Raw genomic sequence first — 71,759 nt, forward strand, 5'->3', positions numbered from 1 at the left:
AGGTTAAGAACCACTGATATAATGTCTTTTGTTTTTTATTGTTTTATAGACCACCTACAATATACTCGTATATGTAGATTATTGGCGTATCGAGTAATTGGAATAAACTTATTTAGATGTTTACAGGTTATTTAATTTCGTGATTATAGACGAAATACTCCTACTAAAAACGTATCATCAAAATGCATAATGAATATATTATGTATTTCATCGGACATAGTGTCTTATGGGAGACTATATACATTCCATAAATCGAGTAAAAGATGGAACATCTAAATTTAAAATCAAACAATTATTATAATTAGGATTTATATTTATATTATATAATTTTTAGACTATATCAATATTTGTTATTATAATACTTAGATAATTAACATACACATTAAAGCTACTTAGCTCTTCAAATTGAAAGTGTGACCAAAGGGTGGCTTCTCTGATACAGAATATATTCGTATATTAGGTACTTTTTTAAAATAATAATAGTGAAAAAAAATTATAAAGCATTCGTTAAAATAATGTCAAATTAAAATGATAATGACATAATTTGCATAATATTAATATGTTTGTAATTTCACTCTAAGTGTATATGAATTAACATAATATTATATGTTATAACTGTGATTATTATATTATATACATATATTAGGTGTATTATAAATTCATCAAAAAATACTAGGTACAATCATTTTGTTATTTTCAACACACCTACATAAATATATATATAAATGAGTTTATTAAAAATATAACACCCATCGTCTGTAATAATTAATCACACAATTAAAACCTCTAGGTGGTCTGGGTATGAAGTTCGTGTATGTGTTGTATCATATTATGTTATGTTTCGATAAATAACCACTATATAATTCCTGTTATTGCCTATCGATAAAACTATAAATTAATTTTTATTAGGTATATATACTATACATTTACAAGATAATATACATATTATATGCACATGTAATTTTTATCAAATGTTATTATGTTCTTAAATGTCTATTTTTGTAGGTTTTAAATTCTCCTAACGTCTGTCATAGTCATTTTAGTTTTTGACATTAAGTGATTATAAAATTCTTTTAAAATCTATTCAGACCGTGATTCAAATGATCTTGCATTTTCATATATTGAACATTATATTCACACAATTGTTACTTTATTAAAACATTAGAAGATTTTCCCTATAATCTATAATATTGTTAATATTTTATGTTTTTTTTTTGTTTTTAGCGATGTAACACATTTGTAAATGTTTTACCTACCTGTTTCGTAGCCCATATGTATCCCAAATTGATTAACATTTGACTCGTTTAAGTATACATAATATCCCTTAAAATTTTAATTATTTTATTCTAAGTAACTAAAAGATTTAAAAGTATGTTATTGTGGTTCAAATACATATATATTTATTAATTATAAAAAGAGTTTAACAGTATATGTAAGAAAATACCAGACGTGCTGCATTCGTCCCGTAATATTTTTAATGCATTAAAATAATAAAATAAAAACTTAACTTATTAAATTATCAAATAATTAAAAAAATATATCTAAACTAAATAAACTCATTTGGGTATACAATTTCACATATGATAGATATATAAATGTAGGTTTATTATAAATACCTAGATAGTTTGAATTTCCATATTATAAAATATTAGATATAATAGTATAATTTTAATCATGCAAACGCTATAAATCTACTAAATTTAACTTCATTTTAAACTTTCGTTTTTAACTTAGACCTTGTTCGATAGATATTTTGTTTAATTAACTTTATATCATCAGGCGTGAGAGTGTTCATATTTTGATTGGATAGTTCAATGTGAATAATTTCTGCTGGTTTTGATTTCATGTTTTTCTGAACAATTCGTTTTAATTTATTATTCAGTTCTTGGCGCTTCAAATCATTTACACTATATTGTTCGTGGTTATGACACTCGTTTTCAAAAAGTTTTTCTTTATTTTTACCTAATATAAAAATTAACTATTAAATATATATTTAATTATAGAATTTATTTTTAATAAATATATATTGAAATTAAATTGATATAAAATATATAAAGTTGTCTTACCAATTTTAAAATAAGCTCTACAGGAGTGGTTGGCACATTTCCATCGTTCTATGCCTTGTTTTAAGTATTTATGAAAACAAAACTTATAACGATTTTTTATAACTAACAATTTTCCCTTTTCACTTATCATCACACCATTCATTTTAATGAAATCGTATTGATTAATTAACTATGATAACTTAATAGAAAACACTAATAACTATATAGCACATAAATGTACAGCGTAGACAAGACTGTGTCCAGAAGACGGTTAAATTGTGACTGAAAAATTATTTTGTACACAGTGTGAGCTGAAATCTAGTTAGAAATAATCAGCTTGTTATTGTCTATATTATCTACCAATAATATGGTCAGCAGTTATCGGGTTGAATAATTAAACACAATTTCAAAAAATCTATTAATCTATTTAAATATGTAAATATTTACAATGGACCCCAGTTATCATTTATTAACATTATAAATAAAGATAGTTAGATAGATTACGATGCCAAATAATAATTATGATAATAAATTGATTACTTTAAGAGTTATTTCAGCCCATGGATATTTTAACGAACGTTTTGATTCTGAACGATTTGAATAAAATATTACACATGTTAAACGAGTGTAGGTACGATGTACAATGTATACATGTATAGAAAATAAAAATAGGCTCTAACAATAATTTTTATATTTATTTCAATTATTCATGTAAAATATTATAATATAATCGGTTGACGACGGTCAAATAGTAGGACGTATAAAAGGTACCTAACCTGTGTATACCAGTGTGTGTGTATATGCGTCTGTGTGTTAGTGATTATGTGTATTTTTGAGTGTGCGTCTGAGTATGCATCTGTTAGTCTGTTTATGTGTGTGTGTGTGTTTGTGTGTACACGTGTAAACGAGTGTGTGTGAATAATTTACGGTATTATAGGATTGCGTAACCACTTCTTCGGCGAAGAAATCTCAACGTCGTTACGGTCGTTCCAAGGGTTATTATAAATCGTTATCAGGTTTTATTTATTTTTTTTTTACCAGGAGTCATTTGATGTAGGATCGTATTATTTTTATTTTTTAAAATATTATGGGCAGCTCCGATCGGTTGGTTCTCGTTTAAGACCACTGTGGCGCGCGTTCAGTGGTGCAACAGTCGTCAGAAGAGCCACTACGGTGCGCCACCGTTATAAGAATACTACAATCAATTATGTACACACGGTAGGTAGTCGTAGCAGGTACCTACGGACTATTCAAGGGATTGTTAAAACATCTTCGATTATCGCACGGTGCATCGCTGGACGTCGTAGCGAACACCGGCATCACTCCAGCGTATATAATAGCATTATTATATCCTCTTCTTCTGCAAACTGCCGGTCGTGCCAATACCAGGAAAACAGACGTCTTACCGGTTAGTACTTTGACTGCGTTGTATGATAGTATTATGTGTGAACTATTGTTAAATGTAAGCTTTATCTGTTAGAGGACGCTATTACACTAACATAAATTATTTCCGTTTTACAAAGACACTAGAACATAGCAAATTGTATGTTAATAAAAAAAATCCGTTTAATTCTTTTATGTTAAATAGGTATTACAATGAATTTGTTTATTATCAAATTTAAGTATAAAAATATTATCTTTTGAACCTCGTAGACTTTTTAAAATTAAAATTAAATACCTTATGGGGCTTCTTAGATGATATGTTTTCATTTTTATTTAACAATAGGTAAAATATTAAGCATAAAAGAATTAAATAGATTTTTGACATACAATTTGCCATATTCTTATTAAACGTTTGTAAGATAGAAATAGGTACTGCATGAGATTGAAGATGTGACGTCTTCTTTAGCATAATAAATATTATTATTATAATACTTAATAATTTGGGAATTGTTTGTAACAATATTTTAACATTTATCGGGAAATTAGTGTCGAACCTCACTAGAGGGATTTTGACGCTTGGTGAAAACGCGCGAGTACCGCGCATCAAAAACGCAAAACCGTAGCGTACAGCGGTGGCCGCAGTAACGCGCGTAAAAATCGCACTATAGTTTAGCGCGCTCTATTATATTATGGAGTGCGTTTTCACAGCGCATTTTTACCGCTTTAATGTGGCTTGGCCTTAAGGGAATAATTTAGAATATTTTAATTAGTTGTTATTACACCTCGACAGAGACAGCAGCATATTGTCATAATAGAGTGCTATGTAGTGGTTGTTCAACAATTATAATAATTGTTTTAATTTAAATAATATAAAAGTATTCGGAGCGCATTCATGCATTCTTATTTTCCAATAGATACAGCTAATGACAGTCCCATTGCAATATTGTGATTTACATATAAATCAATGTATATTAATTATTATTTCCAATTTTAAGTTTTTTAATATATTTTTTTTTTATATTAATAATGACTATACATAATATATTATGAATACTCGGTCAGCGTACAGTGGCGCGTGGCGTATAGGCAATAACAACAAGTCTTAATTCATTTCATACATAGAACGTTTAATATGCACTATGTAGCACCTTATACACATTTAATTTAACTTTTTGGATTGGATTTATATTATCTATATATTATACTCGAATAAAAATTGTTTTTGAAGCGTTTGGTAGGCATGTGTTCGATATTAAAATCGAAAACAGTTTAATATAATTAATATTTGTAATATTATGGGCGTGCCTATGAATTCCACCCGAATGAACACGTATCACGCGATAAACAATATATAGGTAGAGGGTTGAGGGTAGAGTGCATTGCAAAAAACTCCGCCCAGAACGTTTCCAGGTAGGTAATATGCGTATAGTTAATGTAATATCGCCCCGTTTCTATTCCATCCACAGCATAATACATTGTTTTCAACCTGAAATTATCAAATAACATATAATAATATGTACGTTGTCGACCGTCCTATTATTGATACCTGCAGCAATTAATCTTCGCGTAGTATGGGTTTAGATTGGTATAGATTGGCGGAACGACACAATAATATTTTGATGATATATTTACCTAGGTACATTTAGTATACTTTTGACAGTTACTCAAACATATTGTGGAATTTACGTACGTTCTAAGATTTATACTAGAAAAGTGTAAGTATACTAAAACACTTAACTTGCGATTAGATATATATATATAGTTATTTAATTTAATATAAACCGAATTACAGCCTGTTTTATTTGTTACGCTAAAGATTTCTATCTTTAATAGGTAATAATAATAATTTGTTTAAGCTATTTGTATAATATATTCTAGATACATAAAATATTTTTATAAATTGAATTACAAATAATGAAAGGAATATAATAACAACTAAATTTTATGTACCTATATAATATATTCACCTTATTACCACATTTTTTTTTTTACATATTCATTGTAGGGAAAATGTACATACCTACAGTTAAAGAGCGGTTAAAAGTTTTTTTTTTATTGCTTATACTACCTGTTAAAGGATAAGTATAATAATATACAACAATGTACCGTACCGTACTGTATATAAAATGTGTATATTACACTATTACAGTCATTTCATTTTATAGCTGCATCCGAATTACGTCCCATAAATATTTAAACTTATACTAGGTAGTTCCGTCCCGGTATTTTTTTTTTTTTTAATGGATTTACTAATTCCGTCCTGTGTCAATAAACATTTAGTTATTTCAGTTTAGTCTCTTTTGTATGTCTTTTTATATTAAACTATATATAAATATATAGGTATATAAAATGTACAACTTAATAACGTCGACAGTCGAATTTAATAATATATTATTTAGAAATAAAAATAATACGAGATCAGTTTGAACTATAGGTATTTAATATTTACTGAATTTTGTATTATTTGAATTACTTACTATAAAGGACGAATAAATTTTAAAGATGTACTACCTATAGTAATAGTATTATAAATACTTGTAATATTTTTTTTTTGCATTTTTATATTATTTATTATTATTTTAATTATGCTTTTTTTAACCGGGACGTAATTGGTATAAAAAAAGTTTTCGGAACGAAACTCGGATGTAGTCCATTTTGTTTCTTGAATATTAAATTTATAATTTCGCCTTTTAGCATTTCTTGGTATTGTTGTTTTTAATATTTTCTCGGGTTCAACGGTCACTGAAATTATTATTTTAACAAATTATAAAAATATTCTTAACCGTTTGATTTCCATTAAGTGAAATCGTTGGAAGTCGTACGCGCGCCAAAATAATAAAACATACTATTTTCATTTAATTCACAAATTTTATGCTTATTGAACAATTGTATTGCGCGGTACACTCAATATTATTATTTTAACATAAAATGACAGCGAGCTTAGAAAAACATAATTCTGTTCAGAGTTTTAAGACAAATATAATATTATATATTTGAGTTGATAAACGTTTGTTTGTGTACACACACACACACACACACACACACACACACACATGCTGCAGAGTAGACAATTCTAATACATTTGTCGGTCACCAGTCATCAATTAGTCACGCGTGTATCGCACGTGCACGATATTATCGTATTTTTTTTTTTTACAGATCGTCGAGACGAAAAAATGTCGTTTTCTTATGCGTACTGTTGGTGCAGCTGCCGCGAACATCACAGTTCGGTCGTGGGCCACTGTTTATGGTTCGTACAGAACTGCGGCGAAAACGGGTGGTGGCCGCTCGGCTGGCGGTGGAGACGTCACGACAAACTTCACTCGTCACGCGAGGACGACGAGTGGCCACGGTTCGACGGCAGCGATTACCAGGGCTATGAGCGGCCACGGTTCGACGACAGCGATTACCAGGGCTATGATCGGCCACGGTTCGACGGCAGACTTGACCCGGGATGTGACGGCGAGCCGCTCTATGAAAATTATATCGGCACGCCGATGAAGTTGATATCCTATTGCGAAGAGTGCTGTGAGCGATGCAACGTCGTGCAGCCGATGGCGTCCGGCGCAGTCCCCCGCGGATCGGCGCTCCGCGTTCGCCGCAATTGCCGCGACTTTGTCGACGACGAAAAGTACGAGTCGGATGACGGCGGAGAGGTGATGCCGAGGGCGAATCTCCGTAAACCGCCGTCCGTCAGACGACAGCGAAAGCGCCTCGTCCGCGGCGAAGATTGGTTTTGAGTCGCGTGTCGGCGACTTTGAGCTGCGAGTATACCACTTACCCGCAGGACACGATTACATCCGTCGCCCGGTAATTATTCGTTTCTCTAGCGCATACAATGTTCAATATACGCTCGTCTTATAATCGCTACTAAACTATTTCCATTGCATTACAATGTCATCATCGTCGTTAGTTTAATATTAATATAATTGTTATTGTTTTCGATGTTAGGTGGGGGTATATACGTACCTATGTTAAATGTTATAAGGATTTCACTAGTTATTAAACACACGCGGTGATAATTATCATACCAGGGGTGCCCAAAATACGGCTCTCGTCCGCATAAAACTCGCGATGCGGTTCGGACGAAAAGACATTCCACCCTAATACTAATATATTATATAAAAAAAAAAAAAATGTCATGTTCAACGTATTTTCGTATGTTTAATTTCACTGTACGGTTAGCGAATCGTTTTTCGCTGACCACCCATGTCGTTTGAGACAATTATTATTTTTACTATAGACCTTTTTCCTACGCGTTTTCTAAAATGTCACGTTTATTTATTTATGTCCGTTGAAATACAAAAATAATGTTTTGGGCGGGTTGTATATTTTATTACGTTATGTTAACACTTAAGAGGCACACAATAGTATACGTTTTAATAGCCATGTAACATATCATATAGTATATAATTTTTTTAAAAAAATTACCTATTTAATCACCGTATATATTGACTGATAAATTATGGCAAGTGGCGTAGCTCGACGTGAAAGGGCCCCGGATCAATAAATAAACATGGCACCCTTACTGGCTTACTTATATTTTTATTAAAATTAAAAATATACACGTAATATTTTTCGGTTATTTGGTCTCATTTCAAAAATAAGACGTTTCTATTAATCGTTTAGTTTTTTTTGTCTATTGTAAGGTTAGATATAGCGAACTTAAAAATTTTAAAACTTTTAAATGAATCACTTTTTAAAGTTTATAAAAAAAATGTATATGTTTGACAACATTTTACCTGACAATAACACAATAATAATATTTTCAGTAAACTATTTAGCATATTACAATTGAATTACATAAAATATTCAATATTATGTTCGGGATAATGATTATTTCGGTCGTCTTTAATCACGGACCGCGGTAGCCGTAGCTAGTTTATTATAACGATCACTGTGAACACCGTTCATTCACTACAAACTGTACGTATATTATTGTTCTATTTAAATACTGATTGCGAATGGAATTAATAGGCATGATTTGGAACATTCGCTATTAGATACTACAACGTTCTCAATTATTTTGAAGAAGTTGTCCCAGAATAATAATTGTCCAAGGATCCTTAGACCCTTTACAACTCTGGGGCCCGAGGCGCTGCCTCACTTTGCATACTATGATAGCTTAGATATCGCTACGCCTCCCCTTTTGATTTTACCGCTACGCATAATATTATTTTAGGTATATAATGAAATAGATTATATTAAATGACTGATAGCGTAGTGTTTAAATCTAGTATTATAATAAGATCGCAAGTTTAAATGCTATTATACTCATTATAATATGCGTAAACTATATTATATACATATTTATTTCTGAATTATACAGTCTGTAAATAATTTTTTTACCATACATAAGTAAAAATGACGGTGAAGATATTTAACATTTTTTATATATGTGTAGAAAAAAAAGAACAAAAAAAAAATGATCATATAACATATTTATGACAATATATAGGCTTATGCGAAGGACCTAATCAGTGTTGGGGCTTAAGAGTATGTGTGCTTATTAAAATATAAAATTTAAAAAAATGTGATTCTGTTTATACATAATACCAATATAATAATATAAGTGATGTTTTAACTTTTTATTACCATATATAATTCTATCAAGTCAACCAAACCGATATAAATGCTACCAGATGTACCTATTTTATGACTTCTGTATTCTTTGATTATTTTAATATCTTAAAACTGTTATATGTTTATATCTTTTTACGTTCTTTATATTTAGTTTTATTTAATTCATTTCAATTAAAATAATGTGCCTAGAGCTTATTTTTATATATATTTTTTATTTTTGTAATGTAATAGAATTAGTACTATATGGTCATGAAATATATTTTAAAACTTCAAAATACAACGCAAATATGTATGTATATTATATATTTATTATATTTTGTATAATCATGCGATACCCAAATAAATCACTAAAAACTCTGTAAATTATATTATAGCGATCTTAAGATTTATTTCAGGATGAATCTTCGTTGTACTTATAATTATTTGCCTATATCTCTGTGACTTTGTATTAAATATTAAAACGACATACGCTTTTTATCGAATTAATTATGATTATATTATTGAGTATACTTTATGTTAATAATTACTATTGTTAATGCATTGTATTGATTACGAGTTATGGCTATTGTATGTAAATTGTAGTTATTCGACGTTTTTATTGGGAAATAAATATAATTTTAAATTTGAATTACTTATTTAAGATGTCGTTTGCTATGTACACTATACAGATACCCGTCTTATAATGCTCCTCGCTACAACTGCAGAATACAAGCAGTTATATATTTTCAATAATTTATGTACATAATAGTATATAAATAAGTTTATATTATGGTATAACTTAATTATCCTTTAGATTTTTACACCGTCACGTGTAATAGCATTATACTGCTTCATCCATATTACGCACCCGAAAAAAACGATGTTGAGTGACAACCAAATTACGTGCGACATTTTTTTTTGCGTCAGAGCCGATTTGCGCGTTGCTATATACGTGTATTTTCGTGATGGGTTCGAACAGTGTACGTAAAACTTGGTTGTTCCCCTAACTTGATTGTTTCGCCACATGGCGAACCACTCACCGCATGTATACAAATTCGAATAATAATCAGGCGTATTATATAAAGTATACTTTAATGCTTTTACATTATTATTGTTATTTTAAAATAAATAATACAGTTTGTAAATTCGGTATACTGTAATATAAGTTCTTACAATGGAACTAAAAAGTGAATGGCGATGATATTATAATAATACAATTATAAATATCTCTAAAAATATTGTACAGCAAACTGTATAAAATAATAATAAATATAAAAGTTAGTATCCAGATGGAGTCTGTGACAAATACAATATGAATACACAATTATTTATTTGTATATATTATTGACTATCGACTAATTTGTACCTTTATGTATTAATTTAAAATGTTTTTAATTTATAATTAAAATTCTTGATTTTGATAAGATTTAAGCCCGCACTGTGTTTTTGGGGCTTAGTAGTTAGTAAGTTTCCAAACCAAACATAGTGGCCAGTAAAGGTAAGTGGTTACATATTATGTAATTTCCTACACTTATAAAAGTATACCAGTAAGTAAGTACGCACACACGATCAAAAATACATCCATGTGTATAATTCCCTACGCAGCAATACAGCGCTCGATTAATATTTATACTTATCTCTATTACTTAAATAATTAGATAAATGGTGATTCACTGATGGTTGAGTTCAGTACTTATTAATTTTTAATAGAGATAACATTATAAGTTATAAAAATTACCATAATTTCTTATATGTATAATGAAAAGGGAAAAACTCTTTTAGTTCATAATAATTATACATTTTATAAAAAAACACACCGCTTAATCATACATATACGTACTTGGATGTATTATTTGTATTGATGCATTTTTTTCGCGTAAGATCTCAAGTATATTAGGGGTAATTTTTACCTGTTATATTTTGTGTGGAAACTTACATTCGTCCGTCCGTATTTTTCGGAGTCAGTAAATTGCGTTCCCCCAAAAAGATAAAAAAGGTTATAGTCATATACTCATAAACTATGTAAATTGAGGTCTAGGAATTTCGATTTCCGGTCAGCTGTACAGTTTAAAGATAAGTATTATTATTGATCAATTAAAACGTGTAATTGCTTTTTGAAATAATGATAATAATTAATAATATATGTATAGATAGTTTTAAAGATCACAATCATTTATATATTTTGGAACTAATAATAAATCGTTAGAAACTTAACAATAATTTAAACAAAAAAGCATTTGACGTATCTAATTTAAGTATGATTAAAAAATATTTAGATAGACATTTACAAAAATATACCCAGGTCGCAATTTACACAAGAAGTTTGATATGATAGGACGCAATTTATAGCGACCCGCACTTTTTATTAAATGCAATATATTGTAAATTTTAATTACCCACTTATTAAACATGTTTATATTATTATAAAAGGTGGTTTAACGCGAATAAAATTAATATTATTTACTATCGCTAATAATTTATCAATATATATATATTTTTTTTACCAAGCATGATATCAAAGATGATCAAATTATTGTTTGCGTTTATCGATGAAAAATATTTCATCTGCAAGACGACGACTGCCGTATCTGACTATCTCATCGGACTAATAATGTCAATGAAGGGTGGAATAATTCGTTTAATAAATTAATAGGAACTACTTATCCGAGTTTTTGGAAAGTTTTGTGGATAATATAATTAGACAAATGTGTTAATAGACTTTATAAGAGACAAAAATGCCATTAGTGACAACTTAAATTTATGTAACCACTATAAACAGCATAAAAAAAGGAAATAATACATTTCAAAATTTTAAATAAAAAATTTTTTATTTATATTTGTATTATATATACATTTTTAATTTAGTTTTTAACATAACTTTTAATTATATAGTAGTAAATTAAAGTAAACTAAAAGAAAACTGACTATTTTACATTATACCTATTTTATAAGTTATAACATTTGTAATTGCATTTTTAATTAATTTTTAATTTTTATATTTTAATAATTGACATAATAATATATGTATACATACTACTTAGGTATAGAACTGATTTTTATAATATATATTTTTTATGCATATAATAAAAGGTTCTGAAAATAAACATTTTTATCCGACCGTACAGTGTCTACGTTATGCAGCTTAAACAATAGATTGCACATTGTGACCATTTCCCTTTATTACTTCGCGTTTACGACTAGTAATTTTTAGTAATAACTAATAAGACTAGTAATATAGAATCCGCATTTGGTTATGCTTTGTGGCTTGTGCATAACTTTATTCTCTCGATATAATAGTGGTAGCGGCGAATAATATAAAATAAATATACTTATTAGTATGTATAGGCGCACTAAGAAAGGATTTTTCGAAATTCGCATTTTAAGGGTAAAACGGTTTAATGGTGGTTGAGATTCGAGGTACGGTAGCGGGCGACGCGCAATGGCTAGACGTGGCCGCCCAAATTTCCCTTTCTATTTCGCGTCCACCGCCGCCGATCTGCTGATACCGAACCGATAACTTTAACTCGGCAGCGACGAGTAATTCAGCTAGTATAATAATATAATTTGTATAATCACGTATTTTATAAGTTATAAGTTATTATAAATATATGGACTTCTATATAGAAATGAAGATTGAGTGGTGGATTTATATACTCGAAAGATGATAATAATATTTAATTTACTTCTGATGTTATTATTATAATAATTATCGTATTAGTATATAATAATTATATTATGACTTCATTCACGCAATAACCGTTTGATCTCAAAATACTTAATGCATCGCTATAGTTTTATGTAACAATATCACGATTTCAGTATTACCGCAAAAACATATTTTAACACAATTATTGAATGATTATGTTGTTCATTGTTGTTCACACGAGTGTTTATATTTTATTTGTATGTTTGTCGTTACCATTTGGAGTTATAAAAATGCTTTGATTTTCAACTTTGAACGAAATTTTTGATAAAATATTCCTAGTAGGTACTTGTCAAAAAAACCTAAAGAAACACAAAAAAAAAAAATAAGGAAAATCATTATTTAACAAAATAGACTTTGTTTTAGTGTTTCATAAATTATGTTTATACACCAAAATATTAAAAATACGCAATCACAACATTATTTTATAAGCGCTTAATATATTAGAACTTTGACGAAGTGCGTCATTTTTGTTGTAAAATATTCATAACACTCAAAACACTATTGTTTGAATAATATCTGAACTCAATTTATATTTTTTAATTTGAAATGTTTCACAAATCTGTTTGTTTTACTGAATATTAAATATATTGCTCGTATTTCACTCAAATCCATTTTATCGTTAATAACCGGAGGCGGCTGTGCTGATTTGCGTAATCGGCTTTTGTCGCGAAAAATGACGCACGCAATTTGACCTATATGGATCCACCTCATTATTACTATGCGGGTAAGTTATAAAAATGTTATTTCGTAGTTTTTATTTTAAATTAATATTAATGAAATAAAAAAAAAATTGATTGACATCTTTTTTTTTTTTAATTCAAATTTATTAATTTATAATAACTGTCATTTTTAAACACCAGATGATAATACAATATGATTGACATGAATAATAAGGCATTTATATAATAATTTATTGTGAACCTTTACACCTACACTATGATTAATATTATTTTACACTCGAACTAATAAAAACTATCGTTATTACTTATAAGAGCGGTCAACAATCTAGTCACATCTTATCTAGGTAGAAACTTGTTTCGTATTCAATATAGGTATGAGTATTTTGTTAACTTTTGGCTACTAATGTAGAAATGTATAAAATTATTTTTTTAATCTTAGCATTTTTGTAAATTAATTTTTTTAATTAACATCTATATATAAAACTAGGTACATAAATTAGTCAAATAATAATTATTTTATCTTCAAATAATGCGATACATATTTCACAAATTCAAATTTGGTTTTTGGCCTTTTTTTTCGTATTAAACTTTGTAATAGAATAAGTTTCGAAAATTATTTAGTACTTTCGATATAAAAGTTTCTTAAAAGAAGAAAGAGTAAAGACATATACCTAAATTCAATTAGGATTTTTCGCTTTATTCGTATTTAATTTCGTTAAAACAACTTTTTCTAATTTAAGTTCGTTTTCAGGTTTTTAATGATTTTAGGCTTCTTTAAAATTAGTGGTTCAATTACCTGGGCTATCTGTTACAACATTTTTAGAAGTCCAATTACTAAGTATATAACTTTTTGAATTTTTCGGCGTCTATATTACTTATTACTAAACAAGCTAGTGCAAATTGTCGGAGATTAAAATTATTTACCTAGCAGTAATAGTGAACTAACAACTTTGGATATAGTATGTATATGCAATTTAAAAGCACAAGGGAATTTTTTTTTTTTACTTGGTAAATTAATTATATGATCTTATCAGTGCGCAAGGATAGTGGAAAATCTTATATTTATTGCAAGTTGTACTTGTACGTAGAACTAAAAAAAAACAAAACAATTTTGGACTCGTGTGTAGTGCTTACCCAAAGAACAATCGATTACGGAAAGCACTTTGTTGTAATGTTGTGAATGTGGTGATATAAATTCATTCATATATTTATTGAAACATTCTGAATTATTTTATCTGTTATTTATAAGTTTATAAAGCGACAATATTGTTTATACAGTATATTTTGATTTATAACCATTACGATATAAAATAATAAAGTATTTTATAGATACCAATTATGACGATGTGTAATAAAAATACTGAAGTTGATAAATAAATAAAATAAAATAAATACGATTTTTTTTTTATGTCCCACATCATATTATATTAAGAAATACAAATATGTAATATAACACTGCTTGCTGAAGTTATAAACTAATATAGATATAGATGCCAATGTGTGAGCCTATATTATACCATCATATAAAACCCATAATAATTTATGGCTACGTATCGCAATACGATTGCATTACGTTGATTAGTAGAATTTATGTTATATTTGTATAACGTAGATAGAGGGTATCCATTTTTTTGCTCTTTAAAAACATCTGCAAGAAATATATATATTTTATTGCTATAGCGATCCAATGACTCATTTGTCGCAATCGTGTCATAAAAAAACGTGGGTGTCCAATAATTAATTTTCGAGATATTATCGGTGCTATGAAATAATTCGTAATAGTTATTGTATACTCGATATACCTACGAAAACTATTTTTGTATACATTTCTTTAATCGAAATAATTTTCAAATACCATGGTGCGATGGTATATATACTACCAGTACTTATAACACACCGTGTTGTGATTATTGCGTGTTAGGAAGTTTTGTCAATGTTAACGGTTGAATATGAAATATTATGATAATATATAATATAAGGATTAGATAATTAATAATATTAGCACATCAACGTTTGACAAAACGGTTAAACCCAAGAAAGCTTGTGTTTATTCTAAGATAATAGACCGTTGTTGGAAGTTTTTCTTTAAATTTAATGAAGCCGTCGGAAAATGACAGGTTCATAAACACTCGATTAAATCTACTCGTCAGACGTGTGTAGCATGAAACTTGTCTTGGCACTAATTCTATCCGAATGGATTTTCTCAAATGAGATAATTAAATAAATATTTACCTCAAAATAATTGAAAAAAGTTGTAAATATACATTAAAAATCTAAAAATCAATTATATATTATTAAAAAGCAAACCGTCAGAATTATGTAAAATTATTATATATAAAACACGTTTCATTATCATTTAGGTAGGTATGAAAACTTATGTTCGGCGAATAGCACAACGACGGGCGTTCGTTAACCATTATGTAAAACTGCAAAATGTATATAGGTATCATAGGTATCAATATTTGTACATATTATTATGGTGGCCTCACCGTTGGATTCGTTAAGCCATCCACGACCATATTATTACTGTTTATTCTAATGGATTAGAATAAATAGTTGTCACCAGTGTTACAATCAATATTATAATATTATAATTAATAATACTGACTTATTGATTATTATTATATAGCTATTCGCACTATATAACACCAAACACACATCACCTCATATTATACATTCAAATCCTATACTTATAAATTGTAATATTATATCATACAATATTACTGCAATTATACTGTAGAATTAAACAGAACGAAAGGTGTTAATAATTTTGTCGGTATTATAAAATTAGTGAAAATATTTTTAATAACGTGTGCTAACCTAATGAAAAATAAATATAATAATATAATATTATATTAGGTATATTGAAAATAAAATAGCATCAAAAATAGACATTTTATGTACATTTCAGTTTTTACCATTTAAAGGAATGTGACTCAAGGACACCACATTCTTTGTTTCTAAATCGTATATTTATTCGTATATTTTATCTATCCTAATTACTATCTAATTACCATTAATGTATTTTCTATTACATACATTCCAACGTCTAGACACGAGGAAAATACAATTTATAGTTCATATTGCATTATAAAATGTATTATGAGTTATTTTTCACACAGGAAAATACATTTGAAAACACAGGTTAATAGTTAAAACATATTCATTAGTACATAAAATATACATTATATGGCTATTATATGAAATAATAATTCCAAATTCTAAATATTAATTTACAATTTGATATCGGTATACTGTAGAATGAAATGTACGGACAAAAGTAAATGTAAAAGTAAAAGTAAAACGAACGGTAAAATTTGTAAATTTCACCTGGAACTTTTCAGGTAGGTATAATTTATATACATTTTTGTGTAGTAAATTGCGTTCCATAGAAATATTATTTTTTAAGCCTGTGGAGTATTTTTGCTGGTCTTTCGCAGACCTCGGTTGCTTTCCACTTAGAATTAGCGGAATCGTCGTAGTTATTTTTTGAAGATCAATTTCATGATTTTGATTTACATTTTTTCTATATCTAATATTATTGTTTTTTGTCATCGATTTCAAAAATTCTTTACACGTTTTTACACTACATCGCCACTTTGTTTCACCTGAAGACAATTCGCATTTTAATTTTGAAAATTTATAATTTTAGTAGATTATAATTTCATTTTATTTCTGGCTATATACCGCATACATCTATGTTGAAGTGAACGGCGAAGAAAACGTACTTTAATTAATATTATTAGTTGTTATATATTGTGTTTTAAGTCATTGTATCGCTAATATCATAACGATTTTAAACAATTTTGTACATTTATTAGTGTAAAAACCAAACAATGATCGAATAAATGTACAGTGTTTAAAACAGATATTGATGAATTCGAGGTCACTTATAGATACTATGGGCGCGATTTACTACATAGAAATTTATACCTGAAAAATACCAGGTGCAGTTTACATACCCTTTTTAGATACCCAAAAAATACCGACCGCAATTTACTAAACTATTTTTACTATCTACCTGCACTTCTATTACAGGCACTATGTAGCCGCCGTAATATTATTTTTAATTGAATCGCAGGCACTAGTCTCTTTTTTTTTTATTATTTATTGTATTTGATTCTAGTACGATCACCAAAATCGTGTATGTATTTATTTATACATTTGCGCCATTCATCACTATTTTTTTTTTATCAAAATACATGGACAGTGAATAGCTATGTCTTACAATTACATTATTAGTACATTTATTTTTGTACCTTTGTTTGAATGAAATTGTTAAAATATATTTAGATTAGGTATTAGCTGGCTATATTAACAGCCAATAATATAATTAAATATATGTATATTTTTTGTTTTTTGTGTATGAAAAATAATAATTTAAGTTTAGTCAAGTATTTCAAGTTTCCACATTATAGTATTTTTTACATTGCCATAAAATAACAAAATTGTTTGACTTTAAATCATGATATTTGTGTTAAAATAAAATTTCATTATATTTTCATCATCATAAGCCCATAAAAAATTAATATTGCTCTGTTATTAACTTTGCTTTTCAATTCCATTAAGAAAAACTTATAAACTTACATTTTAAAGTTTTATACTCGTGGTAGGTATTAAAATTTAAAGTGTAATGTATTTTTAATAACAGAATATTATACTACTTTGAAGATATAGCAAGAACAACTAACAAGGAATCTTATATTCAATTTTTTAGTTTCTTTTTGTAAGTAAATGGATTTTTAATATAATTTTACTGAAGAACATTAAGCACTTCAAAGTCGTTTGTGATGTTTAATTATTTGAACACATAACACATACCTAAATATGTTTAATCGACAAATATTTTGTATGTGACTATAGTGTTCCTGAAATTGTTATTTAGATCACTGAAGCACATCAAATTTAAATAGACTTTCTATTTATTTTATATTATTTTATTATGTAATAACACACTTGTATAACAATCAACAAAATCATAACTCACTAATCAAAATTTTCGAAATTATAATATGGGTATTATGTACTGCTGACTGAAGAATAAAATACGTACGTTAATAAATTAAAAATGTATAATAAAATACAATACTTATTATTTTATTTTTCTCGTATCTAATTGATACGATTATTATTTGTAATAAGTCTAGACGACAGACGTCTATTAGAAATTGAATGCATGTAAATAGGATACAGTAAGACACACCCATGGAATCTAGACGGTAGTTAGGATATAGACATTACTTAAATGTCGTTTTGAGCTAATCGCCCAAGAAAGGTGGTGTCTTTAAATCGCATACCTTTAATGGTAAAAAACTTAAACGTACATTAAATATTTTACGCTATACAGCACTATCGTCATCCTTTAGAAAATATGCATGTGTATCGATTATAGGTAATAGTCTTATAAGTACCATTCTTATACTCATTATAGCAACAGTGGAATTTAAACGGACGCATCGAATACAATAATATAATCGAATTGCAAACGAAGAATTAAATACCTAAATGTTAAAACTTACCTTTTAACCTAACATTTTTTCAACCGGTGGCTGTTGTCATTATAATGAATAATGATATGATAATAGACCATGCTAGAATAAAAGATGTAGGTACGAATAATATTTTACATCAATTTCTGCAGTTTCGGGTAAAACGTAAACGAATATATTCTTAAATAAATTTAAGATTTTGCAATGTTTTTACATATAGGTTCGGTAATGAAACAAAATCATAACTCATTAGTCAATAATATCGAAATTAATATAGGTAGGTATTATAATATACTTCTGACCGAAGAATAAAATACTAACGTACCTAATATGATAATGCGCAATTTATTTATATGTTCAGAAGGGTCTAGATCTCGTGGAGAATTATATCACCCCTGAGACCTTTGACTCGTTCGTCAGATAAATTTCGAAAAAACCATGTGTATATTACATAATATATACAGAAATAATGTTACAAATATATTACACTTAATCGTATTAATTAAATACTTTTATTTTATGTGTTTTTTTGTTTCTTTTCCAATTAACAGTACCTTTAATCTACATACAATTTTAAAATGAATGAAAACTGATAGTGTACACATCCGGTATACCATCTATTCTATGTATACGGTACTTAATGATACGGTTTACGTTTTTTTTTTTATTTGAACAATTTTTATATTAGTAAGAAAAAATGTCAAACTAATGACCAGTGATACAGGTACTTCTACGGTACCTATACCTACACGTCATAGTATAGGTACATACAGACAGATGGTTCCCATTTTATTATTGTGTGTTCGGAAATCGACAATCACAGAGGGGTAGACGGGTTTTAAACTAATGTATAGCTACATTATGGGGCACATTATCGATGTACAAATCTGCAGTGGCGTCGCGGAGACCGGGCTTTTGTAAATATTTTGTATAGATACAAATGGATATATTATTACAAATATCTTGAAACGTCTTTTTCTGGGTAAATACTAACCTATAGGTAATGGATTTAAAAATATAATAAATATTATTTATTTTATTGTCCTCGTACCTAATTGATACGATTATCACTTGTAATAGGTCTAGACGACAGACGTCTATTAGAAATTGAATGCATGTAAAGGAGACAGTGAGACACACCCATAGAATCCAGACGGTAGTTAGGATATAGACATTATAATATAAATGTCGTTTTGAGCTAATCGCTTATGAAAGGTGGTGTCTTTAAATCATATTCCCTTAAATGGTAAAAACTAAAACGTACATTAAATATTTTACATTATAGAGCACTATCGTCACCTTTTAGAAAATGTACATGTGTATCAATTATAGGTAGGTCTTTTAAGTATCACTCTTATAGTCTTATATTCATTATACTCATTATAGAAACAGTGGACTTTAAACGGACGTTCCGAATACAATAATATAATCGAACTGAAAATAAAGAATAAAATATACCTCAAGGCTAAGACTTATACCTTCTAACCTAACTTTTTTTTCTACCGTTCGCTGTTGTCATCATAATAATACGCTAATAGAAAACGCTATAAAATTATAGATGTACTAGTAATATTTTATATTAATTTCTGCAGTATCAGCTTAAACGTAAACGTATGTATTTTTTACATAAGTATAAGATTTTGTTATGTTTCTACGAATAGGTGATATAAGTATAGTTTCGATAACAATACAAAAATCATAGTTCACTCACTAATCAACAATATCGAAATTAATATAGGTATTATATACTTCTGACCGAAGAATAAAATACTAACGTACCTAATATGATAATGCACAATTTATTTGTGTTCAGAAGCGTCCAGATTTCGTGCGGGAGAATCATATCGCCACTGCGGCCTTTGACCCGTTCGTCAGATTAATTTCGAAACACCAATAAATATTTATATAAAAATCAAGTCTGTTGCGTCATATTGCGCTCTCGAAATATTTTATACTCCATGTATAGATACAAATAAATTACACTCGATCGTTTTAACTAAAATATACTTTTATTTTATGTGTTTTTTTTTTTGTTTCTTTTCCGATTAATAGTACTTACCTATATAATTTTAAATTGAATGAAAAACTGATAATGTATATAATACACATCCGGTATAATATTTATTCTATGTATACGGCATATAATGAAACGTTATACGTTTTTATTTGTATGAAAAATAAATATATTAATAAGAAAAAATGTCAAACTAATGACCGGATACAGGTTCCTACACATAATATAGGTATGCATACGGACAGATGGTTTGTATTTTATTATTGTGTGCTCGAAAATCGACAGTCACAGAGGGGTATTATAGACCAATATATAGGTACCTACATTATGGGACATATTATTAATGTCAAGTCTACAGTAGCGTCGTGTAGGAAACAGGATTTTTGTTAATAGGTATTTTGTATAGGTTCAAATGGATATATAATTACAAATATCTTCTAATGTATTTTTTTTTGGTAAAAAAATAACCTATAGATAATGGATTTAAAAATACAACACATACTTATATTATTGTCCTCGTATCTAATTGATACGATTATTACTTGTAATGGCTCTAGACGATAGACTTCTATTAGAAATTTAATGCATGTAAAGGAGACAATGATAGACACACCTATAGAATCCAGACGGTAGTTAGAATATAAACATTATTTAAATGTCGTTTTGAGCTAATCACCAAGAAAGGTGGCGTCTTTAAATCACATTCCCTTGAATGGTAAAAACTAAAACGTACCTACATTAGATATTTTACATTCGTAGCACAATCGTCACCTTTTAGAAAATGTGCATGTGTATCGATTATAGGTAATAGTCTCTTAAGTACTAATCTTATAGTCTTATACTCATTATAACAACAACAACAGTGGAATTTAAACGGACGTATCGAATACAATAATATAAACGAACTGAAAACGAAAAATAAAATATAATGTTTAAAACTAACCTTCCAATCTAACTTTTTATTCAACCGGTGGCTATTGTCATCATAATGATATGATAATAGAACACGCTAGAATTCTAGACGTAGACGAATAATATTTTACGTCAATTTCTGCAGTGTCAGCTAAAATTTAAACGAATATATTTTTATATAAATATACGATTTTGAAATGTTTTTACGCATGATAGGTGATACGCCCGTGTTGTGCGACGGTAGTCAAAGAATTTTTATAAGAAAGGAATTTTGTCTACGTGATTTAATTTCGTTTTACATAAAAGACACAATGTATGCAAAATTCTGCGAATAATATTATAAATGATGATGAAAAATAAGACATCAAAATTCCAAAAATGTCAACGATTTTCAGTTTTCTTTTAGGAACTGAAATTAATTTTATTTAGAGCGAAAACGATTCCGTTTATGTGCATAATTCCACGTGAGACCAATAATGTGCCGGATCGTGTTTTTATTCCGAACAAATCGAAAATTACTTAAGTATCAGTCTATAAAGTATCTATATTATAAAGTGTAATACAGCCACGACCTCCGGGGTTATCGTGCAATCGTGTACTCACTATATTCACGCATCGTTCTCGTGTTCATAACGTGTACAATCACAAAAAATAAATCCGATGATGTTCTTTCCATTCCTTTACTGTTGTAATATATAATATTAATTATATTATATTATCTATAACCGGAACGCTTGCTGAGCCTATTTTACAATCCAAAATATTATACGTTGATGTTAATCGCGCAATATTCGTTGTCGTAATATAACGTACACAGTGACATAACGAGGAAAAATATACATTATTTATAATAACGTATACATTTTGGTTATCGGTTACGGTGTTATTCGAAAATCATAAATATTAAAATAAATTATATTATTATCTATATTATGCCGTACCCATACAAATTATACCGAGGAACACCAATATAAGTACGACAATACGATGTAAACGTCAGCAACGATATAATAAAATATAATATAGGTATCGCATAACATAACATATTATTATATCGACACTATTATACTATCGTATATTTTTTTTTGTTCCTTCGAAATAACTACAATAATGTTGGGGTCGAACGTACTTCATTATGACCATTGCGCCCGCAGTATACCGTTGATCAGCTCTATATTATACGCCTGTTTATTTGACATTATATTTGATTATTATTCGTTTTCAAAGCCTAATTCATCGTGTCGTTTATCATTATGCGCATATTTGTCGATATTTTTAGGCGCTATAGCGATGCATGTATAAATATACTGTATATGATTACAATACATGAATTTATGAATACGGTTAGATATATGGTGTTGTCGTGGGTACATTATGTACGTATGTCGCACAATAGCCGCCGCCCAATGTACACCGCCAATGTACGTATTGTATATAATGTCTTTTATAAACGTTTACAAACAACTAAAGTGTAGTCTTCGGCTTGGACCTTATAGTGCGACCCGTATGAAATCACCCGGTGGCCGGCCGACTGGGTGAACTGAGGGTCGTTTTTATTATCATTATTATTATTATTGTTATTCCCCGTCATTCGTTATGATGCGACTGAAATATTATGTAAATATACCGATTGTATATAAACTTTAGAGACGATTTAAATTACAATATCTAACTGCAGTGTAAAACCAAATATATGTGTTTGTGTGTGTGCTGTCAGATCCCCACGCCCGATTTGGGACGATCGGTCGCCGTCATCGCCGACGTACGCATACAAATTATTGTAATGCACGCATGTATGGCAGATGAGATAACACATGGACGAATGTAAATGAGAATGTTTTTAAAAACACGAGAAACTACTCGCAAGAGGCCCGTCAGATTCATTATAATATATCCCCCGCCGTAGTAGGTACGCACACACACACACACACACACATAAAAAATACTTATAACAGTGTGTGTGTAGAAACGTATAAAAAAGTGAAAAAACGTTTGAAAAGCGCCGTAAACCTGTAAATGTTAATGTGGATGCGTATATCACGCACTACAAAACGATCTATATATATATAAAAAAAAAATAACGGATTTTGTTTTTATTTACTTTTGATTGACTGACAAGGACTGGCCACAACAATATCGAAGTAGACTGTAGGTTGATTTAAATTTTCAGATAAAACATAGATATAATGAGTATACATTATATTATAATTCTTTATACTATCCGTCAGTTGTTATATGTCAATCGATTATTCAAGACTCGACGAGTACAGGTTATTATTCAACCCCTATATGTTGCTATAGCCGCTCTAGGATAGTTTATACGCGAACTTGTGTTTATTTCAACTGTAAAACATAACGAAAAATTAATTTTAATCCGGACGAAGTCGGTTAATATAGCTTTAGTTTTATAAAGCTATAGATTTTAAGAGGTTTACTGATTTCTACGTTACTACAGTCACAACTATATTTAACCATTTGACTTCAAGTCCAATAACAATTTAAAATTAACATTTACTTTAAAAAATATTAAATATTGTCACTATTGAGTGCCAATTTTATACTCGCGCGTTACTTATTTTTGGTATTTCCTTTTCGGATTCATTCCGTACACTCGTCGTGCCAATCTATATAGATTGTCAACTTCTAAGAAAAAAAAACAAATACAACATTTTATAGCTACTCTAAGTATATTACTTATTGTTGAGTTATTCAATTATGGTAGTGTACCTCGCAGGTGTAGTTATACATAATATCATTGTATTACATCGACACTAGCCCTGTGATCGGAGCGCGTATCATGCCAGGACCGTTACACCGCGATGTATTTACGAGGGTTTCTATCACCCGGCTTTTTGAAAATCGATTTTCAGTGTATTACCCCCTCAAAATGCTTTGAATATAGAGGGCGTGTAAAACTCGACTCTAGAATCCGGCGCACAGATTTCGCGCAACAGCTTTAGAGACGGTTTTTCACAAAGTTTCATCTCGATGGGGAAACATTTCACTTTGGGCTGGCTTCACAGACACCGTGTTTTGGTCCACACTCTATCGCCGCTACTACTGCCATCTGAACAACAATTTCTTATAATCGCTCTCCGTCAGGTGGGTAAATTTTGCATACATTATTTATCTTTTATATTGTTGTTTTTTTTTTTTATTAATTGATAACTACACCCTCATATAAATTCAAGTATTTTTTAAAGTTTAAATATCCATTTACAACATTTTTTTTTAATTATTAAAGATATCATTTGTGTTTAAATTAAGATTACAAATAAATATTTTTTCCTCCAAGCTAGAGCTGTTGAAAAATTATTCGAGACCATCAGATATAACACAAAATTTAAACGAGTAGAGTGATACGTATTAAAGTGACTGAACATGCTCTGCTCGGCTAAAATTTTAATGATCATTAATAGTAATTGAGAATGGATTAGAGATCTATTATACAGTATTTTTTTTATATATTTTAGGATTAATGATTAATAAAATATTATTGATATCTGTTACAGATCATAAAACCACAAACTCGAGTCGAAAAACTTATTTCATAATATATTGTATATTACTCAATTTTGTAAGTGTATTGTGTTATTGTTATTATCATTATTACGTATTATTAATTATAATTTATAAGTATACCATGTATTCAAAAAGTTTGGAAACATTATAATTACCAGCTGTATGTATATTTTAATACCTAATTAGAGCAATAATAGATAATACTGCTGCATAATTATTATTATCGTGTAAAATATTTAGTTACATAATTTTATTAGTTATATCATATATACGATAGTATATATCATATGATCGTTTATTAGCTCGAATTATTTTAATAATGGTTCCGAACTTTTTGAATACCTTGCATAAGGTTGTAATTACTATACTAAATTTAAATTAAATACCTCGTTCCTCTCCAAAACAAATACAAAAGAGTTAACTATATACAAAATTGCAAATTTGTACTTAAAAAAATCAAGGCTGGGCAAGTTAATGATTTTTTTAGTTAACTCGTTAAGTTAAACATTAACTTTGAAAAAAAAGTAACTTAACTTAGTTTAAAGTTAAAATTTTCTAATTTGCAAAATAAAAAAAATCCAGACACATAATAATGTTTATTAAATAGTTTTTCTTTATGCTAAGAAAATTACTGGGGAAATTTAAAATGATACATCAAAGGATTAACTAGCTATAAAAAAACATACTTTTCTAAAAATATCGTACTAAATTTTGCATTATTCTATGGACTAAAATTAACTTGAAGTTAACATGTTAATCTTAAAAAAAAGTAACTTATTAAGTTAAAAGTTAATTTTAAAAAAAAGTAACGAGTTAATTAACTTAACGTTTTAACTTAATTTTAACTTTTAATTCTTTAATGTCCAGCCTTGAAAAAAATGAATGATATCTTATCAAAAACACTCCGTGAAAAAACATCGCTAAGTACAAAAAATCACTTAAATCATAAAAGTTGTGATATCAAAAATTGGCTAGATAATTTCATAAATTCATTAATATAAAAGTATTTATAACTGTTTGTATTTAAAATGTACCTTGTGTATTTATTTAGTGTAAATAATAATTTTACTTAGCTTGTCGTAGTTACTATTATTTAAGTCTCTACAACTAAGAAACCAAATGCATTATGTTTTTTTTCTTTTTTTTTTTTAATTACGATGTTTTATTTTATTTATGTAGAAATCGAGACATCCGCGAAAGTTTCAAGTCAATTGGTTCATTAGTTTAGGCTACAGGGTAGCCGACGTGATTCATAGATATTAGGTACGTATATTTTATTATGTTGTACTAAATTAGTAGCCTAAGACAGTATATTTTGTCCTCATATACAACAGCCCGCTAACTAAATAGATAATATATAGGTTTCCCGGCTCCCGTATTTAAGTTTTATATAAGTTTTAAACATACATAACTATTTGTTGAATGGAATATTCATTGTATACGCATATATATTTATTACACACACACATATATATTAATACATACACCACACTATTACACTATAAGCACGTCGGTAAAAAATTACGGTTGTATTATAATTGTGTCAAAAATTATTATTAATAGATAAATTGTATCTCACTAAAAAAAGGTTAGAAAAACGATCATTTACCAATTGCCACCCAAAATACCTTTATTTATACCAATTCTCCCACCCAAACTACTTAGAGAAAAATGTACCTGCTTCCCGCACGCCTAAAATATAGTCCTTAAAATGGGGTAAGTAAATACACAAATAATAAATAAAATCGTTTAATGTTACATCTATGACATTTGATTAAACTTCATCGAGTATTAATTTTAATGGGCGTTTAGAAATATCATCCACGGCTTTCCGCTTTAAAGCATTACAAATAGTTACCCTCGTTAAATTTTCCCGCGGCAAATGTTTATGTTCGATAACTGATTTTAAAAGCACCGTTTCATTTTCACTCGTAAAAAGCTTTGAAATACACGAAATTAATTTACATCGCCATTTCACACCCGCTTGTGTAATACAATCTTCATAAAAAGTGTAATTATTTAAAACTAACAAAATGTTGCCCTTTTCGCTATACCTACATATATACTCGCGTATAATATTTTTTATCATGTTAACAATGTTAGGGATTTTCGTTTACTAAAACAGTAAAATGTACCTACCTAACGTATAAACCACAATATCGTATCACATAATAATTTTTAACAACCATAAAATAACTAAAAAATGGATAATAAATGATAATAAAATGCGTATTGCGATAAAGCCTAATATAATTGTCGTAACTTGGGCGTTCTGGTAAAATCCTCGCTTTGCACCAAGTAGGCTATTATAAGTAATAATTGAATGAATTGTTCTACTATTTTGTATACATAATTTTAAATTTTATTTATTACTTGTTGACCCGGCAGGCGTGGTCCTGTCATTAAACTATGAATATTAAATTCGAATTGTATAAACAAAAAAAAAAAAATTATTATTCCAAAAACATAGTGTTTATTATTCTAATGCCTTATGTGAGTTATGATACGGTGATACACAACATTCTTAATTTAATTTTTTGGTGCGTATATGAATAGTTTTGTAGGTATTCCAACACAGAAACAGTCGAAATACAACTGTCCGTGTGAAAAACATGGATTTTGTGTGAACATGACTTTCTTATATATGTATATAGAATATAGATTTGTATATTTACCTCCCCTATTAATTACGGGCTATATATTGTAATCGTGTATATATTAATATATGGAGGCCACTTTTCACCACTCCAAAAACATCATAGGTAGCCTAATTATATTCAGAATACCTTTTTAGACAACCAAGTTGCGTCCCAGGTTTTAATGGCATAAATTAATAACACATACTATTACATCACATAACTGATTAACTATATGATTCCATTGTATATATTTGATTATATTACGCTACATTGTCGAACATTTAAATAAATACAAAATATGAACAGATTATGTATAGATAAATATATTAAACATATTATTAAATATTAACAGCGTCTCAATTACCTATGTTGTCTGTTTTTAAGTCCTAATTGTATTAATGTATGTCTTTAAAAAAATTTAATAACAAATAAATAAATACCTTAAAAGTACCTATGTGAAGGTCATAATATTATAATATACCTATTGGCTGTTGGTTTATTATTTTTCTTATTCTATGATAAATGGTGTGATATAAAGGTACGGTACATAAAGACGACGACAAAATTAACATATATATTATGAAACCTATTTTTCGACGAAAATCGTTTGAATAATGTTGTCCTGTGATCGTCACAATCGAATAAGATATAATTATTATTGTAACCTATACCTTTATAATTGTTACACTGTCATAAATAATATATTATCATTAAATCTTCAATTTTCGGCAATAAAGCAATAATAACCGCGCATAGCATTGTTAATGATCGTGTTTTCCATTGCGGGCTGCGACCGCTGCCGAGTGTTGTTGAATAATGCAAATTTAAATAACAATTGTAGTGACTAAAATTATTATTAACTATATTGTAGTACAGTAAAGTTAATGGAAGAAGTTACGTGTTTATGAGTAAAAATTATTTAAATAAGGTCGAAATAACTTATCCAACTTCCCCAAGGAATCTCTTGGTTAACGCTAATAGCCTGATATTAAATAGTAATTATTTTCTGTTGGTTTTAAATAAAATACGTATATAAATAAGAAATATAAAAAAAAGAAAGTTTAGCGAGGTCGGTAGCCAGCGAATTTGATAAGTTTCTTTCAGGTGTAATAAGGTAAACACTGATGGCAATTCATGATACCTCTAACAAAATAAATAACCCCAAGAAAACATAACCCTATAAAAAAATGATGTGTGTACACGCTAACATATTATATATTTGTGAGATTTTTTTATCAATCTATATATGTATGAATTAAAAGCAGTCAATTGTTTTAGTTAAAGTAAAAATAATAATAAATTAATAAATAATAATAATTTCTATTACTATACCTACTATTATTTTAACATTAAAAATAAAATTATTGGTACTTTTCTTATATCCACTATAATATGTCTGTAGGTGTTTATTATACTATATCTGAATCTAATCGATATGACAGACTAACTATGCCCACCTGCACATCGAACCGTTTTTATTGTATACAATAATTTATCGTTGAATTCAAATGTACAATGTATACGAAACATATATGTTACAAACTTAAAATTTAATAATTTATAAAATTTATTATCAAAAATGTAATACAGTAGAAATATAATAAACACTGTTGTAATAATTAAAATAATGTTAATCATTGTTCCCACTCGACAATCTCTTTTTTAATTTTGCAAAATCTCAATGTGGGTTATTTTTTTATAAAGTTATTATTCGCGATATCGTAATTCGTACGTTATTCTAATAAACCGCAATTCACCGGCACACAGTTCCGCACAATATACCTTTTTATTTTGGATGACACACATCATAATTTACAATGTTAAAGTATAACTCGTAATATCTATTCTATGGTCGCAACTCGATTATGACTATTATAACAGATAGAAAATGACCTGGTCCAATTACGTTCCCAAAAATAAAACGTTTTAATTATTTATTGAATTTACTGCCTGCAAAATATAATATCTTTTTTTGTGAAGCAAGAAGTATGTGACAGAAATTATCCCCATATTTGTATTGCATAGGTACTTGTAATAATGGTGGCGTTAAACGTTTGTAAATTATTTAATTATACCTATATTTTCTTGAACGAGTCATTTCGAATGATTACAATTATAGTATAAGTCCAATTATAGTATAATTATGATAATGATTTGATTAGGTAGGTATTTATACATATTAAAATATTACTTAGTGAATATTAAATTAAATGTTTTTTTTTATTTGTCAACAAAATAATGATTGTTTCGGATAACGTAGGTACGCCATCAAATTTTTTACATTCTTATCGAAAACAAGTTTTGTATTTCTTTTCTTTTCCTTGTGTCCGCGTATATAAAATACTTTTAACGAATTAAACTTCATTGAATTTTGAAAAAAACTTCGTAAATTGTCACGACAGGATAGTTGAATTATTCAAGACATTTTTTGATCTCGTTAAAAAAAATACGGTTTTGTTGCGGAAAAGGGAAACTGTTTGTCAACAAAAATTTCATTTCATTTCTTAAAAAAAAGTTTTAACACAACCTAGTCTTGTCGAATGAGTAAAATGAAAGAGAAAGTTTAAATGTTATACTTTTATAAAAGTTCCACTAGTACTTCGATCTTTGAGAATCAAATAGTATTAATAATTTGTTCAAACACAAAATACAGTTGTGGCAACAACAAAAAATCATCATAAATAAACAATTTTTGAATACAAATAATAATAATAATTATTGTTTGTATAACATTTTTACGAAGAGTTAGTTGAAGCATAAAATATATTTTGGTTTTTGAACAATGTTTCGGAGAAAATTATCTTCTACTTTTTATTTTATATAGTTTTAGTATAATGCATTCTATATAATATTGCAATAAATAGGATACTATTATTTATTGGATATTATTATTACAATTTAGGATTTCTGTACACAATGTTTTTCATTCTTGCTTAAAATACCTGTAAAAAGAATTATTACTTAGAATTTATAACTATACTGATTGTATGTACAAACAATAATCTAAATACGTGATTTCGATTACACGTGTGTATATATTTTATGAGTCTATTGGTATTAACGATATAAAATATGATCCGTTAACCGTGAAATCTGTAACAGTTCAATTGAAATACTATGGACTTAAACTATCAAAGTTCAGTTGAAACCCGTCTGTCAATGATTCACACATAAAATATGTAGTATGTAATATTTTATACAAAATATTTCATCTATTGTTACAAATTACCTCACTACAGTCTACAATACATTTTGGGACAATATTAAATTTGTTCAAACATTACAGACTGCTATAATTGTGTGCTTTCCTACCATACAATTTTAAGTCATTTCCAATACAGTCCTAATTGTACTGCTTTTAAAACCTAAATACCAAATACATAAATATCTTAAAAGTACCTATGTGTAGATCATAATATTATAATTTGGCTATTGGTTGATAATTTTTCTTATTCTATGATAAATGGTGCGAAATAGGTACATAAAGACAAACGACAAAATTAACATATAATATATTATGAAACCTCTTTTTCGACGAAAATCGTTTGAATAATGTTGTCCTGTAATCGTCACAATCGAATAAAATATAATTATTATTGTAACCTATACCTTTATAATTGTTATACTGTCATAAATAATATATTATCATTAAATCTTCAATTTTCGGCAACAAAGCAATAATTACCGCATAGCCTTATTAATGATCGTGTTTTTCCATTGCGGCCATACATCGTTTATGACATAATGTTCTACTGCACACGTCATTTTATAAGTTCGATCTGAAAACAAAAACAAAAACCGTACTTCGAGTACAGTCTTTTTAGTTATCGAAACGCATCAATAGTTTCCTACAAAAAAAATTGTCCTAAAAATTAAAAACACTGTTTTAAGTAAAATTTGCATATAAAAATATTATTATTATACTAATAATAGCAAAATTAAATTAAAAAATAGAAGAATAGATAAGATATTAAGATAATATATAACATTATGGTACCTTGTACTTGTAGTTACTAGGTCATAATATTTTTAAAAAAATTATACAAATTATAAATAAAAAATATTTATCTATGTACCTATTGATAATGGTTATACCTAAATTTCAATACATATAATTATTTGTGTAGAACATGATGGTTATATCACATAATATAATACAATTTAAACAAACATAGATATAAATAAATATATTGCATATTTTAAATCAGTTTCGAGTCTTTTTAACTGAACCATAATATTATACACAATCAGTTTGGTCGTGATTGGATACGCAGGGAACTATTATTTTAGGACTTTTATAAAGCCATTCTATGTATATATTTTTATACATAGCGTAAACCTATATTATACGCTACTATATCCTAAAGGGCTGGTGGTATTTCAAATGTTGATACCGATATTTAGTAACCGGTATGAGCGGCATTACCGGTTAGGTACAAGTATAATATTCTCGGTGATTCTAGAACGATCTTTCCAATCCGAGAAAATTTATATTTTTTCATGCTGTGGAAGAGGGAAGATTTTACAAAAATAAAAACTAACATAGAATAAAAATCCTTTAGTACCTACAAGGCTACAACAAACTGTTCTATATCAGAAGTTCCTAACCTTTTTGTGGTCTAGAATATAAAAGTTTACAAAGTAGGGTATAATAATAGGTATGCGGTTTGAACAGTATACACAATAAACTCGATTTTCCGAATATAATGTTAATACCTATACCATTATTTTATCAAGGACGGACACGCATTGGATATTTAAGATAAATACCTACTCTAACGCGGTATTTTCAGTAACACGATAATTATTCTCAAATATCAGATACCAATAATTAAAGTAGTCGGAAGCAGAAATAGTAGAATCGAATAGAAGTAGTATCGGAAATACGGAATACCGTCAGACCTTTTATATCCCCCAACTATTCTAGTTCACATATTGTTTAATCTTCCCTCCCCACTAATTTTTATTCGCATCGATCACTGTAACGCACAGTAGATTCTATACTAATATTTATTATATATTATATTTGTCGAACGTGTATATTGCAGTGTGTCTAACAGATGGTCGACAGTGGATACGTTCCGACTGATGTTGCATGCAGCAGAGCTCATTCCAGATCCGATACAGATAACGATAGTAATACTATAATACTTCTCATTCTGTAAACCACTATAGAAACGATTTCAACAGCGATTCCTATAATTTATATTTTTATCGTGAGTGCAGTTCGGGATTAAGAGCAGCCTCAATTTACAATTAGTTGGCCAAATGATTGAGAAAAAATCAAACCAGGATTTTGTGGATAGTGATGACAGTGATAATGAGAGCATTCACTCTGAAATTAACCATAATGAACAACTATACCAAAACAACAACTATAATAGTTTAGACGAAAGAAACACTGAAATAGAAATTAACAACGATCTAACTGAGGCCTCTAATGATGAATCGAATACTGAAGATAGCATGGAGGAAATATTAGAATTACAAGAAATCTTGAACGATTTAATGAACCGCTGGATATTATTATTATGGGACATCCTTAGGGATTCTCTCGATATACCAACAGAATCAGAGTGATAATCATGAAAACCTGTCATTATATAGGTACACATATTTTTGGATATAAGGCATTCACCGTAGCCATCGTAACTTTATATAGTAGTAGTATAATTATAAATCAGTAATATAAAATTAATACTAAAAAAGCCACATTCGATATATTAATTTGAATAGATTTTTAATATATGGCTCGATAAATAAAGTGTATGGGTAGTATTATATACATACATATTATTATGTCCTACATTTTTTTTTTTAATAATGTTCCATCATTAATTTAGAGACGAAACTTGAAGCATTTTGATTTAATAAGATATAATGTTACACAATTCGTTTTCAAATCCATTTGTACTATTTTTTTTTTAATTTAGCCAAAAATCTACATAACTTATGAAATACAATTATTACGTAAATACGTAGTAATTTCATCTTCGGCGATTGAAAATCCATGTTTAAAGTTGTGCTAATGTATATTATTGTTATACTTAGGTTAGCATTCCAATTTCATAACGTCATACTTTTAAAAACTAATTCAAGTATTTTGCTGTAATGCATATTACATTTGATATAAATAGGAAGTTAGGTACTAGTTTTAATTAATTTTATAAATATTATTATAAAATTAAAATTAAATTAGACAATTTGGTTTAAAAATCATCTATAATTTATCACAAAATTAGTACTTTATTATTATCTATATCTATATATTTAGACATTTTTTAGGTTAACTCAATGACTACAAGTAAACATTTTATCAATTACATTATTGTTCTAATACAGAATAATTTTTGAATTGCCATATTATGTATGTATACGTGTCTTGTAAACATGTGTAAACGTTGTTATTAATATTTTAAAATGATAAATTTACAAAACAAAAAAATTTCCTAATACTTATTTTCATGTATACAGGGGTCTTACCTGAAGGTATGGTAATTAAATAATTAAAGTAATAAGTAAATATTATGGCAACTATATTTCTGGAAAACCCGTTACACGACCAAGTGTTTCAGGTAATATTAATCTTAAAAATTTCTTATTTTAAAATATGTTTAAACTTTAAAGTTTAAATGAATATTGTGTTTTAATTAGGCTTTTGTCATTTATGAGCTTCTGTCGATGTGTTACATATTTATATTCGTATTTATGATAATTTATTATAGCAATTAGTATTTGTTGTGTTTGATTTTAATTATTTAATTACGTGTTAAACCAATTTTCGTTTTAAATAGGTGTTATACCTACCTATTATTATGTTTATATGTACATGATATAACTGAGCTAACTATTATTTCGTTTACATTATTACTCAACGATAATAGATTAACACAATGTAACATATAATATGACCTTTATAATTTTTTTTCTAAATGTATACCTCCAAAAATGCGAGAAAAATAATTATATTATTCACATAATTAACGTACCTACCTACTTATTTATAATCAACGTTTGACTAAGGTTTTTACTGCACACCATACTTGTTTAACCAATATTGTTATCTTTTAAGAGCCAATATGGCAATACATTAAAAAAAAAGCGCGTTTAATAGTTTAATTACAACAAATTGAAATTAAAATACCCATTTTTCGATCTAAAATTTAAAATTATAAAAATGATAAAGTTTGCAAACTAAACATTAAATAATATGATATAAATTATATTCTATATAAACTATTATGATATGTAGATGACTTTATATTGTCCAATTTTATTTTCTAAAATCGTAATCCACGATTAAACTACCTATTCAAGTTTACTGATAAGTGTCAAAAATTGATGTACAATAAATAATTTACCTGTAACTTGACAATAAAAGTACAATTTCTAAAAATAAAAGTTCATGCTCACAATTATCGATGTATTTGAATTAATCAATTGTTTATATTCATAACATATCCACATATAATGATATTTGAAAGAATTTATTACTAAATTGCAAGTACCTATATAAATGTGTACGTCGCACAAATTTAACTTACCTATAAGTACACAAGTATGTAACAATACGTAAAATTAACTATACGACTTTTTAAATGTGTGGTTTTGATGACTATTAGGTTCATATCGTATTATTATAATAAATAATAATTAGGCAATTTTATCTGTGAGCATTTGTTTTCAAATACAAAGTCAAAATATATATTTTTATGAATATTTATCAATTATCAATTATCAATTAATATGTTTTAAATACCTATATTAAGTACAACTAATTTATTTGAAGAATCGCAATAATAAACAATTATTAGAATACAACGTAGTAAAATAAATTCGGAATAGTACACGTACCTATAGTTCATTTATTAATGTATTCGAAAGATTATAAGTATAAAGTATAAGTATTAAGATTTTTATTATATAAATTGTTTAATATTAAATAAAATTTTAATTATTATAAACTCACTATTATTCATTTTATATAAATTTAAATACCTACTAATGAATTAATATATTACAATAATAAGCTACCTACAATTAATACACAGGAAAACAGTGTACCTATACTATGTATGTTCAATATACCTATTTAATTAAAATTACATAAAATATTTCAATTATTATTATATTATTATTAAATATTATTATTGTTATTATTATTGTGTGAATTAAATAAAATTAAAATATAATATGTTTGAATGAAGATTGCAACATTTTTTTTTTTAATAATATATATTTTTAATATGCCATTTTTATCATACTCATAGAAACACAGTGCTAAACAGTTAGTTAGTTAGAATAATAAGTCATTCAATGTATATCTGTACATGTTATACATGTACCTAATATTATTATGCTACGTGCCAGATTTTAAATTTTGTTATTAAAGAAGTACAATTTTTCTATGAACGAGAATATTACTATATAGCTATTAAACACGTAGCCAAACCGTGAGTTATGCATGAGTATCACTATATATAGTATCAGTCAACTCCATAGAGAAATAAAAAATAATTACAATTATGGAGTATTTATTCACTTTATAATTAATATTATAGAAATAATATTATCATACTTGATTTATGTATTATTTGATCTATGCTTCAACATAACACTTAAAGATAATTTGTGAAGTGGTTCATAGTTAGTGGCTTTAAAGGTATATGTATAGGTTATACTTGAGTAGTAATTATTACAACAATAATAAAATAAAAAACCATTCATAAATTTATAAAATAAATAGGACCGTTTCAATAAATACATTAATTTTAGTTGACAATTTAGCCAACCTTATTCCTGACCTAACCACAATTCACCGGATGGCATACCATTCCACACAATATACATTTTTATCTAACCGATTCAAGAAGTGTTGTTGTACAAAAGATTATTTTATTTTTCCTGAATGTAAAACTATTCTACACAAAAATTGTTGTGACGTTGCCAATAGTAGGTATAATATGTGAGTAGACTAGCTATTTGTATTCAAATTATATCACAATAAAAATAAAATAAATTAGTGAATAATTTTAATACAAAACAAATGATTAATAATATAAAGTATGTGAAAACATGTGATTAATAAACAATAGTTTATTTCAGTTTTTATTCTAAAAGGTAATAATAATAGTTTCTTCATTTAACCAACTCAAAACTATCATATTTTTTATTTTTTCGTCACATTAAATATTTAAGTCCCTATATGTGATACTATGAAACATGAGAAATTATGTTTATAGGTTACTCACTATAATACCAGCACAAACAAACGGCTTCTAAGTTTTATATATTATCAGCTTTCACAGTTATTCTGAGTTGAATAATTTAAAGTCGGTCCATGTGTATAATATATTTAATTATATATCAAATTTTTTTTTTTAATTTTTAAGAAAGCGATAAATCCTAATTAAGTAATACATTTTCAATAACTCTGCAGTGTTGAGTATGCATTGATTAATAAATATAACACTCATCTACGAAATATCTATAGACGTATAAGTCTAGACGTAATGAGACTTGGACGAATATATTCGTGATCGCCGCCTGCTCAAGTATAGTGTTACATCGTATACGCTACTATATTTTTGTATCCTCACAACTGCTGCTGTATCTATAATATACTATTATATTATTTCATATACCTCGGTATAATAATATGATTATGAATGATAAAATATGTATTTACTGATTAATTGCACACTTGTTGTAGCCGTATTCAGTTCCGCCTATATTACACATAATTCCGCGTATTATAATAAATGGACTGCATACCAATTTCTTTTGAGCAATATCTGATTTATATACCAGAAAGGAATCGAGTATATAATACCGCAGTAATTGTAATAGTATATTATATCATTCACATAAAGTTATAAATTCCGGTTCTAAAAAGCTGAATTACCAGCGATTCTGATTTAGCAATGCTGTACAACGAACACCTATATATATTTTATTTTTTGGAAAAAAATCAGTTTCCATATAAAACATGTTATACTTAACGCAACAGAACATGATAATAAAAGTAGTGGTCTGCTATATAAAATTCAAATTGATTTAACTTATGCATAGAGGAAAAATAAACATTTTGAAATAATCTTACTCGAAAAACTTTTGAGCGTAATGATTAATAAAGGTACGACTACTATAAAATAAATTATCGCAGCTATATCGTCTCTGTTTAAATATGGCAAAACGGTCATTTTGAATCGCTCATCGCTTATAAAATGCTAAACTCGGACACTTTGTAGTTTTTACATATTATAATTTATAACATGAACAAGTCTTAATAAATAATATTATATTATATAACCTATAGATATGATTAATTTACAATAAAATTTACATAAAATTAAAATTTACAATCAAAACACCGCATCTTTGAGGAGTTTTGGTCCCAATTAATAATTGAAATTGCAGTATACAACTTTGTAACATTTTTAATATAATTTGTCATGACTTCAGATTTGTTTGTATTAGGCGTATACGCTCCGCCGTGTGGCGTGTGTTCTGCAAAAAGTTTGGAAACACACATTAATTTATTATTCTATGTATATTTTGATACCTATTATACTCATAGAAACAACAGATAACGCTGTTACACATTTATTATATGTAAAATATTTAATCACCTCATTAATTATTTCATAATATCGTTTATCAGTCTCAATATTAGGTAACAGTACCTATGGGCTACGGCCGTTTCTAAAATTTTTAATCATATCGTATATTTTATAACACGTAGGTATATATTAATAATATTGTGTGTAAATTAATAGAACGCCCGCGAGTTCTCAAACGTACATTTTTGCCTGACCTTAAGAACGTACGCGTTTTGTATTTTTAACATAGGCAGATATTTAGATCGTACAAATTGACAGCTCTGATTAAACTTACACATGGGCTATCGAAAGGTATGTGTAGATAACTAGATATAGGTTAATATTATAGTGTGATTAAGATTACGCGGCCAACCATTGCAGGTTCTGCGTGGTAGGTAAGTACTACATACGTGCAATGTACATAGAGTAGTGGGTAGTAGTGGATACTGCACATAATTATATAATAATTATTATATATTATGATTCAAACCTTTAGGTACATAAATAAAATATTATGCGAGAGCACTGAGGGTATAGCCTATATTGTGTTTTGTTAAAAGTATTATTAGGTACCTATAGTATGTGATTAAAATGCGTGTTTTACAGCAATGCAATAATAATAAATTAATGAACTATTTACATTAATTTTTATAAGCTTTCGAATATTTTTGTGAAATATCTAGTGTGTCTACATTAAATCGTATAATTTTAGCCTCACGAACATTTTATTATAGTCGTAGAACCAGATAAATATGAGTATTGTGAGCGGTTTAACTATATTATCATTTAAACATATGTCTTCAATGGTGTTCACGACTAATATTTAAGCATGTCTTGGACACTTGAAAATATATTTAAAAAAACATTTTCAGTATTATTTTATAGCAGGGAATTTTTTTTTTATTTTTTTGTCAAGCTTTATTTTTCTAAAGATATTTTACACGTGTTGTGCGTTTTATAGTACCTATTTTACAGTCTTAATACAATAATGTCATATTATTTATAACCAGCATGGCATAATATATAGTACTTCATTTGTATACACTATACAGTCCGGTACACTAGTTTTTCGGACCGAACAACCCGGGTCCACCACCCCGCGACGATCGAGATACGTGGGGTCGGGAATCGACGCACAGTTTTTGTCCGTTTTATATTATGTCAAGACGGCATTCGTTCAAACTAAACTCGACCCTCATATTGTGCGTACGAGTCTACGCGTGACAAATCTTTTTGTTACATTTCGAGGAAAAGCGGTCACTGTTTAAGTATATAATATAATATATATATTATATATAAACATATACAATTTATTCGAACCTTTCGACTCCCATAATATACTTCAGGGTAGTACACAATATAATATCATTATGTTATCGTGTTTGGCGACGGTCTTATGCTATATATACAATAGCGATTCGTTTTTATCATTTCCAAAAACCATCTTTCAAACATAATGATATACAAACGATCAGCTGGGTGTACGTTTTTGTATACGCCGCTTTACCCTCGTCCATAATCCCCGCGGAGGAGCAACATATTTATACGCCGATGAATCTTTATATTGTTTATTGCTTTGCGCTGCAGGGCAGCGATTTAATTCTGTACACTATACGATACGAGCAAGGATTTTTTTCATTACAATAATATTATATATTATATACATTATAACAAATGTAAAATATCTACAATATGTATCCGATATATAATAATGAATGCACGCATACTCTGTGCCATGTCTATAGTGTAGCTACAGAAAGGGTACTGTTTTATGTTTCACACGCGTTTAAGTCGATTTTAAAATGTCTGTACACGTCGTGTTCGCACTTATAATATTACATTATTGGCTACGGTATTCAGGACGATTTCTATTTTGCTAATAATTATATAATATAGTAGTCATCGTTGAACCACGAGTATCGAACATGTGCAGCAGTGGCGTATTTTATCGGTGGTTACGTATATTCGATTGGAGAGCTTCTATAAATGTGCTTTTAAAATTGTAATATATTAGGAAAATACGGTTTGTGAAAAATCTGTAATTGATTTTAATTCGAAAATCGAAACATATGCATATAAGATTCAAGGTTGCTACAAATCTAGAAGGAATTCGCATTTATTTTTATCATTTTTTTACTATCTAAATTATAAAAATCTCGCACATACGCATGTATATACATGCAAGACTATTTAAAAACAATTTCATATTTTGATATTGGATTATCTATACTTTGCAACGTACTTATATAAACCCGTGATAAAACAAAATTGTTTTAAAGTCCAAAACCTTTACTTTTATTATGTGGTATCGTGCGTGTATGACGCAATAACGCGTGTCGAATATTAAGTATAATGTCGGCAATGAAGTCATTGGAGAGCGTAGCGACCAGTTTTTGTACCAATGAATGCAAAACAATTGACAGTCAGCCACTCCCCCCTCCCGCCACAAAAATACAGCTTATGTAATATACCATGATTACGATGATCTTCACAACGCACCGCTATTTTAGACATTATAACCGCAAGCTTTTATCAAAATAAATAGTATACATACCGATTGTGTAACAAACTTTTTAGGTACTAGAATTAAAAATTAAACTTTCTACGCTAGCACGACAACAAAAATAAAATCATCACATTTTTACTGTCCACAGTTTGATATTATAGAACCTATGTAGGCTACGATCACTTTTTTTTTACCGAAAAAACAAGCCATTATCACCATGCACAAATTAACATATGGTATTTTACTAATTGCTATAAAGTAGTACGAACAATTAATTTAAGTACCTAACTACTGAGCAATATATATATTTAAGTAATAAGTGGAATAAGCTACTGATTTCACGTAGCCATTTTAAAATAATATAATTTAATTTTAAATGTGAAAAAATGAAGTAGAAACAATAATATCCATCAATTTTAATTAATCCATAAAATATTATCATTATATCATATATTAAATTAGGTGAACAGAGCAAGTTGGATTAAGAATTAATTAAATAATTTTTCCCGTTTTTACTTAAAAATTGAGTAGGTAGGTACCTATAATTAATACGATTATTTACACGATGATAAAAAAATATTTAAAATATATTTTTTTTTTAAATTTTTTTGTTTAATGACTTAAAGTTATATAAAACAATGATTGTCCTAAGTTAAAAAAAGTTAAAGGACCATCTGGCACATACACAATTTTATTATCGATTATTGTAGGTTTGATTTATAATTTTTACAGACTTTTTATGGCCATAATGAGCAATATATTATTATTAGATAAAATTATAGACATATTTTGTTCGAACTACGTTTTATGTGAAATATACCTATTACCGATGTATATTGTATATATATAAAGAGTGGTTTGCCTAAAATGCTTATCTTTACTTTTTTTAATAATGAAGTTATTCAAACTCTGACTTTTGGAAATTTTAAACATATTTGAATACATACCTACATATTTTAAATTTCTTGTATTTTCCATTTTTGTATTACCTACTTAAGAAGATGTCAGCACAGTATTTTTTTTCTCTCTCAGTCCCATGCACAACATAGATAAAACTCTTTCTCCTATAAAATCGTTTTTTATGGTTTTTGAGTAATCTTAAAGTAAGATTACCTAATATACAAAACCTATAAAGAATAATATTTTTGAAAATATGACATAAAATTGGTTTTATATTTTATTGTCATTTGATTTTGTATTTGACTTTCAGTTTCAAAATAAAAAAAGCGGGTAAGTGGGTACCGCTCTGTTGTATATTAGGTGCTATGTGGATCACTATTATATATTATAGAAGTGTTAAATTTGAATCCAATAATAGTTATCGTTGTATACGAAAAACAATTCTGAACGAAGATGATTTGTCAGCCTATAGGATATCCTTTCGAATGGTTAGTGAAAAAGGTGGTTTATGTTTCAATGGCCTGAACACACCAAAATTCAAGTTCTTTTATAATTATTGTAAACTAAACTTATGAAAAACCTTGTATTAAATTTTCAATTCTTAACTACTTATGCAAAATTTTTTATGAATTATATTTACAAAATAATTTGCAAATATTCATGATTTTGATGAATTTTTGTCAATATTTGAACTTCAAATACTAATAAAAAAATTGTGCCTATGTATTCTTATAATTTTTTAATCACTATAAGAATAACGTATGAGAAACTTTGTGTTAAATTATCAAGTATTTTTATTGAGCTAAGAAAATTTATCGACACTTCGACAAATTTTTTCAGGAAAATTGAAAATTTCAGTTATCTATAAATAGCTCAAAAAAAGTCAAAACATTTTGAAAATTAAATCATGGAAAGAAAATACTAATCTTAATAACTGATGAAATTTTCAAGTATCTATGATTTATATTTCTTGAATAATAACAAATATTTAAAATCGTTTAAGGATAAATTGTTATCGTTACGCGATTTCATGAAAATTTAAAACAAACGCTCAAAACATTTTTCCTATAATGACGCTTCAAGTTTTTTTTATAGCTGTTTGAAGCAAAACTTATGGAAAACTTAGTGTTGAATTTTTTACCTTAGATATAAATACAAACAATTTTATGAATTTTGAACTACAAAATAATTAGCAAATATTCATGATTTTGATGAATTTTTGTCAATATTTTAACTTCAAATGCTAATAAAAAATAATTGCAACTAACGATTTTTAACTTTTTTTAGCTACAATAAGAATAACTCGTAAAGAACCTTGTATTAAATTTTCAAGTTGTTTTGGTCATCCAAAATTTTTTTATCGACACTTCAAAAAAAGAAATCTCATAAAAATCGAAAATTTCAGTAGTCTATAAATAACTCAAAAAAATTCGACATTTTTTTAAAATTTAACTGTATATAGGTAACACTAACATAAACATTTGGTGAAAATTTCAAATCTTTTCAGTGATTATTTTTTGAATTACAACCATATAATAAAATCGATTTAGTCGATAACTGGTTTTGCGTAGAAATTCTCGTTTTTTCTCAATTTTTTTGAAAACTATTGGAAAATGTTTACTTTTGACCTCTATTATGCACCAAGAATATTCACTTTTCTATCGGAAACCACCTCCGAAGTTTGAAATTGAAGCATTATTTCGACTAGTTATGCTGTATATAAAAAAAAACACACATTGTAAAATCAATACATTCATCACTTTGTTCAGAATCTAAAAAAAAATGTTGAAAATTTAAATTATGTTTAAATTGTTTTGAGACAATACTTAGAAAAATCGATTTGCTATAACCTCAAAAATATGATTCTCTATATAATTTTTGTAATGGGTGATTTTACTCTTAGATTACTCAAAACCATAAAAGTATGATTCTGCATAAATTCGTTTTGTCTATGTTTCGCATAATAGGTTAGAGATAGAAAATAAACAGTGCGCTGGCATTTTCTTAAATAGAAAAATTCGATTATGTTTCATAAATTAAAAAAGATCATATTCATGAAATATAAAAAACAAATTTAAATTGTAATCAAATAAATTATTCGTTGTAGCACAGTATTACAGTATATATTTAGGGACACGTAAGGAGTTCCTTATAGTGGTCTTCAATCGTTTTTAAAATAAAAATTAAATTTATAAATTTATGTAAAGTAAAAAAATAGTTTTTAAGTTTACGTGAGTCGTGAAAAATGTAGGCCTAAAAAAGTGGGACGCGAGACTAAAATGGTTGAAGTCCACTACCCTATGGCAATATTTCTTTTCTTCAAATAAGAACTTCCTTTTCACTCTTTTGTTATACAGTAAATTATTTAGTCATAATTTTTGAAAACATTTATTATATGCATCTAATTAAAATTTCAAACGAATAGTTTTTCAGTTATTAAAATATTTATGCTAAAAAAATACCTATAGTCCTAACTATATTTATTAAAATATAAAATAGATGTATCGAATCAAGTATTTAAAATACTTGGTTATTTTATAATTAAAAAAAAAAAATCATAAATGTTGATACTAGAATAGCGATTTACTATAATATTTTCATATCATTATCATATCCTATATCTTTAAAACATGCACCATAGACCTATTGATTATTATCCTTACAGTATTAAAAATTAAAAAAATTAAATACAACTTGTTCAAACGTTGGTTATGATACGTCTATGTTTTTAGAAAATTTATCTGATCAAATAATTATAATAAAAAATTTTGTATCTCCACAGAAAATTTCTTAAATAGTTTACATAAATAATAAAAATTGGAAAATATAATAGTCATTAAGTATATGTTATTATAAATGAAAAATTAGCAAGTGTGCTTGTTGAATCGCCTTGAACACGCATAGAGCATTTACACGCAGGAGCACGCGCGCAAGTGTGTGAGTGTGCTTTTGGCGTGTTCCAATGAAAATGATAATTTCCACTAGGCGCCTCGCCTCTTTTGCGCCAGCGTCATTCAACAACCGCGCGGCCGTTATAAAATTGGCCCACCCTCGTCTCAAACTTGGGATAGTTTACTTTATAGCCAGGCGTACGAAATTTCGGCGTGACATCCCATATTGTCGCTCCGGTCGACTGCGTGTCTACGTCACTTCTACATCAGTCCGAGAGACTACTTACACCAGAACTGGAGTCATTCATCGTTCAAATGGCCAAACGACACAATATATTTGAATACCAAAATACATATTTATCAAATTGTTAAATTAAACAATTTGATAATTATTTTTGTATTGCTATTTATCGAAGTCTTCGTTCAAAGATTATTTACAGGTGAGCATCATGTTGGTATTATATATATATTTTTAAATATACATTATCACTTTTTTTTTTGAACTTAGATTTTTTTTTCGTGTCCGTGAATTTTTAATTTTAAGCAATTAGGAACAAAAATAAAAATATTCTAAAATATTTACTTATAATTTTATAAACAATATTTTAGTTAAACATTTTTTAGTCAACTATTTATTTTACACTTATTATGTATAATACCTACCATAGTTAACTAATCTAGTTGATATTTAATTTTGATTATACCTACGTCTTTGAACACTGACGAAAGTTTGACCAAACAGTGTATGGACTTTTTCTGCATAACGGTGAAATGTATTTTAAAAGTTATCGGGAAATACATTTATTTATTTATTTATTTATTTATTTATTTTTTTTTTTTGTTAAATTGAGTTCCATATTATTTTCTTTAGGTACATGAGAAAAATAGCAATTATTTATTTATTTCAAAAACATAAATATAAATATTACGCCCAATAAAAATACATTATATTTTTAAATAAAATATTGAATTATCAGTAATAAGAAATTATTTCTAGTTTCACATATTTATGAAATTTTTTTATAATAAGAATATCAGCTATGAGTCTATAAGTATTTGATACTACTTTATTACAGCCTTGCAGGACAGATAAGTAACTTGATATAGGTACCCTATATATTCCTGTATACGTTTTGTAGGATTTTCATACAACTTTTTTCATTCCTTACCAAATACATGTATATCAAAGCCAAGAAACAAATTTGTTATTATTATGATGATCTTTGTATGAATTTAAATAATAATTTGTTGTGGCTATTTTACATAACTTTTTTTCTATTTAAATATGTTTCCGATTTCATAAATTATATGATATTTCTAAAAATGACGGGATATTAGATTAAAGTTATAGTATTTAATTGTTTGTAATTTTTTTTTATTCCCAAATATACTAAAACTAATTTATAATTATAATTATGTTTGAAAAATGACCAACAAAGATAATAACAATATTAAAAATAAAACGTGTTAAATATACCTATATATTATATATGTATTGTTGACGAAAATTATTAGTTTTTTACATTAAAAATAAATCAAACAACTATAATAATTATTTTATTTTATTTGTTTTTATTTAAAAGTATTAATTAGTAAAAAATATATTTCATAACTAAAACTAATTAAACACTCGAGTATTTTATTTGATTTTTTCGGTGATTTGTATAATTTTAACATAATATAAAATATAAATTATAATTACATACTTATTTATGTTTATTTCTCATATGTACTCGTATATATATTACAAAAATTTCCGCTTTTTTGGCATTTATGAAGTTTGCCCGATTTCGACTTTTACCCTTAGACCGTAATTAATATCAATATATTATTTTATATAATATATAGACCTATATACAATTTTATGTATAAGTCTACATACTAATTAATTCTTATTATGTATTTACAGACTATTTGCGATGAGCGCAAGTGAGATGACTTTCAAACAAAAATGCCATTACTATTTGAGTCGATCATGGAATTTTTGTGTTAATCAAATCAAAAAAATAATAGATATGACCAATTTGGCCGAACATTGCCTGAAAACGCATAATAAAGGGGAACCTTACTCTCTTATCCTTGAAGAACTTACACGAAATCAAGAAACACAAACCGATGACATACAAGAATCGCCTAAGAGGAAGCGAGCAAAATTTGCTCTGCAGAAGTATTCAGAGGTATTCGAAGACGATGATGATAGATCTGGGAAATTTTCAACGAATTATTCTGCGGACATATCTGAAATGGAAATAACACCTGATGATTCACCGATTCTTGAAACCCGGCTTGAACCCGGTTAGAACGAATATTTTTTACAGTGAGGATTCTCAATACCCCTAACCGCATTAACGTTTCCCTTTGATAAAAGGACCCATTTGAATTCTCGTGTGTGATTTGCTGTGAAACATTAACTATTGACATAAAGATTTAAATTGCAGGTAATATTCATTCATTTCAAATTAATAAAATGTCCACATTTCTATTCTTGTCGCTTATTAAAAACTTTCGGCTGTATCATAATTAACTGTTAATAAATGAATATAACAAAAAAATTTTATACTGAAAATTGTTATTAACTAGTTTTTCAGCTTCATAGTAAAAAAAATTATAGATAGCATAAGTAGACTTATATATTTAACGATATATAATTATTAATACCTATACCTATACCTGTTACCTAAATGCTTTAAATTCATAATTAAATTGTATGTATTAGACGTATATTTATTTTATTTAATCAACTTATTAATCTTTATTGTATATTATACCTATATAATCTGTTTACAAAAATATTATTATATCGTTATTGTCTTCTTGTTCAGCTCGGCTTAAGCTGAGGCGTAAGCTTATAAAATGTTGAAAAAATTTTCAGACAATTAGTACATAAAAAAATGTTTATCAAGAATTATTTGTATATTAATTTACACGTGGATCTAAATACTATGTACATAACTATAAATACTTCTAGTTATAACTATAAATTGTACCTATTCGAATAAAATACATGATTTACAAGAGAAAATGACTCTATATAGATTATATATATACATATAAACGTGTCCATACTACATGCATAAGCGCAATCTGTGGGGCTATGAAGGCTTGGTCTCCAAAATAAGTCATAGCCCCCTAAAAAAAAAAAAAAAAATTCAGTTAAAATGTATTATTAAATATAAATAGCTATATAATTAATTATAAATTTTTTTATACAGCCCCTTCCCCCGAGACAAAAACTGAAATTGCACCTATGAAAATATGGACATGTTTAGGAGGTAAACAATGGTCATTATAATGACCATTATACAATCACGACATATAATTAAAATTTAGGTACATCTGATGTACAAACTATGATAGCAACTTCTACCGAAGAAGTGGTCACATCAACGAAAATGCAAGTACAACGTTTGAAGCGTAAGTTATTGGTGTTCTTAAAAAGTCTAGCCATCAATCATACAAGCCAATGAAAAAAAAAATAAAAATAAAAAATATAATTTTATTGTAAGTTGTTAAATTTGAATTCGATAATAAAGAATTATTGCATACAAAAAACAATTGTCAGTTAAGGAGGTTTATATTAGGTACTAAGTAAATACTAAATTTTATAATATTGATATTGTTATCGTAGAATTTATTTTAATATTAGTAATACGGTTGGCTTGAATTAATTTTTTCAAACAAATTGCATTTATTATTATAATTTAATAAATAATAATAATATTAATAATATATTGGTTATTAATATATAATAATATATAATATATAATATATTAATAATAGTATATATATGTTTAATATATTTTTATAATTATATTATAATTATTAGGTACATTTTCTTCAATATCGATGAATTAACGTACAACAATGTTATATACTCAGTGTAGTCGTGGTATAAATAGAAAATGCCGCAATGACATTTTATACAATGTTGAACTAAATATTTTGAAAATATAATTAAGATTTTGTATTATAAGTATAATATAATAACGCACGTTAATTTCAAATCCCTGCAAATAATATTTTTCAATTTGAACCTCGCATGTCGTCTAAAAAAAAAAAAAATAGGGTATATATTTTAGATTTTTCAATTTTAATATAAACTACTTGTCTAATGGGAAACCTTGTATTATTTAGTTTATTTAGTTCAAATTTAAACTAAGTTATTCAACTATGTATAACAATTGTATACTTAAAAATTTATATTTTTAAAAATCTTTAATAACAACTTAAAAGGAAACATGTTTCCTTTCCAAAAAGTGATGCATCACTTGTCTGATAACAAACAAAAAAAACATATACGTCATTGTAAAATTCATCACTTTGCTATCTGAATCTCGAATACACAAGAACTTTGTTACTGACAATATAATATACATTTTAAATAGCGTAATAATACGTAGAAAGTATACAATACTTTATAATCACCGCGGTTTCGACTGACTGCCGCTTGTTCACTGTTAAGGTTAAATCATTTATTATTTCGTAAATAGCAACTAGAGTTCTCCGCAAATAATTACGCCTTGAGAAAATTACCTTAAGATTTTACTAAGATATCGGCTTAGGGATATGTATGTACTTGAATATTTTTTTAAATACCTGCAATGCTCTTATGCCTTGACTTTATACAAATATTTTACATTGTTTTTGCATATGATACTGAGTTACAAAAATATAGAAAAATACACGGCACGCATATAATATTTAGAATTTATTATAAAACATGTTTTTAGTGGGTAAGAGTACGTTGAGGAATTTTTGCATGAAAACTTGTGGAAGAAAATAAACTTACACGTTTTCATCAAAATATTTTGTGCTATAAGTGTGTGTCAGCCCATGAACCAAATAATGTTAATATTGTCACAAGCGTGAAATTAATATATATCATAATTTTTCTAATTAAATAATTTTGAACAGTAGAGAAGAACTGGGGGCATCATTGAATAAATGTAATAAGATTTTAAAATTAAATTATGTCTTTATCGTTTTTTGTTGTACCTATACAATCTATAGGTACACGTACAGTACAATATGTATATGAGTTAAAGGTAATGCGTGATGCACTATGCACATCATTAGTTAAATTTTCATTACAAATAAATAATAAAAAAATCAATAAAACTAGGTATATACTTTTTTAGGTATGATAATCACCTGAGAGCACCTGTTTATTAATGACACTCACTTGAATTAAAAATTAGTAAGTTAAAAATTAAATTTTGATATTAATTATTGGGATTTTTATTAATTTAATTTTAACTTAATTAATTCCGCTTTAAAATTACGAAATGTTTTTTTATGTTTTATAAATATATATTATCCCTATTATATATAATTTTTAAATAAATTTATTTTACAATTATTCGTTTTATATGTATCATGTATGTGTGTGTATATCTGTAGGTACCAATAAACAATACAATTATTTTAAAAAATTCATTGATTCTCAACTTTAAGAATGATTCAAAATTGAAAATTGAATACAATTGGATACCAAACAATTTTCACTCGCTATATATAAATAGATACGAACCATTAATTCTTTTACAATATTTTCCTAACATCCTTCACAACGGATTTTATATAACTTGAAAAATGTATTTATTTGGCGATCGTCTAAACTAGTATCCACTAAATAATATCTTATAAGATGTTTTTCCTACTCCAAGGCGCAAATCTTAAAGAAAACATTTCATTTCATACGAAATTTAAAACCATCTGTCGACTCTTTACGGCCACAATTCGTTATGTACGATCGTCGCTAGTCAGACGTATTAATGTAACGTGCGGCGGTTTTGTTTATGTTCTGTTATTTATTGTTATTTTTATATAGGCAAAAAATACAATGCAGTATATCCCACCAGATTATAGACAGCTGTACTGAGTATAATAACAATACAAAATACGTGTGTAACACGCATAGAATATATGAACACTATAATACACGACCCTTGTAATTGTCATATTTGTACCCCGCAGAGAGTCACTATCGATTATATAATATATATATAATATATACACACCATCCGGTCGGTCAGATAAACACGTGTTGATACGTGTTGCTCGTACACGACGACCGTAAATTTAACTACACCCGTAAATATATGATTTAAATTTAATTTCTAAATATCGTAAACTCTCGTTAGCTGAAATTTGGATAGTTTTTTAAAAGCATTCAACTATTCAGAGTGGAGTTCAATTTTTTGTCGGGCACGCGAAATATTTTATTTCTTAAGTCAATTAATAACTACATAATATTATATTTAATGCAATAATAATGTATATATTTTGTATTTATCGCAAGTGTAGTTATTTATGATTATTTTATTAAATATAAATGTATAAATAAATTGCAGCATTATTATCTTTATTATATTATAAGAATTTAATTATAATAACAATACCTAATATATATTTACACCATATTACGTTATTGTTATTAACAATTATACATTATAACATTTATATCATATATTTTATTGAGTTCATAACACTTTTCTGTAAATAGGTACCATAAAACAGTGTGAACAAGTTTTTATTATAATTAGATTTTAAAATTACTTAAAGTATATTGAAAATGTCATAGCATGAGTATAGTAAAACTCATAATACACGTAATAGTCTCCACAAATAATTTTTTTAAATCATAAATAATGAACATCATAATATAATTCATCGTACATATGAAATTTCATCCAAATCTGAACAACTAACATTTATAAAAAAAATTAATTGTGTTTGTACATATTTTGTTTAAATAGTTCCAGTAAAAAATAATGCTGAAGACAATTTTATTAAATTTTAAAACCTTGTAAGTAAAAATTCCTATAATTCTAAATTGTTTTTTTTAAATATTGAGAATTTTGACTTGTTTAAAATAATATTAGATCCAATTTGCTTACAAAAATCAAAGTAATAAAATTGCATTTTTTTATGGACTATTTATCAAGTAGACAATAGTACAGTCGTACAGACAATATAAAAAATATCTTACACACATTATAACTACGTCACAACGATATCTCGTCCTCCCCTCAGGATCTATAAGAATTTTAAATCGATAAAATTTTAAAATATTTCGTAAGCCAGTTCTTGTCATTTCAGTTGTCAACCAGACCTTTTTGTTCCGATGCCTATTTACATTTTACGGGAAATAAAAAAAAAATGTTTATTTACAAAATTCATAATTATTCTAAATCTAATACAACAATATTATCAAAATTAATGCTATAAACATGTCCGTATTATTTAGAATGTCAAATATTTTGAGACTTCTTTATAGAAAAATAATAAAAAGATTTCGGAAACGTGACTTTTGAATTATTGTATCAATAATATACGGTGTAGGTATATTACCTATATGTATTTTATATACACGTTTCGCAACTGTATATTATATAAGCGTACTTTGTATAGGCTAAGTTAAATATATATTTAATATTAATAATAATATGATGTGATGAGGATGATATATATAACACTCGGTGATTTTGTAGTATATATTAATATATATTGTATATTTTGAGTAGAGTGACGTCTCAAAGTGTGACGGTCCCGGATAGATTTTATGGAGGTATATACGATTTGTATACACAATATAATGAAGTTATTATATAGCGTATAAATAAGTGTACTTGTAGCCAATGCCCAATCTATTGGGTTCAAAAATCACACATTTTTACTTTAATCAGCTATGTCCAAAAAACCTAGTATGATGAAAATCATATCAGCTTAAATAAATTCAAATGAAAATATAAAAAGAACGAGAAATAAAATCTAATTTATATTCTATATTATTAGGTCTTGCAAGTATTAATAAATAAAATGAAATTCGATTAAACACGATGAGAGAATAATATATAGGTCGTCATATAGACATATAATAGATCAGGGGTCGGCAACAGGTGGCTCGTGGTCCAATATTTCGGACCTCAAAGAGGAAATAAACGGAGTAACTGCAAAAATATATTTTTTTAGTGCTTGTTTTCCACACATATAATAGATATTCAATTTATTTTTATTATATTATATCTACTCGTATATTATGGAAATCACGATGGCGTTCATTATTTATTACTGTTACAATCAAAGTCACGGTGACACGACAATTAAAATTGGCGCTGAAACGGCATATGTAATATCTGCAGTGGCCTGCAAGAAATAAGTTGAAATTTCTAATTTATGGTTTACGTCTCACTTTTACATCACACATAAAGATATATTTACAGATATAATCATGTCCAGTAGCGATTTTGTCTGGGAAGGTGGAATCAAGGATGTGCGGTAGCGCTTGTTTGAAAATAAAGAATGACCACGAGTCATAGACCATAGTACGTAGAACGATATATAATGCTACCTATATACCTATGACACATATATTAATTATTGAATATCATTTTATGGGACTATGTAGATTATTAGGTAATTTAAAATTTTATAGATGCTATATTATAAATAAACAATTTCTTACAATAACCAATAATTACAAACAGATATTTTTAAAAATATTCCGCGTATGTATTATTTGGGTGATTGTAAATTGTACTGAACAGGTAATAAAAATAGTGTAATAATCTAAGTGACCTTGAATTCATCAATATCTGTTTTAAACGCTTTTGTACATTTATTATTCGTTTATTGTTTGGTTTTTAGATCAATAAATATACAATACACCAAAACAAAAACAAAATTGGAACAAATTATTCAACAAAATGATAACACTAGTTATTATATATGTGAGTATAATAATTGTATCTGATTACAATATTATATTAATGTATGACTTATAATTATATTAATTATTATATATTATATGATTTACCTGATTTTTTTATTATTAAAATATTATATTATAATTAACTTTATAAATTAACCTAACTTAAAAAAAATTATTTTTCAATTTTTATTAACTAATTTATTTATTTCAAGAAAACTAAGCAATAAGTAACTTTTTAGAGGACAGTGTTAGTGCCTTTCCTAGGTAAGGTTAAGTTAGGTAATATAATATAATATGCTAAATGACTATCATAAAAATAGTACTTCTATATGGCGCAATTTACTACTTATAAATTTAACTATACCTACATTCTATCCATAGAAACCTAACCTATCTGGTTCAATTTACAACTTTTACCCTTCGTTGGGCACAATTTACGTGGGAGATGGTATTGGCGCAAATTACATATGCCTATTTACGTCTGTCCTATTATTTTACTATGTAAAGTAAATTTAAAGATTTAATTAACAATTAATAGTTAAAAATTACAATTTTATAAATCTCAAGCTAATATTTTTATTCTGATTTCTGATATTCTTTTTATCTTAGATATAGATAACAATATATAGGTAATACTAAAACCGTCCTGTTCCATAATGTATCTAATGATACGATTAACAAACTATCTCAAATGCCATTATCCCCACCAACACATAGCAAATAATTTTAAGTCCATAGTATTAATATAAAGAAATTACACATCTTGAATTGTTATTTTTATATAAAAATTTATAAATAATCGTATATTGTAAAATTGAATACCGACATTGACGTAGATTTTAGTTCTAAAGTGTATGCATTATACAAAATAAAAGATATATATTTACATTAAACTATAGAAACAACTACTTTTACACGTTGATAATTTTTGAACAGTAGAGGGGTATTAAATTGTCGCGTCCGCAAAACTATAATACCCTGCACAACTAATACATCAATTAGGATACAAACGACTGAAATATCGATAATTACGATTTAATGTTTTTTTAATAGCTACATTTTTGCTTCCTTAGTTGCCAGAGTACGTCTTGGACTCACAGTTGATAATGCAACATACACCGATCCAGAAGACCAGAAATATTCAGTAAGTAGTTAAAAATAATTATATCATTTTAAAAATATTGTATTATAACCACTACATTTGCGCTCTTGTAAGCATTTATTTTTCAAATTTTCGTAAGTTTTTAAATTTCTACGTTAGATCTAGTCTATTAATATTTAAAATGTATTGTTCTGTTTTGTTTTATTTTTATAGTAACTATTGACTGCGTAAATTATTTTATTTTAAACATGACTAGTTATGGATGGAATAGAGACTTATTGTTCAGTTTTATCGAATTGTATGAAAGCCACCCATGCCTTTGGCGTATGGACAAAGAAGCAAAATTCTACAACAAGGCCGCAAAGAAACTTGCATACATGGAACTAGTGGATCTGATAAAAAAAGATTTTCCGACTGCCGACATTAAATTTGTGAAAGCAAAAATCAAAAACATAAGAAATTCCTTTCGCAGGGAATATAATAAAGTGGAAAATTCCCGAAGAATTCCTGATGGAATTCCTATGTACTCTACAAAGTTGTGGTGAGTACCTACCTTAAAAACAATTTTTTTTTATTTTTGCAAAAAATAAATAGCATTAGAATAATAATATATTTTATAGTTTAGTTATAAGCTCGTACGCTCAATGTTTATTTCATATACCTTTTATCCGTATGGGGGTATTACTCCCTCAAGATCACACTCCCTTACATAAACACTGCTTACACCGATGTATCTTAAAACTATGTGAATAAATTTGTGGTATAAATAGCTTTAAAAAAACCTTAATATTTTGAAAATGTCATTATATACAATAAATATATTAATGTACTCGCCTCGTAAACAATTTTAAATCGCTTTGAATAAAATTTCATAATTCAAGATTTGACATAATATTATTACAGAGATGGTTATACAGTATACACCGACCATTTTGCTTAATGATTAAATACTTTAACCAGAAATGATATTTTTATGAATATTTTTATTTAGAAATATTTATAATATTATTATCAATTAATGCATATTATACCTATACCTAGACAAATAGAAGAAATCATGTTAACAATAAAATACATATTTCAGGTACTACGATCTTTTGCTTTTCACAAAACATCAGAATATTGTAGCTGTGAGAAAGTGAGTATTATAAGAATATTATTATTAATGTATACATAATATTTTGTTCGAATTAACGTTTATTTAATGAAATTTAATAATAAAATAGGAGCATAATATAGTATAATCATAAAATCATTATTAATATTAAGGTGCATTTACTAACCAGTTATATAAATTTATTAAAAAGTAACAGCGTTATATTATGTATCTTCTCGAAGTCAATTATGTTTGATATTTTATATAACTATCTATATAGGTACATAAAAAAAATATAAAAATTTACTAATGGAAAGACCATTAGATAATTTTTATAACGATTATGATAAAAGAAGATTTAAATAAATTAACAGATTTACTGCTCCCAATTTCCGAAGTAGGCCATGTCTAGCTCACTATCTTATATAGTACGGAGATTGATAATAAAATTGAATTAATACAAAATTTGCTACACCCATCCATCTTAATTGTTTTAAAAAACAAATATTAAATTATAAATAAATAATATTGTGTGGATTTATTACTTTTAATTGTTTTTATAATTTATCAGCTCATAATAAAATCTTCAGATCTTTCTCTAACTTCATTATAACTGATAAAAAAATTATAACGCCAAAATTTAAGTCTTGTATATTACAATAGAAATAGTATTTTTGGTTTGTCGCCCTCTCTTACACATGGTAATAATATTAATAAACTCACGATTATATGCACTTATTACTATCGTCCTTAAATTACACTCACTATTTAGTATTTAATTACAAAGGAACTTTAGAATTTTAATATGTATATAGCAATATAGGTTGTTATGTGGTAAAATAGCTACTCATCCAGTGCCTGTAAATACTATACGAATTGGGCGACTGCTCTGGGTAGTGGGTAGTAGTATGTAAGTGGTGTTAAACTGAAAATTATTTCAATTTAATTTATCTTTTGACACGCATAAACGAATACGATTATCATGCAATAATTTATCCAATTTTAAATGTGTATTATCCAATAATATAGCTTTAATTGAAATTAATTGCTGGTTTTAGTTTAAAAATAATGTTTGTAATTCTACCGCTTCCTTTGTGCGTTAAAAAGCCGTGACTGGTTCACTGATTATTTCTGTTGATAATATTTACGTATTTACGATTACGATTTACCCATTAATAAATTAATGTATTACTGGACGGCAGATTATAGCACACTACTGGCTGTATAATACAAGCACAGTAGTGACTACTGAGTCACTCATATTGTCACATATGACGTAGTTGAATGGAGTACATAAAGTTTTTACTTTTTTTTCGTTATTAAAAATAAAATATTTATTATTTTCCACGAGCACACGCTTTACAATACAGTGCCATCTGAACCAACAGGTATTAAACATTTATATTTTTTTTCAATAAATTTGTTTTAATTTGTTTTTTACTTTATTTATTTATTCGAACTAAATAGGTATCCGAATTTAAATAAATAAATAATTGTAGGTATAATTATTTTGTACCTCCAAAAAAAGAAAAACCCTTCTGAAGCTCAATATCGAAAGTGTAGAGGTCGGGCTCAATTAGAATTTAAAAAAAAATGAACAAATATTTTAAAAGTAATAAAGACATAAGACATACCTAACTACTTCAATATCGAATGTTAAAAGTGGTTCAATTAATGAAATAGATGAAAATATTTATAGCACACCAGAAAAACCTAGTAATATTGACAGTGAGGGGGGCTGAAAGGCGCCAACAAGGCCATAATAGGGGGGGGGTCCAAAGGTCTAGCCCCACCTCCGAAATGTTTAAAAGTATAAATATATTTTTATTATTAAGTAATTAACTGTTATGTAAATTGAATATATTATTATAATGACGACTTATGTTTTTAATAACGATAATAATTAAATTTTATATTTTTAACGTAAAAATAACAAGTGTTCAGTATTTATATTTTACCGTTTTCTGTCGAATTAAAAATGTATTGGCTTATATCGGAGTAGCTATACGCGACGGATGTGATACACTGCGTTTTCATCGGTTGCAAAAAACGCAATCCGGCTTGCGTTTTGGCGGGCGTATTATACGTCTGTAGTGTACCTATAACTACTCCGATATAAACCAAAGTATTTTTTCGCGGAATACGTCGTGTATGGTACCGGCCTATAAGAGGACGTCATACCCGCAAGTGTTTTCTCCGTCTTAAACACGTACAACATGAACAACACGCGTTTACGCAATCTGAGTAGAACTCACTCGATTTGGGTTATAGAGTAAATATACTTTTATAAAATTAAATTATAAAAATATTTCTAAGGGCATGACATTGCGTTTTAACCATTATTCCCAATACAATGTTCATTATATTATATTGTTTAGAAACAGCAAAAATGTCAACAATTTTAAATGGCATTTAAATTTTTAAAATTAAAATTTTTTTTTTAAAAACATCACAAATCTCTTGCCCTCAGAAATATTGTCACAATTCAATTTTATAATAGGTATATTTACTCTAGAACCAAAATCGAGCGAGTTCTACTTAGACTGCGTAAACGCGTTTTGTCTGTCTTATACACGTATACCTACGATATAGTAAATTTTTGTTCCCCAGTTTCAATAATGAAAAATATTAATATTTGAAAACGCTCATAATTCACTAAAAAATAAAACATCGTACAAAACCAACGAGAGAACGTAGATAATGTTCTTACCTATAGGTTTGATAATATATCAATTCACTGTTATATCAAAACTAAAAACGTACTATTGAAACTGGTGAACAAAAATTTACTATATCGTATACGTGTGTAAGACGGAGATTACACATGCGGGTGCGACGTACTATATTAAATATGTTAAATACTATAAGGCCGTTTTCCGTCATCAGTATCGCCCATCTTTAATTTTAAACAAAGTAAAATAAGGAATTCAGCGTTCACTGCCAAACCGCAAGCCGACCGGCGTTTACCACCCCGGATGAGCCGCGGCGCAATATACATCCGTCGTGTATAATATAGCTACTCCAATATAAATCAATGCATTTTTAATACGACGGAAAACGCCGCTGAATACGTAGCGTATATATAGCCTCGGCCTAATACGTATATGTCATACAATATGCGAATAATGTTAATAAGTATATTAATAGTTGTTAAACCCTACTTTCATATAAATAGGTACCTACCTATATTATGTAAAAATGTATGTATATACTTTTTTTAATTATAATGCATGTATACCATTTCAGCTAATCATGAATAGATTGGTCGATAAATCCGGAACAAGATCCAACAAGATAGCTTCGCAACGTATTTTTCACATATTATTCATTAATTAATAATACCGTTCTATTAGCTTTTGTAGTAGATAGTTTAAGATTAACAATTTTTCATAATCTAAGATTTTAGAACATTTTTTAACTGCATACATTTATATTCATTCACTTATTATTATATTATTATTATTCTTTTTTTATTACTACCTATATTTAATCATATTATCAGTATTCATTATTAACATAAAATTATATATTATTACTACTATGTACCACCATGCAAATATTATAATAATATTATTACTCTTTTATTTTTTCTCCTTTTAGTAATTTAAACAACAAAATAATACAATATAATATTATGTTATAAATATACATTTTTTTTTTTTACGATAACCTTAAATTTCCTAATTCCTCAATTTTAGAGTAATACATTTCTGTTTAATAATTGAATATTGAATTAGCATATTTTATAAAAGCATATCGTATCAGCTAACTTGTTAAAACAGTTATACCAATCGCATATATGCGGTCAAAGGAAGCTTTCGATATTTACAGTACCTATAGGCCGCAGGGTTTTCCAACCGGCATGCCGCGAAATTTTAAGATTATTAATAAAAGTTTACGTACAATTTTGGTAATTGGTTAAAATATAAAAATAATATTTTTTTCTTTTCTAAATAAATACACTATTTTAAATTGTTTGCTATTAGTATACTGATGTATAACTACTTTGGTATTAATAATTTATATGATGAATGCCTACTATAAAAAAATATGCATACAATATATAAAGTCAGTGACAACTGACAAGTGTGCCACGGCTAAATATGGATTAGGATTAGTGTGCCGCGAAGTAAGAAGGTTGGGAAACGCTGGACTATATAGATGTGGTATTAAATACGAATGTATAATATATGTTGTAGGTTTATTATTGTTGATAAGTGATAATCATTGTCCCGTAGGCATGATCAATCATCGTATAATAATTGTGTAGACTGTAGAGTGCCTATATTGTTTTCATTATTGGTTTACTAACGCAATAATAACAATAACAAATCACCGTTGGTATAATGCGTAGCATTTCGCATAATATATTATATGACTAATACGGTATCATCAATTAAAAGTGCTGTAGTTTTAATATTTTTCATTGGAAATGTATAATAAACAATATGCATACAGGCAGGTATAGTTTATTTTAGTATTTATATCTATTGTTTTTTATCGTTATTGTTAAAACCAATATTGAAAGGTAAACACAATATATAAATAATAATACCTATACTGAAATAAAAGCTTTAGTATATTATGCTGTGGGGTGACATCATCAATAGGATTGCGGTCCCAGTTGACACTTTTGAAATTTAATGTAATAACTAATAACATAAATTGACATTGCTGCGGGATATTTTAATAATTTTAATTTTAATGAAAACCGTATTTCTCACCGATGTTTAGCAACCGTTCAAATAATCGGCTCTATTTAATCTATACATATACCAATACATTATGTCACAATATAAAGCTATGCTTATAGGACTTTCAGACGCGTCAGATTGATAACGTCCGGCGCCTGAAAATGTCAAAAATCATCGATGTGTAGTCAAATCAAAATAGCGATTTGAGGGACGTCAAATAATAATCATCCTACCGTAAAGTATAATTATATTTAAAATCAAACGATAAATCCAAAATAATTTTCCTACTCTACCCCTTAACTAGAGATCATAATGCATGTGTGGGTTTTTTAAAATTTGAGAGAAAAACTTTTGAACGTTCATACAATTTATAAATATATATATATATTACATTATACATGTAATATGTATATTGTATATAATATATATTATATAAATTAACATTTATTTATTTATCTTCCATAGACTCAACACTACAGGACCGTTTTCAATAAAAGTTCTATATTATAGATTCTTATTGAGACTTGAAAAAAGGTGTTATACCTACGTTTTTCGTTATCTATAAGGTGGTGTTCGCTCAGAGTGACTTACACGTGAATTTGGTTTCTATTCAAGAAAATCGAATCATTTTTTTTTTTTTTGGTTTATATGTAGAGTTATTTTTATTACAGCTAGATAATAAAATAAATCTTTCGCGACGGACGATTACGACAGTTCATACACAATAGATGACGGTGGTATAGTCCGATCCGACGGTCGTCAAACTGCACATTTTACACCGTTTAATACCACACACATTTATTCTATACCTAAAAAAGGAAATTTGAAAGGTCGATAATTCAAAATCACACTAATTTTTATTTGTCAGTTAAAAATTAAATATATTCTATTGTTATTAAAAATATAATTTAGTATTAATTAAAAATAATTAAATTGCAATAAATTTTCAACCTAATGTTTTTAAATAATCAATTAAACTAATTTCGTTGTTAATGAAACGATCATTATACATTTAAAATCGACTTTTTTTCTCCCTACATAGTTTGCGTGTACGGTTCACATTTCCGTTTCGTATGAGTCTTAAATCGTAATTTAGAATTTAAATAAATGTATAAGTTATTGATATGCATCAATGTGTGTGATATTGAACGGTTTGATTTAAGAAAAATATGCGAGATTAAGGTAAGTATTTAAATATATAATCTAAAAAGCGTATGGTTTTGAACTGGCGAGCATTTTTGACCAAAAACGTACTCTTCCCTTTTCGACCGATTCAGTTTTCGATCAAAACAAATATTTTTGTAAAATTATGGCAATTATATAATTTTGTAATTTTGAAAAATTGTTAAAAGTATAAGTTGCATAAAATATTGTACAATGAAATATAGAAAATTATTTAAAATTTAAGACTATCTATATCAACATTATTTATATATTAATATGTCACAATAAATATAATACATAAAATAATAATAATAAGTAATTTTGTCAAAAGATACAATAGATACTATTATTGTAAATATTTGTAATAAATAGTACCTATACCAAGAAATTTGAATTTGATTTACAAAACTTTCAAAACTTAAATATATGAAATAATAGTGATAGCTGATCATTTTTATTGTGTGTGTATTATTAATATCGTGTTTTAATAATTTTGTCAAAAATTGTATTTTTACGAATAATAATTCTTTGGATGCAATTGTAAGATAAATTGAAAAACCTAAAATTAAATTTTGTACTATTTTTTAAATATATTAATACTCTATATTTTAAAATTGTTCTATATATTATTTAAAAACATTTTATGCAACTTATAAAAAATTATAAAGTGACAATTATTTTATTTTTTACATATATTATATAAATTTTTGTTTTGGCCGAAAAGGAAATCAGTCTTTTTTAAATTTGGTCGAAAAGTTAATCGGCCGAAAAGAGAAGGGTACGTTTTTAGGACGACTCCCGTCCGATCAGTCCTACACAGAGAACTAAAAAAAATAACTCGAACGCAAAACCATCATAATTGTATAATATTTAAAAGAGGTTAAGTCAGGGCCCATCTTCCCTTATTTTGGTAAACACCTTTGTAATATCGAGTCATATTATTAATTTTTTTATTTTCAATAAATGTTGGTTACATGATGTACTGCGAAAGCATTACCGTTACGTCGTCTGTTTTAAACTAAAAAAAAAAAAGATAGTAATATAATATTGGCTATAACTTTATGAATCATAGTATATTTTAAATTTTTTATACGATGTATTGTATTTTAACTATTTGTAATTATTCCGGGCGGGTCGTAAAAGTATTATACAGAAATGAGAATTATAATCCACAGGTAACAGCAGTCAGCAGCTTTAAATATAAAAAGAAATGTGAAACGTAATAAGAAAAAAAAGTTACTTATCACTATTCACCATAAATGCATTGCCCATGGTTTTATTTTTATCAGATCAACACGACTATAGTTAATACACAGCTAATATTAGGTAAATATATTTAATATAAAGGTATATAAGTATAAAACCACTTAATATACGTTTATTAATATCGTATTAACCTTAAATAAAAAAAATATATTTTATTATAAATTGACCTTTATCTGCTTAAACGCGTCAAGTCAGATCAAAGTTGACGAACTCGCAAGCACTATCAGCTGTATACCTTTATATTATTTTTGTTTTAAAATTATAATTAAAATCAACGTCAATCACGCGCTATTATTATCACAGCATTTTAGTAAAAAATATCTACTTTTACGTGAAATAGTGGTACAATACGCGTGCTCTTGAATAATGGTGTGATTTAAACTAAACTTCAAAAATAATTAAAATTATACCAAAATACAATTTACCAATGTGGTGTGCCAATGTTTGTACATTATATTACAGCATATAAAACGACGGTTTTGACACTCAACTCTCTCCCCTTATTGCTGTAGCTCATGAATTATGCATAGAATATTATCGTTTATAATTTGTTTTTTTTTTTCATTTTAGTTATCATGGCCTTTTAATAAACAAAATATTAATTTATTTTTTAAACTATAAATCATGTATTAGTATTTTAAATAAATGGTTCAAAATTGTATGATTAATAGTTTAACATTAATGTATCAAAATTCAGAAATGCATGCATGTGAAAAAAAAAATTCCTTTTAAAGATTCTCATCACTTAATGCTTATTACACTTCAGGATATTGACGATTAAATTTGCAGTTCACTATACATATGAAAGTATAATAAAGGTTCAGTTTAGTTCACTTCGCAACATAGTTTGATATTATAAGAGGTATTAAATTATGTTTTAAAAAAAATGTTTCATATAGTTTCATAAGTGTTTTTCTTTGCAAATTATTTAAAGGACATCATAACACTAAAAACAAGTTTACTTACAGATTTTAAGTATGTCATTGTTTAAAAAACACGTTGTTAGCTTCACGCTTTCTTATCTTTAACATAAATTATTCAATGGGATTCATGAGGTTAGAAATATGCGTATGATGTCATAATGTCGAAGTCTGAACGTCGACGTATGTGTTTTACGTGTTAAAAACGTCTAGATTAATACGATTTCAACCGTTAATAAGGATATAATTCATTTTTCTTTCGTTGTAGTATGTACCTAATAGCTTGGTCCTAAAAAATGATCATCAGCGAGTGTAGCTCAGCAGTATTCATTATTATATTTTACAACTTTCACGGGAGAAAACACCAATTTTAAAAAACGGGGTAATTTATAAGAGAGATGGCCTTTGAGATCGTCAGCAATACGCGCGCGTGTATCGCAATCGGCCGTTTGGTCACCCCTGAATTTGTGCGCGTACGCATATGTGTTTTATTAGAACCATCGTCGTTTGAAATTCCGTATGGGTAGGTAATATATCATTATGTTTTTGTCGGGACACGTCTTCTTGGCGTCGAAGCGTCGCAGTCACCGAATACGGAGAAAGAGCACTCGTATTGCCGCCGTATAGTTATCGGCTGCTATGATGATAATATATAATAATATCCATTTTACATCGCCACACACAGTTTCAACATAATAATATAATACAATACGTTATGTCGTATTATATCTCGTCCGATCGATTTATATAATGGAGACGTTCAATAGACGTATATTCTGTACGAAAACGTGCGGGTATAGGATAAATAGTCGCTATGCTCAGGTAAAAAGGGTTCGTATCTTTTACACGACGGTCGTATTATACACGACAATACGCGGGGCGACGCGGCCCGGCGCCGGTCCGACGCGTACGCAACGTCGTCACACCACCACCACCAACCCCTTGTCGAACATATTATTTTACAGAAGACGTTTTACGGTACTATAACCGTATTTTGTTAGGTTAGGACCGACTGGATTGTAACGGACGGATCGAAACGCGTCGGCACAGAAACGATTTAATTGTCCGCGCAGCGCACAACTACAGACGGTGTACATCAACTACATTATAATAATACCTACTAAATAGGGACAGAATATTATTGTTCTCTTCAAACACGCTCTCTGATTACACCCATTGAATTCGTGTGAAATGTACGCCAACTAAGATGCGCAAGTAGTAGTATAGGTACACTACACGCACACACATAAAATAGCTGATAATATTATAATATTATGAAGATGGTCGGTGGTATACTCTATGCGTGCGTAACTGAAAACGGTAGGTGACAGCGAGTGCGTGCATACAGATGTCGAACAAATAAATTTAAATTGTAGATATATTATGATAGTTTAATTTGTATAAAATAAAATAATAATAATACGGGCATTATTATAATACACGTCTTCGGTCGACACATTTTTTATTTACGAAAGAATAATAATTTATCACAAACGGTTTTTTGAATAGAAAAATTCGATAGTGTTTCAGAAATCAATAAAGATCGTATTGATGGAAGTACATCAGTACCTAGTACAAACAACAAATTTAAATTAAAATCAAATAAATTATTCGTTATAGTACAGTATACGTTTCTTATATTTAGAGACATGTAAATATGTAATATGTGATGCAATTATAGAATAAAAATGGACGATTACTGTAAAAACTATTAATGTACGCACAGTGAAATATAAATCTGACGATTTTAATTATTACATAATATTTATTATACAGAAATATAGCAGTCATAAAATCAGAATTCTAAATTCAAATTACAAACAGAAAAAAATATAAATCTTTAAATTACTGAAAATAAAATTGTATGTATATAGAAATATTACACAATATACGACGCAGACAACAAAATCGTAGTTGAAACTATAGTTCAGGCCATGACCATGGCCTAAAGGTATGGCACACTGAACGCGATTTACGATGCGATTGATTATGAACAATTTTTACTTTTTTTCTGGACAATACGATTAATTGCAGGAATTGGCATGATCTATCTTAAGCGCGAATCCCAAAACTCGCTCAATGTGGACATGTCATATTAATTCTATAGTTTCAAAAAATCGTAGAATAACTAAATAACTAAATAAATCACTCACATCACAAATCTCGTTCAGTGTGGCTGTACCTTAAAACCGACAGTGAAAGGTTATCGGATTCAAAAAAGATGCAGATGTAAGAATGTTAGATAAAATACTAAGATTATAGGTACCTATATGGAAAAATTAAAATCTTGTTTTTGTGATTTTTTTTCGAGAAACGAAAACGACAAATATTTATTTTAATTATAATGTTACAATAATAATAATACATAATATAATTTTTATAATATTAGCTTTTAATACCTGGTGTTTTATGTTTAATTTATTTTAAGAAAATTTAAGATTGTGGTTTTAAAATATTTTAAGAGTGTTTTACGTTAAATGGATCACTCCGTAATATATTTTAAGAAATTCGGGTCTGAAATAATTAATATCATTTCAATCATATACCTACTCGTGTATGAGATTTTACGTTTATATAATATATATATAGCGTTTTAATAATTCGGAGACGACGTGATGGCGCCGTAAATAATCTATATATTATATAATATATAGAACGTAGTTTTACCGTATATATTATTATATATAATATAAGTCTCTATATATTAAACATAATATTATCGAGAATCGAACGAGTGTGTTTACTAACTATTAAATTTTATATTTGAACGGCGTGTTTACGCTTTTAGGGCGTAAAATATATATTATGTGCCTCGTATTCGATATTTTCGATGTTTGCCCGGCGTATAGCAGTGTTTACGCTTTTAGCGCGTATTTGCTGTGCGTGTTAGAAATACGCTCTTCTCAGCTATATCTGTATATACTAATATAATAATAACAATAATAATAATAAGCGTTGTGACGAAGACGAGGACGGTAAATAAGAGAATCTCTGCAAGAGCCGAAAAAATATAATAACATTTTAAGAAATAACGTTTTAGCCCGCGGACGATAAAAATAATATTAGTCCTCAGTGATTTATTGATATAATACTCTATATAATGTAATAATGTGAGCACGCCTATACGTGCTATACATATATGCATACACTCGTTTAGATTTTCAAAAAGGCGGCTGCGGTATAGAAAGAAAGTGTTTAAGTGTTTACTGTAAATAATAACTATATTATTTTTAATACGCATCCTCAGCCGTCACGTCTATACAAAGTGTTACGTGACTACAGTTCGCCGTGAATTAAAAGGTCGCCACCCCAACCGGCAATAGTATTATATGTACCTTTAAACACAATACCCACTCGTCGGGACCCTTGTTATAAGTGGTAATTGCTTTGGGCGCGTAGGGTCGCCATCTCCGCGTTCAACTCGATAATTGGAAACGAACGTTGTACATACATATAAGTGTATAAACATTAAACGTAATACTATACCGATAAAATATAGAAGATACTCGTGTTCATAATTAAATACATATTTTATGCGTTAAACATGTACGTGATTCGTAAACCTATCACGGTGCAGTATTGAAATGACGGGGTTATATTATTATTTGATGATATATAACGAGTTTATTGTTGTAATAATAATATATATATTTAATTTTAAAGTTCATTATATTCGCCGTTATTTTTCAGCTCCTATGAACAGAGTGTATATAAGACTTTTTCTAATTAATAAAGTTTTCTGTAGGCGAAAATTTGTCCGTTCCCCCGTTTCACATAAATATTTACGACAAGGGTAAACAGAAAGAACCAATAAATAATACATTTAACTAACTATGTTAAAACTTTTTTTCCAATTAATATTTTAAATCTTAATCATGGTTATTAATAAATAATTATATTTTTTTAACTTGAAAACACTGATTACAACAAAATTTGTTTTACACAGTTAAAAATGTTGCTCGATTGATTTTAAGACAAAATTAGCTCTGTTATCTGTTTAATACTTTTTAATGTTAATTTTAAAATAAGGTCTAATAGCCGTAATAAGAATGTAATCTTTGATTTTCTCTATAATTCATATTTTATGAATAAGTAAAAACGTATTGTTCAAAAAATATTACCAAATTTATTCGAATTACTTCCAAGACTTGTAATACCGTATTTATTACTCTAAACAATCTAAACGTCAAAATACTATAATGATGAATTTAAAAGATGGCGAAAGACTAAAGTCCCCCGTATAGTTATTATTAATAATCAGTAAAAATTGAATAATAAGAATGTTTAAATATTAATTATATACATTAGGTACTCATAATTCATTTAAAAATTAAAGTATCGTAAAAACCGACGAGAGAAGACAAATTATGATCTTATATTTAAGTTAGATGTACTCGTAATAAAACAGCGGTTCTTAACCTGTATAGTTCGCGGCCCCTTGGAGGTCTGCGATACTCAAATCCGGGGCCCGCGGTAGCCTTAACATATAACATACATCAATACGTAATACGTACCTAAGATATAATTATAAATGTGAATGTTTTATTACGTCTAATGATGTAATTTGAAAAATAAAATAATTATTACAATTCTGATTATGATAACATGAGATGTAAAAAAAGGGTATAAAAAAAATTAGTAGAGGGGGTGCGTGATATCTAAAAAAATTTCATCAAGGATCCGCGATCAGCGCGATCTAAAAAAAGTTAAAAATCACTGTAACAGATCATTTACCTTTAATATTTAAGCTTAGCACACAAAATTGGTTCTACAGAACAAAAATTTGTAATGTACATTTGTAAGACGGAGATCCCACATGAGGATGTATCATTGTCTTAAATGATAAAAATCAATAGGTACATTCATCGCTACGCCTACTAACAAATATCAAAAAAAAAGTCTACCACCTAAATAATAATAATATTTTTATATTTAAGTATTTAATAACGGATTAAATTCTAATAATAAAAACAATAGGATAAATTTGATTATTCTAAATAAATAATTTAGTATTTTTGCGTTTTGTGAGATGTAGTCATGTAGACAACATGTGCGATTACAAGTTACGATAAGTTCTTATAGTTAGGTATATACAATATACAATACTTATAGAAATAATAGAAATAAGTATATTATATATTCTATAATAAACAATTTATAACTACATGTATACAAAGACTGAGTTTAAACCTTTAGTTCTTCCTACAACCGAGTCTAGCGACCCCTTACATAAATCGGACGGGTTCTTTTTTTTATTGACTTTAAATGAGAACAATTTTTACTAGTAAATTTTATAAGTATATTATGTGAACACGTTTGATGAATATATGAATGTGATAAAGTTAAATTATAATAATTTATTATTATTTTTATCAACCGTTTAAATTTTATAAGCATACACATTGAAAATAATGTTATTGCCATTTTAATAATTATTGACTCAAGTGAAAAAAATCCAAAAACAAAAATCCAGATTCATGCACAGTCATTATGTTTCAAATTAAAAATATGATATCAGTGGCGCACAAGAGGGATATATTAATCGTATAGGTCCCGAGGCAGGTTACCTACTGAGATTATATATTTTGAAAAGGTTGTACGCTTGCTTGAGGCATTTGATTTCAAAGGGTGGATTATTAAGACACAGCTATTGTAATAACTGAGGGCCAAATTACAATTCCCCTTTTAAAACAGTTTCCAAAATACAAGAACAGATCTACACGGCATTAATTAATTTTGATTAGTATTTATGTATTCCATTTTATGTATATCCATAAATGGAATATAATATGTACATACTTATATTGTTTAAGTACTACTAGTGGCGTAACTAATTGAGATCAGACGGTAAAAGTGCACCCGGGCCCGTTTGCTCAGGGAGTTATAAACTGTTTTTATTTAAAAAATAATAATTCATAATAAACTATTAAACCATTTTTTTTTTAATATTTAAAAATTATTATACAATTTTGAATTAGTAAAATATGCTATAATATTTTTAAAAAATGTATAAAATAATTTTAGTAAGATGAATACGCCTCCTCTCATACCCCACAATAAAATGTCTGGCTGAAAAGAGGCTGTTGAAAATTTCGCTCCCGGGCCCAAATTTTGATGTTACGCCAGTGCATACTACATATTATACTATTATAGTACTGTATTATAGAGTTTATTTTTTACTTAGTAATATTACATTATTATGTAATAATTATGTTGGTCAATGAACCAATGATGAATGCTACCGTAATACATATTAATTCATGACGAATACACAATTATTCTAAGTAGGAAGAAAATTAAATGTTATTAGTATAATATAACTACTCGTATAACTTGTTTTGGAACATCGTAATGTATTTATGTATTTAAAATGTACGTAACAGAGGTCCACAATACCTGCGTATCTACATTTCTAGCTATAATTTATTATTTCACTAATCAAATGTGATTGATTTTCAAATATTAATTATTACTTTTTTTCCTGATCTTCATCGTAAAATAAATTTTACAATTTGAAAAATAGCCCAGGAAATTTTTATGTAAAATCGAAATTTTTACTTTAATAATAGGATTTTTATTACCAGGAAATTATAAGAACAAGTGTGTGCTCAGCCTCTTTCATATTAAAAATAATATTCTGAGTATAGCGTAGTAGTTATATCAAAACCGCTTTCAGAGACAATCGGTACACGGACCGGTTAGTAGGTATGTGGCCCTGGTACTCTTGGACCGGAACGTCCGCTAGGAGAGAACAAAAAATGTAACAAAGATGTACAAATTAATAATAATTAATTACAAAGTAATCAAGGGGTTAAAAATGTACAAGGAATTGTAATTTATCTAAAAGATTTAAAAAAATATGCATATAATTTAATATCTTGTTGAATCGATGAATATTAAATAATTATTATTAAAACCAGTCTTTTTTATTTTACATAATACGTTAATATAACTTATATTTTATAAAGTACCTATTATAACTTATTAAGCACTATTGCACTAATAAATTAATTTATAATAAACGTATTCTTTGCAATATGACGTGACTTGTGACTACTGTCTGCATACGACCGCGTAGTTGCTGCGTTTCAAAGATAATTACAAATAAGATCTGTTCCGAATTGCGAGATTTTTTTATAAACAATTAACATACAAGCCTTGGACATAATTAGAATAAGATCTTATAAGTTATAAATTTTGTAGTTACTTTTAGGATACAACTCGTTAGTAGGTATGCAGTGAAAATTTTATACTTTAAATTCACTTAATATATATTTTATTTTATTTTTACGATAATTTTATTATTCACTATAAATTGTAAAATTATTTACGTAACGCCTAGACAAAAGCAAAAGTAAAAATTCATCATTGGTATTTTGGACCTCAAGTCCAACCAACCTAAGTTCACATATACTATTGGAAACAATTGAAATTTGATTAAATTATATTTAGTTATCTAGTCTTGTGAACAATATGAGAAATTGGAAATTATATTGAAGATGTCTTTAAAATCTATTAAAAAGAAAATTATAAAATATATATCTCGCTAAAAAATAAAAATTGACCCAGCTCGGTTTTCAACACTCCTAGTTTAATTACTTATATAACAATTCAGATGGTGTCAAAAAATGTACATTGTACATTTTACACATTCAAAAAAGGAAAACGATAATTTATTACACATTTTCTGTATTGTAGGGCACAGATTGATCGATGGATATTTAACAGCGTTAAATTTTTGTAATAACTTTCTCGGTAGGACGCCGCTGTTCGTTGCGGAGGTAGCTAGCTATATTTTACGTATATATATATTTAAATTTTTGGAAAATTACATTTCACTCAAACATCAAAGACTGAAAAAAAAAACTAAGATATAAAGAATTACTTTTGAAAAAAAAAGCAAACGAGGAACCGATTTTACAAAAAATACAATTACAAAAAGTAGCGTTAGAAAA

The 71,759-nt window shown here is 27.5% G+C and overlaps 1 protein-coding gene across 1 annotated transcript; it reads left to right on the top strand.

Annotated features, from left to right (window-relative positions):
* The first annotated feature begins 24,800 nt into the window (after nucleotides 1-24,800).
* LOC114126190 (uncharacterized) lies at nucleotides 24,801-59,297 on the top strand. The gene is made up of 8 exons (XM_050200872.1): nucleotides 24,801-24,892; nucleotides 25,303-25,367; nucleotides 26,492-26,575; nucleotides 53,499-53,581; nucleotides 54,636-54,706; nucleotides 54,921-55,205; nucleotides 55,749-55,802; nucleotides 59,007-59,297. Exons 4-8 carry the CDS (start codon nucleotides 53,558-53,560, stop codon nucleotides 59,008-59,010), a joined length of 438 nt encoding a protein of 145 aa, XP_050056829.1. The 5' UTR covers nucleotides 24,801-24,892; nucleotides 25,303-25,367; nucleotides 26,492-26,575; nucleotides 53,499-53,557; the 3' UTR covers nucleotides 59,011-59,297.
* Nucleotides 59,298-71,759: the final 12,462 nt, after the last annotated feature.

The sequence above is a fragment of the Aphis gossypii genome, chromosome 2, assembly GCF_020184175.1.
Source record: "Aphis gossypii isolate Hap1 chromosome 2, ASM2018417v2, whole genome shotgun sequence".
NCBI classification, from domain to species: Eukaryota; Metazoa; Arthropoda; class Insecta; order Hemiptera; family Aphididae; genus Aphis; species Aphis gossypii.

What these genes read in the sequence shown, in the direction of transcription:
- LOC114126190 (XM_050200872.1), top strand. Translation starts at nt 53,558, where the DNA reads ATGATAACACTAGTTATTATATAT. An exon ending in CAGAAGACCAGAAATATTCA is followed by an intron (nt 54,707 to 54,920) that starts GTAAGTAGTTAA and finishes AAACATGACTAG; the next exon opens with TTATGGATGGAATAGAGACT. An exon ending in ATGTACTCTACAAAGTTGTG is followed by an intron (nt 55,206 to 55,748) that starts GTGAGTACCTAC and finishes TACATATTTCAG; the next exon opens with GTACTACGATCTTTTGCTTT.